General features: G+C 55.3%; 2 protein-coding genes, 3 long non-coding RNA genes and 1 gene segment (V, D, J or C); 1 reads left to right on the top strand and 5 right to left on the bottom strand.

The window, feature by feature from the left end:
- Positions 1-2215: 2215 nt before the first annotated feature.
- Positions 2216-4140, bottom strand: LOC132251573 (immunoglobulin heavy variable 4-61-like). The segment is given in 3 exon segments: positions 2216-2333; positions 3655-3961; positions 4040-4140. Coding segments are annotated over 3 exon segments (483 nt in total).
- A 31758-nt stretch (positions 4141-35898) lies between these two features.
- Positions 35899-39412, top strand: LOC132251641 (uncharacterized). The gene is made up of 2 exons (XR_009463633.1): positions 35899-36463; positions 38913-39412. It is a non-coding gene; the product is annotated as an uncharacterized LOC132251641 (long non-coding RNA).
- A 3362-nt stretch (positions 39413-42774) lies between these two features.
- On the bottom strand, positions 42775-53921 carry LOC132251572 (maestro heat-like repeat-containing protein family member 2B). The gene is made up of 9 exons (XM_059731388.1): positions 53786-53921; positions 53382-53572; positions 52664-52801; positions 52352-52463; positions 51683-51829; positions 44182-44361; positions 43827-43982; positions 43260-43394; positions 42775-43028 (listed from the first exon to the last, which is right to left on the bottom strand). Exons 1-9 carry the CDS (start codon positions 53903-53905, stop codon positions 42816-42818), a joined length of 1392 nt encoding a protein of 463 aa, XP_059587371.1. The 5' UTR covers positions 53906-53921; the 3' UTR covers positions 42775-42815.
- A 236-nt stretch (positions 53922-54157) lies between these two features.
- LOC132251571 (maestro heat-like repeat-containing protein family member 2B) lies at positions 54158-60169 on the bottom strand. Its single transcript, XM_059731387.1, has 13 exons — positions 60029-60169; positions 59684-59806; positions 58672-58824; positions 58298-58324; positions 57915-58037; positions 57686-57765; positions 57182-57317; positions 56932-57027; positions 56492-56596; positions 56185-56308; positions 55743-55852; positions 54968-55120; positions 54158-54379 (listed from the first exon to the last, which is right to left on the bottom strand). Exons 1-13 carry the CDS (start codon positions 60167-60169, stop codon positions 54158-54160), a joined length of 1593 nt encoding a protein of 530 aa, XP_059587370.1.
- A 339-nt stretch (positions 60170-60508) lies between these two features.
- On the bottom strand, positions 60509-61623 carry LOC132251640 (uncharacterized). Its single transcript, XR_009463632.1, has 3 exons — positions 61493-61623; positions 60955-61007; positions 60509-60610 (listed from the first exon to the last, which is right to left on the bottom strand). It is a non-coding gene; the product is annotated as an uncharacterized LOC132251640 (long non-coding RNA).
- Positions 61624-63211: 1588 nt separating this feature from the next.
- LOC132251639 (uncharacterized) lies at positions 63212-64378 on the bottom strand. The gene is made up of 3 exons (XR_009463631.1): positions 64280-64378; positions 63786-63859; positions 63212-63325 (listed from the first exon to the last, which is right to left on the bottom strand). It is a non-coding gene; the product is annotated as an uncharacterized LOC132251639 (long non-coding RNA).
- Positions 64379-68715: the final 4337 nt, after the last annotated feature.

Below are 68715 nucleotides of genomic sequence, written 5' to 3'. Positions count from 1 at the left end.
GTTGATAGGAGTGAAGCAACTGCCCTGGTCTCATTTACGCCAGAGATGGACCCGGATGAAAACTGATTTAAATGGGAGATGGGACGGGCATGCACCATCATCAGCATTCAGGATGGAGAACAGAGATCCCAAGGCAAGGACCGCACTGAATTCTGGGATCAGGGGAAAACTGCATGATGGGGAATCCTTGCTCCAAATGCCAATCAACCCACATCTACACACACCCAGCTCAACATTTATCAGACCACTTCTAGTAACGACTCCTCTATTGGTATCCAAAACACTGAATCTGCCTGTCTGCATTGTGAGCTCCCCCAGGGTAATGCCATCCATGGCCAGGAGTGATCAGTTCCTGTTATCCAGCATAGGAGCCATTGCTTCCCCCTAAAGAAACCTAGTGATCTCCCCTGAGCCGGTGTTAGGTCTCTGCAAAAACCCCAACCACGCTCAAGTTTCTGTCCTGGGGCTCGGATCCAAAGCTGCACCAGTTCCACTCCTTTCTGCCCGGAATCGCTCCATCGATGGTGCTGAGGACTCTGCCTGTCTGCCGGATCCAGCAACACCTGGGGACCTCGACTGGTTCAAGCTTCACTGTGTGGTGAGACCCCAACTCTCTCTCTCTGTCTCCAGGACCCTGACTTTTATTCTCTTACTCCAGGCAGAGCTTTCTAAACCTGACGTTTGCTAATCAAACATGAGCTAGACTTCCCCAAAAACCTAATTGTAACTATGTAATATTGTAACTGTTGATTTCTCTCTCTTGTGTGGCTGTTATTACTGGTATCATCCTACGTTCATATATCCGGCAATAAATATTCTTTATGGTCAAGCTAGTTGCTATACCCTCTCTCTCTCTGAACCTCAATTACTCTTTCTTCTCACTTTTTTTTCCTAAGCTAAAGATCCCTGTAATGCCCAATACTACAGTGGGGTTTGCTCACCCAGGGCGTTACTACTAGGACCATTGTGACGTGCTGAGTTTTGAGGCACGCGAGGGTATCAGCTGAAAGTGCTGATCGGGCCCAGCCTGCTCAGACATACTCTTTTAGCGTGTGTGTATGTGGGTCTAACTGCATTTATTATTGTTCTGCTGAAATAATAAGGGATGAACTGAGTTCAAGGCATATGAGGGTGTCAGCCTATCAATGCTGAATAGTCCGGCCTGACTCGGAGGTGCTCTGTTAACCCGTGTGCTTGTGTGTGACTGCATTTTGTTGTTGCCCTGATGAACTGAATTCAAGGCATATGAGGATGTTTGCCTGTCAGCGCTAAAGAACCTGTCCTGGCTCAGTCATGTCCTGTTGATCTGTGTGTGTATGTGTGTATATGCATTTGACTGATCTGGTGGTTGGAGGAACCCAGTCCCATTGAAAGTGAGTCCTGCGAGATGGCTCTGTTGGGGGTGAGGACTTGCAGAAGGGAGAGAGACGGCTCCCTGTAGAAGCACATTGATAGAATTACAGAGACCCCAGAAATGTACCCCTAATAAGTATGCACCCCACAAAGTGACGGGGAAACCTGCTAACACTGGACACAGAGGGAGCGTTTGGTCGTGGAGATTGAACGAGGAACACTGGTGCCGGGGGTTTGGGTCGTAACCCAGGAGTGTGGTCTGATGCAGCTCAAGCCCTACAAGTCCAGTGACATGGGAAGAGAGTGGGGAGCCTGCTCCCTTGTTCCTGCCTCCTTGTCGTGTTCAGGCAGCTTCATATTCATTCCTGGTTTGCCAGGGACTTTGGCTGGAGACATCTCGCTGTTCTGGGTTGTGTTGATCTCCCTGCACTGTGCAGGCCCCCTTCCCCTTTTTGGCCTGCTTTTCTCTGTTTCGCGATGTCCTCTGGTGCAGTAAGGGGTGTGTCTGCTGGGACGAGAGTGCTCAGCTGCAGGGAGGGCTGGTTCCTGGAGTGGGTCTCAGCAATGCTGTTCCAGCCTTGGAGAGTGGAGGCCGACGTGGTGCTTCTCTGCTCATTGCCATTTCCCAGCTGCTCTAGGCCTTTTCTGAAGCTTGACCAGACCCAATTTCCCCTGCAGTAGCTGTACCCTCTGGTGTCCCTGGGAGTCAGACAATGGAGCAGGTCACTGTGAGTGTCAGTAGGACACCTGCTGCTGTCACCTAGGGGTCCTGTGAGACAGAAGGATGATGTGAATTCAGCCCACCCCCCAGTCCTGTACAGGCCTTCCCAGGCACAGCAGTGCACGGTAGTGCTCTTGGCTGTCAGGGAAACCAGCTCACAGCACAAGTAGTGAGTGAGAGCCCAGGCGCGGTGCAGGTCAGGCGGAGGGTCTCTCCAGGCTTCTGGACTCCTCCACCAAGGTGAGCGGGGCACACACACCTGCAGGAGGGGAGAGACAGGGGGAGGAGGGAAAGGCATCCCAGAGATACAGGTATGAGATCATCTGTGCTCCTAGCTGTGTGCAGGGAGCCCAGAGTCTGCCCTGACCTGGGAGCAGCAGCAGGAGGGGGATGATGCTGCTGGAGGCCATGGACCTGGTGCTGGGACGGCTCCCAGGGGGGTGGGAAGCTGCACTCTAGGTGCCTCAGTGCTGGGGACCTGCTAGCAGCTGCCTTATACACTGGCCCAAAAGGGCTCATTTGCATGGGCCAAGGGAGGGGACAGTAGAAAGGGGGCACCTCAGAGCAGGGTATTATGGAGCATTTCAGTGACCTGGGCATTGGGAGGGGTTTGGAGCCTCCACCGGAGCACCGATGGTTCCTGGTGTGGGCACTTGGACTGCTCCCAGCTGCCTGCAGGCACCACTGACCTGAAGCCCAGGTGGGACTGAGCAGCTCGGCACAGTGCATGTCAGTCTGTACAGCGGCACCTCCAGAAATGTCTCCCCAGGCGCTCTCCCAATGGTGGTTGTGATGCGATTGTCGGTCAGTCTTCCGGTGCTGGGTATGCTAGACATTTGCTGTTGGGGTGCAGTGTCCTGGGCTCAGGATCTGTAGGTTCCTGGGTGCTGGCCCTGGGGGACTCTCCCCACTCAACCCTTTGTGTGACGGATACTGACTACTGAGATGGAAAGATCCTTCCCTTTTTATATATTTGTGTGCTGTGGGCCACTATGTAGGAGTGTCTGAGGCTGTCCATGCAGGGGTGAGCCGTAGGGAACGGCAGGTGCAGGGATGGAGAATGCTGTTTGTTGAAAGCAGCGTTCCCAGCAGGTTGGACTGAGGGGTTTGAAGAGCTCTGATAAATCTCCGTGCAGGGGCTGCTGTGTTTTGCCAGACCCAGGGGCCCAGGTGGGGCAACTCATCCCCACCTGCCCATGGGCTTCAACACCCTCCGTGTGGGGCAGCAGGGCTGGGGCTGATCAAGAGGGGCCTCAGGGTGATGGGGCTGGGCAGGGCTCTTGTCCAACGGAGAGGTGTCTCATGGTGCTGCAGCAGTGTCTGGTGTGGCCTGGTGGAGCCTGGCCTGGCTGTCTGCTCCATGTCAGCAGGTGTCTGTCCCTGGGAGCGGGTTCCCCTCCGCAGGGTCAGGGGTAGACTGTATTTTCTCCCCTCATCCCCCTGTTCTGAACCGGCAGCTGCTGAGTTCATGTGAGACTCTGTTTCTAATCTCTAATAAGAGGACTCTGCTGGTCTGATTAAAACCTGCTTCCCGTTTTTGTGCAGCCCCGGCCCTGCTCTGTGTCACTGTGTATTTCCTGGCACAGTAATACGTGGCGGTGTCTGCGGCTGTCAGGGAACGCAGCTGCAGGGAGAACTGGTTCTTGGAGGTGTCTGCAGAGATGGTGGTCCGGCTTGTCAGAGCAGTGGCGTAGCCTGTGTCTCCACCATAGGGATACACATACCCTACCCACTCCAGGCCTTTCCCGGGAGGCTGCCGGGTCCAGTGCCACCTGTGATGCTGCTTAGTAATGGAGATCCCAGAGACAGCACATGTCAGGCTGAGGGTCTCTCCAGGCTTCACCACTCCTGGGCCAGACTGGACCAACTGGTCCTCAGACAGGACACCTGGGAAGAGGGAAATTTGAGTTAGCTACAACTTCACTGAGTGAGCTCTGCCCTTCCCCTGCTGCCACAGGCACTCACCTGGGAGGGCACTGAGAAGACACAGGCAGAGCAGGAAGGATCCCATGGCTGTTCCCATCCAACAAGGGAAAGTCTGTAGCAGGTGCAACCCGTCAGTTTGGTGTGTGGGCAGACTGAGGCTCGTGACAGCAGCAGTGGGTATTTGAGCAGAAGCCCAGGGCTAGATTTGCATATGGGCTCCCTGGGGTGGGTATAAGAGGTGTGAGCACTCAGTGCCTGGGGATATTCACTTGGGACAGGACAGCAGTATCCTTTCTAACAGAGCCAAGCCCTGTGTTCAACCTCTCCCCATCCCAGTGCTGAGCCCTGGGTCCCTGAAAGAGCGTTCAGAAGACGGTGTCTGCCGCGGACCCTCCTTGCTCCTCTGTTGCCTGGGATCAGGTCCACTCTAAACTCTTATCTGGGTCTATGTGGGACAGACACTGGCACCATAGGGCTGTGCTGGCTGGGACTGTGCCCAAGCCCTTTATCCCTACTGCTGCCCTCAGCCTGACTCGTGCCAGCTGGGGCTGGGCAATGCAGCCATGACTAGCTTCTCTTGTGAGCGGTGGGAGAGGTGTAAGTCCGAAGTCAGTTGTGCAGTCTCTGTTGTGTACATCTCTCAGCAGGGCTGGGCCATGCCCACAGGCTGCAGACTAGGCATGGGTCACTGGAAATGGGGGCTGGGGATGGAGCATTCCCTGGGAGCAGGGTGTGATGCAGAGCTGGTGTCAGCATCTCATGTGTCTGAGTACAGTCAGCAGCATGGGCCTCCCTAGGGATTGGAAAGCAGTGGCACAGAGTGGCAAAGTGATGTGACCATGGACCTCAGGCAGTGCAGAGTGTGCAGGTCTTTGGGCTCCTGGGCCCGTGATTGGCAGTGATGGGCAAATCTGTGCCTGGCCCCTGCACCACCCAGGGCAGTTGTCAGGCAGACGAAAAGCAGATTGTTTCTGTGCCCGGTGGATGTTCTGTCCCCGAGATCTCCAGCTCTTTTCCCCTGCTGCTCTGTTCACACCTGCAGGAAATCTGTGTATTTCCAGGCTCCACCTCTGCTTTTATCCTGGTGTTACTGAGAGTAGGACTTGAGCATATAAAAAATCTCTTTTCAGTATCTTTGCAGAGCTCAGATCTTTGTGTGTGTGTGCTTTTGCACACGCACAGCCCCCAGCCCTATGTCTGTCTATGACTGCCCTTATCTTTGTTCATGTGTCTGAGTGTCTCTGGAAGGGAAGTGTGGAGTTTGAGTGCAGGGGTCAGACATGGCCAGCAGCTGAAACACCATGGTCACAAGTGCAGACCCGGGACATTGGAGGAGCCTGAATGGTGCCATCCTGAGCTTACAATGTATTTTAGCTAGAGGCAGTAGCTTGGGGTGATAGGATGAAATCTGTTGTTAGAGACCACTGGTGGGACTCCACCCATGACTGGACCATGGGTGTAGATGGCTATACCCTGTACAGGAGGGATCGAATGGAGAAAAGGGGCAGGGGTGGAGCTCTCCATGCCAAGGAAAGCTATGCGTCCCTGCAAGCCAACGTTGGCACCCAGGGTGGATGACTGGAGACCCTCTGGGTTTAAATCCGTGGGGAACAAGGCACATGGGACACTATGGTGGGGATCTACTACAGACCTGTGACTCAGGATCAGAAGCTTGACCAGGAATTTGCCAAGGAATTGGCTGAGGCTGCATGCTCCTGGTGTATGGTTGTCTGGGTAGTTGAAGTCTCCCATGACATCTCATGGGAAGAGCACTTGGCCAAATCCGAGTGGTCGCAGAGCTTTCTCTAATGCATGGGTGAGCTCTATCTGATGCAAGAAGTTCGATGGGCTGATGAGAGGAAAAGCGCTGCTCGACCTGGTTCTGGCAATGGGGTGCGACATTAATCAGTGACCTAACGATTGCAGGGAAACTGGGTGACAGTGACCATGAGCTGATCACCTTTACCATTTGCCGTGAAGCTGGCAAGTCAGTCAGCAATACAGAAGTCCTCGACTTCAGGAAAGCTGACTTTGACAAGCTCAGGAGGCTTTTCAGGGAGGCCCTAAAGGGCCACAACCCAAAAGGGAGGGGATTTCAGGATGAGTGGCTGCTCCTCAAAGGAGCGATCCTGGATGCTCAGGCAAAGTCTATCCCATCTCAGGGGAAAGGCAGCAAAGGGGCAGAACAGCCCCCTTGGCTCTCTGAGGAACTAGCGGACCACCTGCATCTCAAAAGACAGACCTATAAAGGATGGAGGATGGGATCCACCTCCAAGGAGGAATACTCTGCACTGGTCCAGACCTGCAGGGAGTGAACCAGGAAAGCCAAGGTGAGGCTTACAGGCCTATAGTTATTTGGGACCTCCTTCCTCCCTTTCTTGAGAATTGGGACCACATTAGCCAGTTTCCAATCCCCCGGCACCTGGCCAGATGACCACGAATGCTCATACAGCTGGGCCAAGGGCTCTGCGATGACCCCTGTTGGCTCCCTCAACACCCGTGGGTGGAGGGCATCTGGACCTGCAGATTTAAAAATGTTTAGCCCTTCCAGAAGATCCCTAACTACATCTGTGCTGACTGAAAGCTTTATAGAGCTATCCCCAAGATTGTCCCTACCTCTGGTAGGTGGGATATCCTGGTCCCTGTTCAAGAAAACGGAGGCAAAGAAACTTAAAATTATCAGCTTTCTTGTCTGGCATTGCCACAAGATTACCGTTTACATCTTGCAGGGGCTTACATTGCCGGGTGCCCTCTTCTTGCTCTCAATGTACTTGAAAAAGGACTTGTTGTTGTCCTTAATCCTGGTTGCTAACCTAAGCTCCATCTCTGCCTTGGCCTTCCTCATAGCCCTCCTCCACTCCCGGGCCGAGGAGGAGTACATGGCTCCGGTAATCATGTCACTTTCCCGGAGTCTACCAGTGAGTTTTCCCACAGGCTTTGGTCCAGTGAGACGGCCAGGCCCATAACAGGGACTGAAGCCGCTGGGTGGTGGGAACATGAGACATCGCTTTGCTTGTTCAGTGAGGAGCCCAGATCACAGCACAGTCCTGCCCCATCAGCACCCTGTGAAATCATGGTATTTCCATGTTTGGGGCAGAGCCCCAGGGAAGCAAGGGATCACTGGATGTTTAGAAGGTCCTGGTGGGATTCTCAAAGAGTTGGAGTCATTGGGTTCACTGGGAACAGATCTTCTGTTTGGGACAGCTGTGTTTGTAGTACAAAGCCCATGGCCTGTTTGTTTCTTTCTCTCTCCATGACTAGATCAGAGTTGGGAGCAGGGTCAGGCTGATGAGTGGTCCCACTTGGTGCAACGTTGAGTCTACAGGAGCATCAGGCTGTGAAACCTGATAGTTGGTGGTATAAGAAGGGCCTGAACCTCCACATTGATGACCCCCTTGGTATGCATCTTTCACACATAGACATCTGATGATCTGGCTCTGTTCTGGCCCCTTCTGGAGTCCAAGTGGGTCCAGTCCATGATAAGCACTCCAGGACATGGGCCTCAGCAGAAGGGCTGTGCAGTTCAGGCTGCAAGATGTGCCTTTGAGCCTCATTCCTCTGGGCTCCTAAATGGCTATATCACACCAAAGGTCCTAGGCAGCAGTACCCAGCCCTGACACAGGAGAGGGGGTGGGTCTCTCTGAAAAGTGAATCCCTTCCATGCATGTCTGTCTGCAAATGAATGTGGTGTCAGGTCAGTGCCAGGATGTGCCCTTGCTCAGGCAGGGAGGGATTTTTATAAGGATACCCCAGTGCCCTGTGTTACTGTGCTCTCCTGGCACAGTAGTCAGTGGCCACGTCAGCTGCTGCCATGTTGTTCAGTTGCAGAGGATGAGCTTGATAGATACTTTAATTCTCTGAAGGATCAGTCATCTGGTGAAGAGCCTACACAGGAGGGACCCGATGCAGAGGAATGGAAGATGGTCACCTCCAGAGCAGACATCATACTGCTAAGACAGCTTCCCCACTGCATCTGGGGAAGAGATGCAAGGCCCTGGCAGCACTGGAGGAGAATGCAATGGAGAAAGCTACAGCCACCACCATGCAGGCTGAGGGTCAGCCAGGCAGCTGAAGGAAGAGATACTAAGTCATCGTGGTGGGCTACTCCCTCCTGAGAGGAATGGAGGGACCCATCTGTCACCCTGATTCCACGGCACGGGAGGTATGTTGCCTGCCTGGAGCCCACATCTGGGACATCACTGCAAGGATTCCCGACCTCATCTGGCCCTCTGATTACTATCCCATGGTCCTCATGCATGTGGGCACAAATGATGCAGCCAAGAATAGTGCAGACTGTCTCATGAGTGACTACAGGGCTCTGGGGGCCAGGCTTAGGAAGATGGGGGCACAGGTGGTCTTGTCAATCCTCCCAGTCAGCAGTTGTGGTTAGCATCACAACACCTGCATCAGAGAAGTAAACCTACGGCTCTGGAGTTGGTGTCGTCATCAAGTGGGTTTTGACTTCTTCGGCCATGACCCACACTTCCATGAAAGGAGCACCCTAGGATGGGATCGTCTTCATCTCTCTTCAGAAGGTGAGAGTCTGTTCTCTTACAGGTTGGCTGATCTACACAGGGCTTTAAACTAGGTTCATTGTGGACTGGGGATGCATATGATGGTGACAGCTTAGGATCAACAAACCATGCACTGGAACAGCCCCCATAAGTACTAAGGGGCCCAATGAGCATCAGGACGGGGGGCACCAAGAGCACCCATCGGGGGGCTCAAATGTCTCTATACTAATGCTAGGAGCATGAGGAACAAGAAGGAGGAACTCATTCCTGCTTGCAGACAAAAACTGTGATTTAGTAGTGCTAATTGAAACTTGGTGGGACTCTACCCATGATTTGGCAGTAAACATTGAGGGCTATAGGCTGTACAGATGAGAGACAGGAGGGAGAAAAGGGGAAGGTGTGGATTTCTAAATGAAGGAGCAATATACATCTCCCATAATCAAGATGGGATCAGAGGAGGGACAAATTGAGGTATTGTGGGTCAGAATGCAAGTGGGTTGCGGGGAAAGGGACTTGGTAGCGGGGGCCTACTACAGACCGCCACATCAGGAGGAGGAGTTGGACATGGAAGTCTCCAGACAGTGCTCAGAGGCTGTACAGTAAAGAGACATGGTTGTCCTGGGTGACCTAAACTACCTGGACATCTGCTGGGAGGAGCCGTCAGCTGGATCCAACCGTTCATGTAGGTTCTTAACCTGCATATAGGACCTTCACCTAACACAGGAGGTATACAGTCCCACTAGGGGAAATGTCTTACTGGACTTGGTCCTGGCTACAGGGGTTGATTCATAGATGCTAGGATCGGAAGGGACCTCAGCAGATAGAGTCCAACCCCCCGCCTAGGCAGCAAAGAGTGCTGGGGTCAGATGACCCCAGCTAGATGCATATCTAGACCTCTCTTGAAGACCCCCAAGGTAGGGCAGAGCAGCACCTCCCTTGGATGCCCATTGCAAATTTTGGCCACCCTTACTGTGAAGAAGTTTTTCCTGATATCTAGCCTAAAGCTGCTCTCTGTCAGTTTGTGACCATTGTTTCTTGTCACCCCAAGAGGTGCCCTGGTAAACAGAGCATCTCTGATTCCTTGCTGCATCCCCCTAATGAATTTGTAGGCAGCCACAAGATCACCTCTTAGCCTTCTCTTGCGGAGGCTGAAGAGGTCAAGGTCCCTCAGTCTCTCCTCATAGGGCTTGTCCTGCAAGCCCCTAACTATAGGAGTGGCCTTCCTCTGGACCCTCTCGAGACTATCAACATCCTTCTGATTTGGTGGGGGATCTACTGACACGAGGTAACCTAGGGGATAGTGACCGTCACTTGATTGAATTCATTATCCAGCATAAGGTGGGAAAGATAACCAGTAGGGCAGAAGTGCTTCCTTCAGAAATGCTAAATTCAGTGTGTTCTGGAGATTAGTTAGTGAGGCATTGAAGAACAGGAGAATTGGTGAGATGGGAGTCCAGGAACAGTGGTTGTTCCTAAAGGGAGCAGTCCTAAGGGTGCAAAAGGAGACAATCCCTTTGCACAGGAAAGGGGGCAAAGGGGCCAAGAAACCCTCTTGGCTGAACAGGGAAATCCAGGAAAGCCTTGGGACAAAAAAAAAAAGAGGCATATAGGTTGTGGAAGCATGGGATACCTACCAAGGCAGAATGTACCTACTTGGCCCACACTTGCAGGGAGGCAGTCAGAAAGGTCAAAGCAGGAATGGAACTTAGGCTGGCTACAAAAATTAAAGACAACAAAACCCTTTCTTTAGGTATACAGGGAGCAAAAATAAAGTGCAGGGTAGCATAGTTCCCCTGCAAGACAAACAAGGGCAATTAGTGATGGATGGCGGGGGCAAAGCTGAGCTCTTCAATGAATTTTGCCTCTTTATTCCTGAACTCAGATCAAGACAAATCTCCCAATTGGATCATAGACAGGCAAAAAGGGGGAACCAGCCCACCAACTGTTAGTACCGACTTAGTGAAGAGACATTTGGAGGGGCTGGATGTGTTTAAGTCAGGAGGCCCAGATGATCTTCATCCAAGGGTGCTGAAGGAATTGCCCAGTGTCATAGCAGTGCCATTGGCATGGGTGTTCAAGCAGTGATGCTCAGGTCAGGTCCCAGAGGACTGGAAAAGGGCCAATGTGGTCTCTATTTTCAAGAAGGGGAGGAAGGAGGATCTGGGTAACTATAGACTGGTTAGTCTCACCTCTATCCTTGGCAGACCCTTTGAAAAAATGATTACGGATCACATTTGAGGGAGTCCAGCAGAGAAAGCAATGTTAAAGGGCAACCAGCATGGATTCATAGCAGATAGATCCTGCCTGACTAACCTTGTTTCTTTTTATGACAAGGTCACAAAATACTTAGATGCAGGAACTGAGATGGACATAATCTACTGGGACTTTAAGAAGGCCTTCGATACGGTATCATTGTATTCTTATAGATAAACTGAGTGACTGTGATGTAGACGATTACACGGTCAGGTGGGTGGCAAATTTGGCTTAGGGGTTGCACCCAGAGAGTGGTGATGGATGGGTCGGTATTGACATGGAAAGATGTGGGCAGTGGAGTACCACAAGGCTCAGTCTTTGAACTGGTGCTGTTCAACGTCTTCATCAGTGACTTGGATGAGGGCGTGGAAAGCACTCTGTCCAACTTTGCAGATGATACCAAATTATCTGAGTCCATGTCATTCAGGCTGTGAGGATGGTCCCTGCATTGGGACAGATGGACTTAGCCCTGGGAGCAGAGCAGTAGGTGGCAACATGTGCAATGCAGAGCAGGGGCCTGGAGAGGATGGGGATTTTAGGATGTGTGTGTCTGTGTGTGCACCCAGGTGCCAACAGCTAAGCCCTACTCTGTCCCTGGTGCTGGGACTCTAGGCTGTGGAGCTTTGATCTGGCCCCAGGGCTCTAGTCTATTCTGATAGTGCTTCTAGGGCCTGAGAGAGATGACTCCTGGCTGCAGGGGCCTCTTCCCACTCTGCCCCTGAGCTTGGTGACAGTGATGGTGACAGATATGTAACAGAGAGGGGTGTACAGGACAGACAGATGGATACCAGCCAGGCAGGCCAGAATATGACAGGGGCAAGACCTCCTCTCCTCTGGACCCCTATGACACACCTGTTAGGGTGGCAATACTTTGGATTATTGGGGAGCATTGAATCTGCAGCTGGCACAAGGCTTTTAATCTGTCTCTGCAAAAAGCTGCTGACCACAAAGCAAGATGGTATATTAAATTAACCTTGCAAATGCTCAGCCAAGTAGTTTCTTTAACAATGGAATAGTGTGCAGGATACATGATTCCTTGTGTAAGAAGCACAAGATGCAGCCCACCAGCTGTCATCAGGAGATAAAACAGAAGCAAGGCCTTGGAGATGGTGCTGAAGTCAGCAAAGAACAAGAAAGAACCAGCAAGTGACCGAGAGTACCCGAGTTCATGGCCTTACACATGTGCTCTTAGCAGAGAGGCATGTAAATGAATGAAATGCATAGGCAATTCCATGTTAATGAAGTAAACAGTAAACCGAGGTGGAGCTTGAGATGGGAGGAGACGTGGGTGGAACCAAAGGAGGGACATGGGTAGAGGGAATGTTAATATGAATGAACCAAGGTGTACAAAATGTGAAAAGAACTATTGTTTAGTGCAGGTCCCCTGGTTCACGGGCTGGGTGTCTGTGAGGGACCCTTGTCTGAAGCTGTCTCCATTTTGAATAAAGCTGTTGCAAGCAATGTGCGCTGGTGTTTGCTCCCTGCTTGCTCTGGCTAATGAGGACCAGGATCCATGAGCAATTGGACCATCATCTCCCTAGTCATTGGGCGCTGCATGGAGTCGGGGTCTAACAACACCCTTCCTAGGTCAGGCAGAGGAATGGCCTCAAGCCCCATGCAGGAAGACCCGTGGCCTGACCATGGTGGCTCCATCCTGCCCAGCAGTAGGAGCTCTGAAGAGTGGGGCTGAGTAAGCTGTGCTAGGAGGAAGTGATTGGTGGTACATGACTGGAGATGATGGGTCAGGAACCGGGAAAGAGTAGAAGTGAGTGGGTCAGGAGTTTCTCTTGGCGTGACTGACTTGGAGCTTCAGGGGATCTGCCAGGGTTTGTAGAAGGATTAGAAAGAGTCTCTGGGATGCCTCGCATCCTCTCCAGACTGCACCAGACCTTGGTTTGTGACATGGCTCCAGGGATAAAAACACCTGCTTAGAAATTGTGTTAAGAGAAACAGCTTCATTCCATGGCCTTAAAATGCACTGAACGTGGGGAACAGCATCTTCCCAAATTGGTGCAGCTGAAACCAGCTGGGGTCAATGTCTCCCTCCCCTGGCAAAAACTGAAAGAAGATTGCTTGGTGGGTCAGTGGTACCTGTGCAGATGTGCTCCTCCAGGTGCCGCCTGGGCAGAGATGGAGAGATGGGCTCAGGGCACTGCCACCATCCCTTACTTGGTGCCGTTTATACAAGAGACCCTCAGAGCTTCCCCAGAATCCTGACTCCTGCCCCTATGGACCCTTTCCCTGCCCTGCTACTAGCTCAGCTGGGGCCAGACCCAAAGACGGTGCAGGGTCCCAGAGTTCTTGTCAAGGCGGAGAGGAAAGGAGCCAATGCCTGGAAGCCCCATTTGCTGCCCAGCCTGGAGCATGGGAGCAGCTGGGAAAGCACAGGAGATGGGGAAGAAGTAGGAGGGTGATTTGGTGACATCATTTCTTGGCATCTGGGAGAGACCATGGTGAGGCTGTTGGTACCTAGTGCCTTCCGTAGAGATAGGGAAGGAGTAAGTGTGGCCAGAGCTGAACTCTGGGAGACACTCTGCTGTGTTAGCTTCACATATAGAGGAAAGAGACCCCCTACCCAGTACCCTGAAGAGAGTGAAGAGGCTGTGACCTAGGGACAGAGAGTATGGATCAGAAGTAGCCTCAGAGCGAGAGCACTTTGGGCGAACAGAGAACCCAAGACCATGCCAGAACAGGACCGTGAAGGAAGGAACAGGGGCCTTGTTCCCTGTGCAGCCCTTGGAGGTGTGAAGAGAGTCCAGGAGGGTCAAGCTGAGCCTGGGTCTCTCCTGTGTGTTGTCTCCAGAGAGTTTGGTGTCCAGCAAGATGATGGGGTGTTTCCCCCACTCCCACCTGCTGAGGGGTCTATGCGTCTCCTTGGAGTGTGGAGCTGGGAGCTCAGGATGCTGTGACTAGTGCTTTGCTCTGGACGATCAGGGGTCTCTGCCCTGCATTTGTCTCTGGGAGTTCATTCTAGACTGAGTGCTCAGGCCTGGCTCCATGCTGTGGGCAGGGGCCGGCCAAGGTCTGGGTCACAGCCCTCATGGGGAATGGGGCAGGTGGGGTGTTTAAGGGCGTAGAAACACACTGCTGCAGCAGGGTTGCTGGCATGTAGGAGATGGGCCCATGACTGCTGGTGCAGTGGGGCTGGAGCTGCCTCCCTTAACCAGGAGACCTGGGGCAGGGGGTGATATGTGGATGGGGTGTGGCTCTGCCTCTCTAGGTCTGGGCTGAGGGGGCAGGGACCTCTCTGGTTCTGTGTGTTGCTGCCCCTGGGGACCCTTGTTGTAGGTGCAGGAGGAAGCAGGGAGCTGGCAGGGCATGGAGTCTCTCTGGACATCCCTCTTTCTCTGCACAGGCTTTATTGCACTAAGAGATGCTGTCTCCCTGCACAGCTGTATGGGAGTGGGGGTGTCTCCCTGTTAGGGAGCTCAGCTGCAGGGACCTGGACCCTGCATGTGTCTGCAGATGGAGGCATTGCTCTGGGAAGACTGAGGGAACTACTTCTACCCTCCTATGGATAAAACTGATTTGCTGCTGGAGAAGCACAGCCCTGTGCTTGGAGCCTGGTGCTGGAAGGACAGTGAAGGCTCCAGGGTCTGGGGCAGGATCCAGTTGTCAGGGCTTAGGGCTGTGTTCATTGTTGGGCTGTGGTAGCATGAGTCCTGGTTTCTGCAAGGGGGTCTTTCCCGCCCACTCCTGGGAGGATGCAGAGGGTTAGTGGAGGAGAGTGGAGCATCAGGGCAGGACTCCTGGGTTCAGTTCCAGGCCTCAGGACTCAGCAGCTCTGTTGGACTTGGGTCAAAAGGAGTTTAACCCATGGCTGTTTTGGGAGTGACCTGGAAGCCAGATGCAGCAGTAGGTAGAGCCTGGGGCTGGCAGCTGCTGCCTCTACTGCTCACACAGGCCGGCTGGGTCCTGCAGGGCTAGTTTCTGTGAAGGCTCGGATAGATTTTGCATCTCTGTGTGGCTCTGGTGCAGTAATACCAGGCTGTGTCTCTGGGTTGCAGGCCGCTCAGCTGCAGCTGGACTTTGCCACTGGAGGTGTCTCTGGTGATGCTGAGGCGGCTTTTGAGAGCACTGTTATAATTAGTGCTCCCACCACTCCAGATAACCCCCATCCAATCCAGCCCCTTTGCCTTTGGCTGGTGAAACCAGTGCACACCAACACTAGTCAGAGAGACTCCAGTGACAGTGCAGGTCAGGCTGAGGGTCTCTCCAGGCTTCTGGACTCCCCCACCAGACTCCACCAGGCTGCCCTGAGGATACACACCTGCAGGGAGGGGGGAGAGAGTGAAGTGATTCACAGAGGGCCAGTACCAGGGAGTCTCTGCCACCAGCTACAGGCAAGGATCCCAGAGCCTGCTCTTACCCACTGGGAACAGCAGTAGGAGGGGGATGATGGCACTGGCATCCATGGCCCTGTTTCCAGAACAGCTTCAACGGGAGGCAGGAAGCTAGACTCAGCAGCCTTGGAACTGGGCACCTGTCTGTAGCTGCTCTATAAACAGGGCACCAAGGGGCTCATTTGCATGGGTCAAAGGATGGGGTTGATATAAATGAGTGCCAGGGGGTGGAACAAAGCATCTGTCATTTTGTTCATTGTAAGGGCATGTAGATGCGACTAACCTGACATGATATAGAAACAGCCCTGCTCACGTTTATTTTGTTTCTTGACATTTGAGCAGACCAGTCCACAGCGTGGAAGCATCAGTGTGGTCCATCCAGCCTCACCCAGGGTCCTCCTCTTCTCTGTGCCTTGCTTGCCTTTTGTACAGGTCCCAGTGTACAGGACTAGCACCCACTGCAAGTCTGAAGCCATCCCCTGCTGGGGGTATCCTGGGAAGGGATGGTGGAAGCAGCTGTGCTAACAACCCCATCCCACCTGCAGTGTGAACGCTGCTGCACTGGGTTCTGCGGTGAAACCCTTCAGCCTGCTGCAATGGGCCTGTGCTGCAGGCAGGGGCAGAATATCATTCCCCCTGGGTAGCCCAGAGTGACAAAACTGGGCTTAAATCCACCTTCATGCTGCTACTTCAACAGGTCTCTGAAGCTGTCCGAGGAGTGGGGTTAGTGCACAAGTCTCATGAAGCAGGGCAAGCCATTGTCAATGATTTCTAAGTGTTGGAGGATAGAAAAGTCCTTCTGTACTTTGTTAAGAGCAATTCTCTTTGCTTTTGATCTCCTGGGGCAGTGATATTCAAGCTTGTTGTCCCATGGGCTGGACAGGCAGTGCCCAGTCCATCTGCAGGTCAGATCCAGCTGGTGGGCTCAATCTGGCACATGGGGTGGGCACAATTGGGCCCAATCCAGTTGTTTTGGGTGGTGGGGGGCATCCTGGCTCCAATCTAGTCTGTGGGGAACAGGGGAATGGCCAGAGTGCAATATGCCCCAGACGAGGAGAGGGTATGAACGGATCCTGATCCTGCTGTGTGGAGAGAGGGGGTGCGCTCTGGCTTCTAACCAGCCACGTGGGGCTCAGAATTTGGCAGTGGGGGAAGATGGCAGTAAGAATTGCTGCTGCTCCCTTGACACCACATTTGCTGGCCCATGACACTTGTCACGCACTCCCGTAGTTGAGCACCTCTGACCCAGGGTATTACTAAGAGGTCCAAAGTCTTCCTCGGCATTGAAATCGAAGGGAAGAGGCCTTTGAGCTCTGGGTGCTTAAATATCCTGGAAGGTGTTTGAGATGCTTGGTCAGATCTCCCTGCAGGAGGGACATTTCTTTGGAATATGGGAGTACTTGGAGGAAAGTTTCTGGCTGTCATGTATGGAAACACCCAAGGGAATTGGCCAGTCTGACGCCACGTTGAGAGACTTAGACTCAGGACAGTCCACCTAGATCCCAGCCTGGATTGTATGGAGACACATGATGATGTGAGCAAAATAGCCAGTATGCAGCATCTCAACTTGCCTCTTCTAGTTTGGTCAAACCAAGTGACTTTCATAGGCATTTTCCTCATTCCCCACATTTGATACAGGGAGTTCATCTTAGACTCAGTTGAACTCTATGTGTAAATATGCACCCACTGCCTTGGATCTGTGGCCCTTGGGAGGACAACCTTGCTCCCTGTGTGATGTCAGGTTGCATTTATTGCATTTCACGAGGGAGCCTTTACAAACCCTCGGTGCATGACCCAGTCTGTCTGTCCATTTGATATACTCATAGCAAATCTTTGGCTGCTTCTCCTTGTGGTTTTGTATTCATCAGGGAGAGATGAAGTCTAGTGCAATCCATTCCCATGACTCAGTGACGAGCAGGAAGTCAAGGCCCTGCAGAAAACTACTTGTTTTTTCATGGCCCCTGACCTGCTGCTTGACTCAGTGCAAGTGAGTAGGAGGTCCTGCCCCCCCTCCTCTGAGTCTGACTAGACTTTCCCTTGGCTGCTGCAGCTGCACCTGGGAGAGGACGCCTGGAAGGGAACAGCCCAGTCAGTGATCAGGCCTGAGCCCTGGGGAAGGGGATATGGGGACATGGCTGAACCCTGAAATGGTGTCTGGAGGAGTTTGGTGCCCAGATTTGCCCCTGGGCCTGGGCTCCTGAGAACCTCCAGCCCTGGGATCCTAACACATCTACCCCTTTCAGATCCCTTATCTGCAGGGGCTGGCAGCAAGACCAGGAGGAGCAGCAGCAGGTCCATGGTGATGGAGGAAGTCTCCTTGGGTGGGAGCAGGACTTTGTCTGGGAGGGACTGAAGCTCTGGCACCAGGGGCTGCATTTAGCCAGGAGTCCCCAGAAAGGGACTTGCACGTGGGCTTCTCTAGGGTTTAAAGAGCTGAGAGCTCTTGATTCCTGCCTACACTGCTGGGTCTGTGTAAAGGAGATACATCCCCCCAAGGCAGGGCAGAGAGCTTAGCAGGGGAAAGAGTTTTACAAGGCTGTCAAAGGGATTCAGGAATCCCCAAATAATTATTGATTGACTCCAACCACTTATTGATTGTTCACCAACCACTTGGAAGGCCTGCAAATTCCTCATGATAAATATAAACAAAGGGAAGAAAGTTTTCATAGTTTCACAGTTTATTCATAGTTTCACGGTTTTAAGTAAGTACAATGCTTGTGGAGAAGGGAAATTGTTCCTCTTCTCTTCCCATGCTGGCTAGGTTTCCAGAAGAACCCCAGAGAGTTAGGGTCCCCAGTGCAACCCCAGAGCAGGAGTCTCTTGGCCCCAAACTCTTGAGTTCCTTTAATTTTGGCCTGGAGCTGGCAGGAGGTGACCTGAGGTTTGTGGGGCCAGATAGGAAGCAATTCTTCTGCAACGTATTCACCAGCTGGGGTTCTGGGGTCTCTGCCCTTTATCTTAGCCCTGTGCTCGTTTGTTCTGGTGCCTGGCAATTTAGTTTTGTAACCTGAAAGTTTTCATAAGGGCACTTGGTGCAGTGGCTTAGAGATCCCACAGTCTACAACGTATGCAGCTCCATGGGTTCTGGTGGTGGCTGTGGGGGATGATGGTGAGCTGCAGGAATGTGCTGGCAGGTTTTGCATCTCTCACTCAGGCAGGTTGTCCCACAAGGTGCCCTGTGGGTTAGCAGGGGGTTTGCCCCCGTGACCCCCGGAGCTATAAGAATCTCCTGATGAGTGACTCCCTTGTGCAATGACCTCTGTTCAGAGTGAGACGGGAATGGTAAGTGCTAATTCATAGATTCATAGATGTTAGGGTCAGAAGGGACCTCAATAAATCATCAAGTCCAACCCCCTGTTACGTTAAATGTGAGTTTGCCTAGGACTAGGTTCATGTGGGAACATATGGCTGGATGGAACTCAAGTGTCCAGATCTCTTCTCATTTAACCTGGGGGTGTCAAACTCACTTTCTGTCCTAGACTGTGTCTGGACAGGTGGAAGAAGCATTGGAGGTGGCAGCCACTCTGGCCCTGACCCTGTGCTGCAGTCACTACTGGCAGTGCCATATGTCCTGTGCAGGAGCCAGAGGAGCCATCACCTTGCTCCCTGTGCTACAGCAGCACCTCCAGCTCCAGCATGGGATGCACAGTGGGGCAGCAGATGGGAAGAAAGGACTGCAGCAGTGGTGACAAGCAAAGAGGCTGGAGAGTGAGGGAGGCTGTGTCAGGCCTTGCTCCCCTTCCTGTTTCTGATCGCCACATCCACTGCAGCAGGCCAGTCTCCTTGGCTATACCCTGCGGGCTGGCATGTAGCCCAGCGAGCTGGATAGAGTGACTCCATGGCCTGCATTCCCCTGTGGGCAGTATGTTTGATGCTGCTGAACTATATAACAGGCTTCTGCAGTTTGCTCCCCCTCCCCTGCTGTTTCCTCTCTTTCCTCCTTCCTCTCTGCCTTGTGCAGGGTGCCAGGGTGAATATGCTGTACAGCTGCTCAGCCTGCGCTTCCCCTTTGTGCACAGCTCCTGCCCTGCTCTGTGTCACTGTGGATGTGTTTGTATCCTGAGCAATAATACGTGGCAGTGTCTGAGGCTGTCGGGGAGTGCAGCTGCAGGGAGAACTGGTTCTTGGAGGGGTCTGCAGAGAGGGTGGCGCGGCTCTGGAAAGACTGCCCATAGTATCTGCGCCAGTTGGAGCTGCTCTGATCAATCTGTCCCACCCACTCCAGCTCTTTCCCTGGAGCCTGCCGGACCCATTCCCAGTAGTTGTTAGTGATGGAGTCTCCAGAGACAGCACAGGTCAGCGTGAAGGTCTGTCCAGGCCTCCCCAGCTCCAGGCTGGACTGCTGCAGGGTGAACTGGGACAATGCACCTAGGGAAGAAATGAGACATGCCATTAGATGATGGATCCCTCCTCCCTGCCCTGCACCCTCAAGAGACTCACCCAGGGGGGCTGCCAGCAGGGACAGCAAAGACGGAACAGTTTGCATTGTTGGGGACCCAGGAAGGCCTTGACCCCAACTGCAAGGATTTGTGTATCGTGTCCTCAGGCTCCCAGACCCTGGGGCTGGTGTTTAACCAGGAACTCTGGAGTGGGAATTTGCATGTGGTTTCTGCTAGGGAGGGTCCAAGGCCAGCAGAGAAGGGGCTTCCTGGGTAAGGCCACGCCCTGCCCCTTCATACAGAGATCAGGTGCTGCAGTGACACAGGCTGGTGCTCATGGGCTTGGGGCTGCTTGTTTGTACCTGGGACTCAGAGCTGCCCATAAAGGCTGTGAACCAACCCCTGCCGGGGGAAGAGGAGCTGGTGTCAGGGCAGCACAGCAGTGACTCAACTCTAGTGCCCTGCTCAGGGCCTGCAGGGTCCATGGTGGGTCAGAGATAAGCACCTTATATCCACTCATGGCATATGGGACCCTGTGGACTTTTCCACCCCTGGAACTGCCTGAGTCAGAGCCCCTGGGAGCAATGTGGGGAAGGCATGAATGGGAGGTCACCCCTGTCTTCTTCAAACAACTTCGCTTTAGAGAGACCCCACAGCCCAGCCTGCTGTCTGCTCTCCTTGCCCTAAGTCAGACTCCCCTGTCAGTTCCTGTCCATGCCCCAGGGCAGGCTCTAGGGAGCTCTCCCTGTCAGTGTCTCCTCCACCACCTTGACTCTGTCTGTGTCTCATTGCAGACTCTCTGGAAATCATTTCGACTCTCTTTATCAGATTCACAGGCAGAGCATTGTTTTTTACAGCTCCATGCCCACATTCATCATGTCTCTGTTTTCAGGTGCCTGGTCCCAGGTCCAGCTGGGGGGGTTTGCCATCAGGCCCCAGTAAAAGCCCCTGACAATAGGATATGTGGTTTCCCCCAGCAATCCCAGGGAGTCATCCAGTATCTCTGCAAGCTCTCAGGATCAGTCAGGGACTGGGTGGTGCTGTCGGGGGTCAGAATCCCAGGTTGTTGCCTTGCAGGGCTAGTGCATAGGCTGCCTCAGTTTCCCCTGTGGGAGTCAGTCAGGGCTGAAGCATCCTTATCAGGTTTTCCCATTATGGTCACTACCAGGGCCATCCCAAGAGAATGAGGCTGGCACAGCAGTAATAGGGAGGTTGTTTCTCTTCTGATTTATTATCTCCAAAGGCAGGGTCAGGGTCAGGGGCCTCTCTGTACATGCTGGATTGTCCTGGCTGAATGGGCCCATGTGAGATGCCACTATATCCCATGTCAAGGGATATCCCACGACCCCACAACCTGCTCTCCAGGGGCTTTACAACTGGTGCCTTTGGAGAACCTGGCTGATGGAGAGTAGAGGCTGAGGGTCCTTGGGGCTCTCCCTGGAGGGAGCTGGGAGTGCAGCCCCTGCCCTTGCCCTCCCAGCAGGGATGACTCCACCACAGTGCACAGTGACTAAAGACATATATCTGGGCAGGTTTAGGCACAGAGTGAAAGTAGCAAACCCTAGTTCCTCTATTCCCTTGAGCTCTCCCAGTAACTTCATGGGGAGGAATCAGTGGTTCTTGCAGGAAATGAAGGATTTAACCTTTGACACCACATCTGCTTTCTCCACCAGTGGGCCATATCCCCTGACCTGTGCTGCACAGGGTCCTGCTGCAGGGGTCTGTGCTCTGGGTTTTGAATTGGCAATAATGACATCTGTTTCACTGTCTCCAGCACAGTAATACTGGGCTGTGTCCTCTCCTGTCAGGTTGGTCATCTGCAGGGGTAGCAGGCTGCTGGAGTCATCCCTGGAGATGGTGAATCACCCTTTAATGTTGTCAGTACAGTATATGGGATTGGAGGAAGGACCAATATAAGTGACCCAGCCCCTCCAGCCCCTTCCCAGGAGGCCATGCAACACAGATTATGTAGCAGCTGCTGAAAATGAATCCAGAGGCTTTGCAGGAGAGGTGCAGAGTCTGCAGGTTTCCTTATGGCCCCTCCAGAGCACCAGATGCATCTGGAACCAGGCACCTGAAAACCAAGGTATGGAACAGGAGTAAGTAGTATCAAGATGGGATCAGTGCAGCCCTCCCCTCCCTTTCCCTAACTTATGGGAGGGTGAAATACCTTCCAGAACTGGGAAAGCACTAGGCCTGGTGTTGGCTGGTCATTGCACTTGCCCCACAGGCATCAGATTACTTTTGTGGGTGTAGCCTGGGAAGCAAGATGGACTGATTTATACAGAGCAGCCTTCCTGAATTTGCATAGCCCTCATCCTATAAGCATCATCATTGTTTGCCCCCCAGGATGGGAATTGATTATTCTGGGTGCAGGCAGGGGCAGTTGGACCTGCCATCCGCTGTGTCGGGGCAACTCCCAGACAAAGCCTCATGGCACTGAATGTACTTTCAGTTTCCACTGTCTTTCACACAGTAACATAGGCATCTCCTTGGTCTCCATGTTCTCCCCTGGGAATGCACCACCTTCTTGGAGCTGTCCCTGGAGGCAGAGTTGGGTTTCCTTGAATTTCAGGGACCTATAAGGAGAATGAGGGAGGGAGAAAGAGGGAGGTGTTGGCGCTTCTTCCATGCACTAGCAGCATCCTTTGTGTGTGCAGCATCAGGGACAGCACCAGGAGACCCGGCTTCCCACCAGGCTAGAAGAGGAAACAGTCCCAGGCCTTGGAGACCCACAACTCTCCCAGGCACTGATTCCAGCCCTGCCGCTTCCTGATGACCCTGTGCTGGGAGGTCAACACTGGAGCCCACCCCCCCGCCATCTCCCCCATGTGCAGTGGATCAATTGTATGGACAGCCTGCAGGGATCATGTGTTCACCCAGCCCCCCCAGGGGAGGACAATAAATAACGAGCACAAGCTTATTGAGGATCACTTCAGACTAGATATAAGGAAAAACTTATTTGCAGGTGGAGTGCTGAGGGTTTGGAACAGGCTCCCTCCAAAGGTGATACAGTCATCCACCCTGGTGATCTTCAAAAAGCATCTTGAGGCCCACCTTCCTGTGGTCATCTGTGTGGCAGAAATGCCACCGTCTGTGTCCCTCTCCAGAGATCTGTCTCTGCCAGCGTGACAGGCTGGTGTTGAATCCCTCAGGGAGGGGGATCTTCCTCCCTGCCGACATGACAAAAGCCTGGTGCCTCGGAGGCGGATGCTCTGGTCACCTGGGGAGGGGGAAGGAAAATCCCCGCTCACCGGCCCAGGTAGCCAGTGATGCTTTTTAAATTGGTTGGCTTGTGGCCAGCACTGGCAGCTTCGATTGGACCAAGCTGCTGAGGTCAGAAAAGTTATTTAAAGGCCCGGTCCAGGAAGAAGGCAGCCATGCGATCATCCAGGTGAATCTGAAACTGGGAGAGGAGCTTCACCATCTGAAACAGGCTCTCTCCTCATAACCGCAAGCTCCAAGAGTGCCCTGCCTCCAGAGGAAACTACAACCACCTCTGGACGATGCGTGTGAGTAAGCTACTCGAGATCAGACTAGATATTTAGCTTACAGTAACTCAGATGCGGGATCAAAAGGCTACCTCAGCCTTGCTGGTTTGCTCTATGGGATCCCTCTGAGATTCCTCTGATATTCCTATGATACTGCTCTACCTTTTACCCCATTTTTGCCCTACCCCCTGTAATCAATAAAGTTCTCCTTTGTGACCGGTGTGGGAGACTTATTGAGGGGTGGGTCTAAATTATGCCGAGGAGGCCCCTTAGGTCTGTGGACTAAGGGAGACTTTCCTATTAAGCCTCTGACTTGGGGAAGTGCCCCAAGTGCCTGTATTGGGTCTAGTACCCATTGGATGATCAGGCCTGCGTTCTCCAAGGTGCGCAGAGCCAGAATTGAGTCCAGAGCCTTGGATGGTGGCAGCGGGAACCCCAGGCTAGCGGGGGTGCTCCAGGGAAGGGCTCGGCCGGACAGGAGGCACCCCAGGGAGGCACTCGGAGCTGGAAGGTGGTTGGACGCAGTGAGGTGGGCGGCTCAATGCAGGAGCGCCCCCTACTGGCCCGTCACACTTGCATCCTGTGGGGATTGGGGGTCATGTTGGGTGCTTGACTACTGGTGTCATGCTGATTGCCCTCTGGGCAGGTAGGGCCAGAAATTGTGGAAGTGCTCAAGGGAGTGAAGAGCTCCAGGCCTTTGCACTTGAATGTGACTGGTCCAAATACAAGAAGCCCTCAGATGGTCAAGGCTGATCCCATTGGAGTTTCCCTCCATGCATATGAGGTTTCCAGGTTGAAACTTCCCTGATCTGAGTTGTTGAAATTGTGCAATGTTGATAAGAACCTTCTTCTCCTTTTTGTGCAGCCCCTGCTCTGCTCTGTGTCACTGTGTCACCGGCACAGTAATACATGGCTGTGTCAGCAGCTGTCAGGGAGCGCAGCTGCAGGGAGAACTGTTTCTGGGAGGTGTCTGCCGAAATCGTTACCCGGCCTCGCAGGGAGGAGGCATAGTTTGTGTACCACCTGGAACTGCTATAATAGGTGCGTCCTATCCACTGCAGCCCTTGGCCTGGAGGTTGCCGGATCCAGCTCCAGGTACTCCCACTACTGAGAGATTCACCGGAGACAGTGCAAGTCAGGGTGAGGGTCTGTCCAGGTTTCACCACCCCTGGGCCAGACTGCACCAGAGTCACTGCAGACACGGCACCTGGGAAAAAGCAGTAAAGAAGGGAGAGAGTTAGCCACCAATCCAGTCCCTTTACTGGTTGCTGATGTTGCCCCCTGCCCCCTGGACACTCACAGGAGAGAGAAGAGATCAGGGCAATCACAAGTAGGACAGTCTCCATGTTGGTTTTCATAGAGAAAGAAGCTCCCAAAAGGCAATAAGGGGCAGGGCCAGGGATCTGCAGAGGCTGAGGCTCCTTGGATGAGGGTTTGCTATTTAACCAGGCAGCCCTGGGCAGGGATTTGCATGTGGCTTCCCCAGGGTGCATATAGGAGGTACTAGGCTCTGAGCACTCAGTACATGATGGATGCCCCTGTGGGGCCAGAACTACTGTATGCTTTGTGCTATAGAAGTTGTGCTGCACTCAGTACACACAGCCCCTATGCTCATGTTCTCTGGGAGGGAAGGAGTGTCTGGAAGACAGGACACTGAGAGATGGGGCTTTGGAGATCCCATTTGTGCAGGGTGGGGAATGCACCATGTCTCTGATGAGAGAAGCTCCGAGGAGAGGTACCTTCAGGTGGACTTCACTGTGCTCTGGGGTCAGACCTCATGGGCTGTGCCTGGCTGGGACCCAGAGCTTCCTGGACATGCCCTGAGCATCTTCAGTAGAGGTGGCCATGCCCAGAAGCCTGGGAAAAATGGAGGAACTCCTAGGGGGAAGGAACCAGTGGTTCTGGGAAGGTCTGGAGGGGCTGGGAGAGAGGCAGGGAGTAAGGAACTGGGAAGGCAGATCTGCTGTGAGCATTTGAGGCCCTTGCTGGAAACCAACTGAGGTTAGATATGTGGTGTCTCACATCCCCTTTATCAGTTTCCCCCTTGGCTGCTGCTGGTTTTGGGAGTTCCTGGGGGCTGTGAGGGGCTGTCCTGGGGCCACTTCCCATCCTGTACAGCCCCTGCTTTGCACAGAGCACTGGCTGAGGCCCAGGGGCTGTGGGTTGTCTCCTGGGACTGTCTAGACCAAAAGGACAAGAGAAGGCTACTGCAGTTAGGGGGTGTCTCCCCATTGCATCTCCTCCATCAGGCTATGAGGAGGCCACAGAGTGGGCACTGAGAAAGGGAGTGGGGAAGGCAGAGAGCAAGGAGCTGCTGGCTTCACATGTCTCTAAGCTGTGTACAGAGGATGGCATTTGGGAGAGGACAAGTGAGGAACAAGCTGTCCTTTCCATCTAGGTTTTCACTGCATGAGATCCACTTCCACTTTAACACTGGCCCAGTGCTGGCAGGAGTTTGCAGACCCTCCTGCCAGCTTTACTTGGACATAGATGGAGCGTTTGGTAGTGGAGACTGAATGAGGAACATGGCTACCAGGAGTTTTGACCATAACCAAGGAGTGTAGTTGGATGCAGCTTAAGCTGTCCAAGTCCAGTGACATGGGAAGAGAGTGGGGAGCCTCTTCTCTTGTTCCTGCCTCCTTGTCCTCATCAGGCACCTTCATATTCACACCTGGTTTGGCAGGGACTTTGGATGGAAAAATCTCACTGCTCTTGGTTGTGTTGGGCTCCCTGCACTGTGCAAGGTCCCCTTCATGCCCTGCCCCTCTTTGCTCTGTGTCACTGTGTCTTGTGGCTCAGTAACAGGTGGTCATGTCTGCCAGGGTGAGGGAGCTCAGTTGCCAGGGGAGATGATCCCTGGACTATGGCTCAGAGATGCTCATCAAGCCCTGGGGAGTGGAGTTGGAGATGGTGTTTCTCTGATCTTTGTCATTTCCCACCTGCTTCAGGCCTTTCTGTGGAGTCAGAGCTTTAATGCAGGACCTGGTGCTGGCTAACAGACCAGGGTGAACTCTTTCCTTCCCCAGGTGACATCTATCCACCCACCCATGCATCTGCACATATTGGATCTGTCTGTCTGTCTCCTTGTACTACAGCTCCTCATCTTTTGTTCCTTCTCCTCAGTGTCATGATGGGCCGAATCCACTCCAGCCCCTTGGGTACCGTGTTCTCCTGTGCTAAACCCTTTCCCAGGGGTCAGTTAGTGGGTGCTTGGATTTGAGTGAAACCAGTAGGCACTGTGGTGCCTCTAGCCAGCTTCCCCTTTTTGCACAGCCCCTGCTCTGCTTTGTGTCACGGTGGCATCCTGGCACAGGAGTACATGGCGGTGTCTGCGGCTGTCAGGGAGCGCAGCTGCAGGGAGAACTGGCTCTTGGAGGGGTCTGTGGAGATGGTGATTCGGCTCTGGAGATGAGAGGCATAGTCTGACCTGCTAGTTGAATATTGATACCCCATCCACTCCGGCTGCTTCCCAGGAAGCTGCCGCATCCAGCTCCAGTAGTAGCTTCCCGTGATGGAGACACTGGAGACAGTGCAAGTCAGAGAGAGGGTCTCTCCAGGCTTCAGCACCCTTGGGCTGGGTTGGACAAGTGTAACTGCAGTAAGGGTATCTGGAAAAAGAAGACCAAGGAAAGAGAGACTCAGCCACCAACTAAGTCCGTGAACCAGCCCTTTTCCCTTCCTCCCCCTTGGAGGCTCACAGCTGGGAGCAGAGAGCAGGGAAAGGAGCAGCAGCAGAGATGTCATCGTTGTTCCCAATAAGTGAGGGAGACCCTCGCCCTGAACAGTCAGGACAGGGGCTAGGCAGGGACCGAATCTGTAGGATGTGGGGCTGTATTTACCCAGGAGTCCCTGGATAAGACTTTGCATGTGGGTTCCCCTGGCGAATAAGAGAGGAGAGCACTTGGCTCCTGCCTGCCCTGTGGAACTTGTGGCAAGGAGATGCATCCCCCTAAATCGAGGCACAGAGTTCATCAGGGAGGTGGGATTGTTGAGGCTGCCAAAGGGATTCAAGCACCTCAAAACCATAACAGACCATAGGAATTGTGGACCCAATCCCCCTTAAAGGCCTCTGAACATCTTAGTCTAAAAAATGTAGGAGAGAAATTCATGAGAATCATGACATATGTAGGAAAGGAGGCTTGTCTCTCTTCTTGGTCAGTGTCAGTTAGTGTTACTTCAAATTTTAACTGTGAATGAGAGTGAGACTATTGTCCGCTGAGACCAATCCACTCACAACTCAAAAACGTTATTAGGTCTTGCCCATTATACTGGAAATAGGGTTAATGCACATAAGTGAAATAGTTTCATAGAGCTTAGGGTCAGAAGGGACCTAAACAGATCATCAGGTCTGACCCCCTGCCATGGGCAGGAATGAAAGTAGGGTCATAACATCCCAGCCAAATATCTGTCCAGTCTCCTCTTGAAGACCCCCAAGGTAGGAGAGAGCACCACCTCCCTTGGGAGCCCGTTCCAGAGCCTGGCAGCCCTCACCATAAAGTAATGTCTCCTGATGTCCAGCCTGAACCTTCTCTCTCACAATTTGTGGCTGTAATTCCTAGTAAACCACGGTAGTGTCCAGGGGAACAGAGCCTCACCCAATTCTCACTGGTCCCCCCTGGTGAGTTTGTAAATGGCCACCAGATCCCCTCTCAGCCTGCTCTTGTGGAGGCCCTTCAGCCTCTCTTTGTAGGGCCTGACCTGCTGCCCCTTGACCATGAGAGTGGCCCTCCTCTGGACCCTCTCGATGCTAGCCACATCCCTCTTCAAGTGCAGCACCCAGAACTGGATGCAGGACTCCAACTGTGGCCTGACCAGTGTTGCATAGAGGGGAAGGATCACTTCCCTGGACCTGATTGTGATGCATCTGTAGATGCATGACAAGGTGCGACTAGCCTTACTGACCACTTCCTTGCATTGGTGGCTCGTGTATCCTGGAGTCAACAATGACTCCAAGATCCCTTTCTGCCACTGTGTTGAAAAGAAGGGTGTTCCCCAGCCTACCGGTGTGTTGCAGGTTCCTTCTCCCTAGATGCAAAACTCTGCGTGTGTCTGTGTTGAATTTCCTTCCGGGACCGGGGTGCAATTGCCGTCTGCAGTGGTCCCTTCCACTGCAGCCAGTGGTGTGGCTGTCTCCTGGGGATTTTTCTCTTTAGCCTTTCTGCTCTGTAGGCGAGTCACCGCATGAACAGTGCAGGGCTTTGGCTCTTGGATCTGTTCCCACCTCCGGAGCTGGGATTCCTGCCCCGTAAGATCCCACCCCACCAGGATGGGGACCGGAGTCCCTTCCAGTACCCCCATTTCCAGGTACGTTGCACAGTCGTTCCACACGACGGGGGCACGGACTACTGGTACCTTCAGGGGTGTGGACCCCACTCCGTGAATAGTGAGGGTCTTTCCCTGGATTATGTCTGCAGGTGAGACCAGGTTGGAATTGATTCATGTCACACTGGCCCCCGTGTCCAGTTCCCCCACAAGGGTCCTCTCCTTCACCATGATCATGGTCCGGTGAGGGGCCATCACCTCCTCCGAGTTTGTGATCCTGTAGCAACAGACACTCTCCTCAGAGGGGCTCCGGCCCTCCCCCTCGCTGCTCACGGCTGTTGCACGCCTGACGGGCTTGGATCTAGTGCTTAGCTTTGGGCAGTTGGGCTTGATGTGGCCCTGCTCCCCGCAGTTATAGCACCCCCTCTTTTCCGAATTGGGTGGTTTGTCCGAATCTGGGGCTGCCTTGCGCTCTGCAGGAGGTGGCCCTCTTTCCCCTTTTTGACCTGAACCTCCCTTCCCCCCTCTTTGGGACCCTTTTTGCTCCTTCCCAGAGTAGGGAGGCTTCTCACGGTTTAGCAAGAATCAGTCTGCAATTTCAGCAGCCTCTTGAGCAGTTTTGGGGTCCCTGTCCCTGACCAGGGTCTTAACCTCCCTCGGACAGCAAAACTAGAATTGTTCCAGGACCAGGAGATGGCGTGCCTTTTCTAAAGTGTCAGCCTTGGCTTCGGCTAACCATTGACTGCATGTGTCCTCCAACAGGGCCACATAATCAGTCAATGACTTTCCGGGTTGTGGGCGCATATTCCAGAATTTTTTTCCGAAAATAGTCCGGTCCTAACTGGAACCTTTTAGACACAGAAGCTTTAAAGGCATTATAGTCATCAGCTGCATCTGAGGGCAGGCTTTTCAGGACCACCACCATGTCACCTTCTACCAGAGCAGACAAGTACATCATGATCTTTTCCTCCGGCACCTTACACCACTGGGCTTGTCTTTCGAAGTTGCTTAGGAACACTGCAGGATCATCTCCATCTCGGTAGCGAGCGAAGGCTGAGACGTCCAGTTTGGGGTGTTCCCCGGACGCTTGCAGAGTGCTTGCGTTTCCCCCGTTGGGCTGCAGACGGAGCTGAGCCTCCAGCTTTCTCTGCTCCAGCTCCAGCTTTTTTGCCTCCAGCTGGGCTTCCATCTCCATCCTCTTCTCCTCCAGCTGTCACTTCCTTCTCACGCTGGGCTTCCAGCTCCATCCTTTTCACTTCTAGCTGTTGTTGTTCCTTCTCCTGCTGGGCTTCCAGCTTTTTTGCCTCCATCTCCATCCTCTTCTCCTCCAGCTGCAGCCTTTTTAACTCCAGCTTATGGAGTCTCTGCCGCTCCCCCTCAGAGGGTGATCTCTCTGCGGCCTCTGGACTTGACGAGCAGGAGTGTGTTCCTGGGCCAGACTCAGGAGTTGACGAGCATGAAGCTGACGCTTGCTCTGACTCGCTGGTGCACAAGAGTTTAACCAGCTCTTCCTTCTTTAACCCTTTCTTCACGTGAAGGCCTCTCTCTTTTGCCAGTTCTTTCAGTTCAGGCACGGTCATCCGGACATACTCGTCCGCCATCCTGACGATCTATACTATCCAGTTGACCCGATGTCAAATTAGAAATTGTTTGCTCAAGGGATTTCAGTGACTCTATTCCTTTTCCCAAATTATGCCTCAAATACAGCAGGGTATTCAGATCCCACCTCTGCCACCACGTGTGGCAGGCCACTAGGAGGCGCTCCTGTGTTGAGCCACCCACCTCACTGTGCCCGACCACCTTCCAGGCTCCGAGTGCCTCCCTGGGGTGCCTCCCGTCTGGCCGACCCCTTCCCTGGAGCACACCCGGTAGCCTGGGGTTCCCGCTGCCACCATCCAAGGCTCTGGACCTAATTCTGGCTCAGCGCACCTTGGAAAACACAGGCCTGATCATCCAGTGGGTACTAGACCCAATACAGGCACTTGGGGCACTTCCCCAAGTCAGGGGCTTAATAGGAAAGTCTCCCTTAGTCAACAGACCTAAGGGACCTCCTTGGCATAATTTAGACCCACCCCTCAATAAGTCTCCCACACCAGTCACAAGGAGCACTTTATTGATGACAGGGGGTAGGGCGGAAACAGGGTAAAAGGTAGAGCACTATCAGAGGAATATCAGAGGAATCCCATAGAGCAAACCAGCAAGGCTGAGGTAGCCTTTTGATCTCGCATCTGAGTTACTGTAAGCTAAATATCTAGTCTGATCTCGAGTAGCTTACTCACTCGCATCATCCAGAGGTGGTTGGAGTTTCCTCTGGAGGCAGGGCACTCTTGGAGCATGCGGTGATGAGGAGAGAGCCTGTTTCAGATGGTGAAGCTCCTCTCTTAGTTTCAGATTCACCTGGATGACTGCATGGCTAATGGCTGCCTTCTTCCTGGCCCGGGCCTTTAAATAACCTTTCCGACCTTAGCAGCCCGGTCCAATCGAAGCTGCCAATGCTGGCTGCTAGCCAAACAATAAAAAAACCCCATTCACTGGCTACCTGAGCTGGTGAGTGGGGCTTTTCCCTCCCCCTCCCCAGGTGACCAGAGAATCCACATTCAAAGCACCAGGCTTTTGTCATGTAGGCAGGGAGGCAGATCCCCGGCCCTGAGGGATTCAACACCAGCCTCTCATGCTGGCAGAGACAGGTTTCTGGAGAGGGGCACAGACGGTGGCATTTCTGCCACACCCTCTCCCAGCAGCTCATGCAGAGGTTGACACCTTGTGGGCATCTTGGGCAGCCGTGGCTCTGCAATGCAAATTTGCTGGTGAGGATGATGTGCTTTGCCCCATGATACCTGGGGGAGGCTGCAGCTGATCTTGCTAATTAGATGGAGCTGAAGAAGCAAGTGATATTGTATCAGGATGAAGCTGTTCATGGGCTCCAGGGTTTGTATATAGGCGTGTGTAGTGGTTGCCCCTGGTCAAGGTCGTGTCATGCATAGTTAAGTGTCACCCATTCCTCATGTCTCCCTTTGCCTGGCTGCCTTCTTCAGCCCTGTGCTGCTTCCATGTTGGCCTCTCCTGTCCTCACCTTGTGCCATTAGCTGAATGATGTGGTTCAGGCCTTGGTTAGAAATGTTGATTTTTCGTTGTCTCACCCCCTGTCCAAGCCTGTGGCAGAGCACCAGGCTGCTCGGTAGCAGTACTTACACATGGCAGTGCCAGTGCTGGGAGGTGTAGCTCCCCATCCTGTGGGAGGCAGGATGGGTTTACAAACCCCCACAGCTGTGAGAGCCAAGGAAACACAAGGCCCCCTGGTCACTATAGCCCCCAGAAAAGAGCAGGGGGAGAAGGAGTGTGGGCTGGGTGAGAGGAAGGTCTCTGGGCCTGTAGGCAAGGAGGGGAGCCCTGGAGAAGGCTGCAGCCAGAGACCCCAGAAGTGAAGGGCCAAAGGAAGAGGCTGTGATGGGACTCTGCAGAGAAAGACTGCACAAGCTGGGGCATTGAAAGCTTCTGGGAATAAGTCTCTGGGTGGGTCCTGCACTGAATCCTGGAGACTTAGACACTTTCCCTTCTGGTCCTGGCACAAGAGCCAAAGGTCTGGGTTCTGTTGCCAGCCCCTGGAGGTCTGATGTGGAGGAGAAGACCTGGGGGTCTGGGGGGAAATGGTGGAGGACAGGCCGAGTAGCCAAGTAGAAGGCAGGGTGTGACATGCTCCAGATGCTTTGCCAGCCCCGTGGGGACTGATTGCCTGGTTGACTTCGGGTGCCCTGGATCTGAATTTGTGGGAGTTTTTGGTGCTTTGGGAGCAGGAAGCAGTGTAAAGCAGGAGCTGGCTGCTGCTGCTTCTGCTGCTCACCCAGGCAAGCTGGCACCTGGTTTTGTGCAGCTTCCCTTCACTGTATGTATGTCTCTGTACAGGAGTATGGGTCTGTGTCTCTGGGCTCCAGGCTGGTCAGATACAGGTACACTTCGCTCCTGGAGCCTCAGGAGGCCGTTTCTCCTCCAAGCTTCAACTCACAGCAGGATCCTTCATGTCTGAACCATCTTCTGTGAGTTTTTCCCATGTACTAGACCTCTAGGCTCTGGTCATTTTTTGTTCTCCCCATTGGACCCTTTCCAACATGTTAGCATCCTTCTTGGAGTGTGGGGCCCAAAGCCAGACAGTGATCCAGGCGTGGCCTCAAGAGTGCACCATAGTGTGGGAGAAGCTCTGCCCTGGATGCAAAGATCACACTCCCATGAACACCGGCCAGTGCCCTGATTGTTCCCTGTGTGCTGGCTCTAGCACAGTAATACATGGCAATATCTGCAGCTGTTGAGAAACTGAGTGCCATCTAGCGCTTGGGGAAGGGGAAGTGCCCAGAGATGGTGATTATGTTCTGCAAAATTGCATTGCTATTGTTCAGCTGCCCCATCCACTCTGGGCCTTTTCAAGGAGCCTGGCAGATCAAGTCCCAAATGTAATTGCTAGTGACTGAGCCACTGTGATGGTGCAGATCAGGCTGAGGGTCCCTGGCCTTCCCCATCCTTGGGCCACACTCCTGCACCTGGAGCTGGGACCTGGCACCTGGAAAGGTCAGGGATAAGTCAGGATCAACCCTGCTGAACTCCCCAGTCCCTGTTGTCTACCACAGCCTCCCCAGGTACTCAGATCCTCTGAGCAGAGCCCATAGCCCAGGATGAAAGCTCAGCTGCTGGGGGCACTGGTCCTGAGTGCCCTGGGGCAGCTACTTGAGCAGACAGCTGAGCTGGGCTGGGATTGCACAGAGTACACCAGGGCCAAGCACGGCAGGGCAGGGTAGATTGGGAGGGGTGCGCGCACGAATGTGTGTGCACACGTGATCATGATCATTACTACTGTGTATGTGTGCATGTGTGGGTGTGTGCATGTGAGTGTGTGCACACAACACTTCTCTCTGCAGTGCCTGGGAGGCGGAGCAGACTGCCACACTGTCTAAATATCAGCCAGTGCAGTGAGGCCTATAGATCCTGGAACAGGACAGTGCATCCAAGCTGTGTCCCTAGTCCTGTAACAGCACAGCAGTCTCGTTGCAGGCTGAGTCCTGGGTGCCAAGTTGGGGAGCCTTTCCCTTGTGTTCCTGCAAGATGGACAGGCAGACCAGTGGGGCACAATGGAGAACAGGGAAGGACACCTGGGGTCCATTTTATCTCCCAGATGAGATTTAATCCCTGGCTGGATCAAGTGATCTAACAGGACTGAGTGTGGGGTGGCAGCTGCTGCCTCTGCTGCTCACACAGGCAGGCGGGTCCCGCAGTGCTGGTTTTTGTGCAGGCTCTCATGGGTTTTCATTCACTGTGTGTCTCTCTGACACAGTAATACCGGGCTGTGTCTGCAGGCTGGACCCCAGTCAGGTGCAGATGCACTTGGCTGCTGGAGACATCTCTGCTGAAGCTGAGGCAGCTTCGGAGAGCGCTGTTATAGTAGATGCCTCCCCCACTGGATATAGCTCCAACCCACTCCAGCCTTTTCACTGCTGCCTGCCGAATCCAGTTCATATCAGAGCTAGTGAGAGAGACTCTGGACACGGTGCAGGTCAGGCTGAGGGTCTGTCCAGGCGTCACCACCACAGGGACAGACTCCTTCAGTGTGACCTGGGACAGGACTCCTAATGGAGAAATGAACAGGGTATTAACTAACGGACCCACTCTCCCTGCATCTGCATCCCTCTGACCCCCATGGCAGTACACTCTCACCCACGGTGGCTGTCAGTAGGAACAGCAGAACCAGTGCTGGTTTCATGGTTATTCTGGCAATGCCCAGCAGACAGGAGGGAGCAGGTCTGGGGAGACACTGAAGCACTCAGAGCCAGATCTGGTGTTTAATGAGGAACCTTCCAGGCTTCAGGAAGGAAATGGAGTCACATGATTTGCATGTACTTGTTTTATAAAGGGCTTTTTGTAGGACTCACTGAACACAACACAGATCTGTGTAGTGACTAACAGGGGTTTGAGTGCCTAGAGGTTTAGGAACCTGGGGAACCAGATAAAGACCCAGAGGAGTTTTGCAATGTGCCTATAAGCTAGATATTGTCAAGGCAAATGCTTTCAAGGCTCTAGGCGTTCCCTTCCCTAGTGGAGAACAACCTAGTGGCTGTGTTAGCTCAGGAGCCCCCGGAAAGGGATTTGGATGTGGTCCCAAGTGGGTGTAAGAGGTCTTAGGGTGGAAGGTCACAGGACGTGGTGACCCCATCAGCCAGGGCCAGGCAGGCTGGGGTAGAGAAGGGATCAGGCAGGCTGGACAGTGGGAGTGTTGCCCAGTGGGGACCGACACAAGGTGAGAAGGGAGAGAGCGGAGAAACCAGACAAAGCCACTGTGTGCAGAGAGGGGAACCAGTTCTCAGCAGCGCCAGTTCTTCCCTGTGTGGAATTGGTGCCAGAGCCGAGATTCAAGCGGGTCTTGGGATCTGCATCATTGCTGCAACCATCTCCTGGAGCCCTGCCTAGAGCTACCCATGAGGCCTGTCCCACCTGCCACAGGTCCACCCTCCTGCCCCCTCCCTCTTGATTTGCACTGTAGCTTTGCAAACACCCACCTCCATTTCTCTCTTGTTCACACTCAAACCTTCCTTGGCCTCCTTTCCCTGTCCTTCTCCCTTCTCTTGCACCCCAGCTCCCCTGACCCCTGTCAGCTAGATGCAGAGTTGTGAACCCACCAGGAGGAAGGTCTTTTCTGGCAGGAGCAACATCTGTTAGAAATGCTGCTTTTCCCAGTTTTCTCTCTAGATGAAAGGAGTTAGGATTTACAATGTGACTCCTTTTCTAGAACAGCACACTGCTCCCTTACCTGCAAACCTCTAATCTGGAAGATGCTGGCTGTGCCTCTTTCTGGAAGATGCCGGCTGTGCCATATCCTACCTCCAATCCTGTGAGGGACCCCAGGTGTCTACCTTCTCGTTTCTGGACAATCCACCTTCTGAAAGGCTTTGGCTTATCTGCCTCTTGTATTGCGCCTCCCTCAATCATGGAAAAAGAGCTCTGGGATAGATGGAGGAAATGGGTAAATAGGAGCCCAAACTCCCAGGGGAGAAGGGCTTGGCAGTAGGAGTCGATCTCCTGCTCACAGTCCCTGATGGGGCATGCACTCTCTGGACTGCAGCCTGGAGCTCCTCCAACTGGTGCACCAGAGACCCCAGTAGGAAGCAGACCCCACAAGGGGAGGTGGCCATGCTCCTGGGCCCCAGAGCCTGAAAAAGTGACAGGCAGCCCCCGCAGCCGAGAGCTAGGGGCTCTGTCCGCGTGGAGCCCGGGACCACGGGCTCTGTCTGGGTGGCAGCCTCAGAGGCGCCGGGGGGGTCACAGGACTTGAGAGGACCTGAGGCATGAGGCGTGTGCCCATCCGTGTCATGCCGCTGGCGGGCTGACTGCAGCTGGGACTGTCTACCCTGGTGGACTCACAGAACGGGCCACGGGTGACCCTCCTGAGCAAACTCCTGCACTAACTTGCATGCCAGGCTCAGGAGCGCGCTTGTTTGTGCAGCCTATTCGCGAGGCTCTGGTTGCATAGCTCCCTGGGGGGCTGGGCCAAGTAGGAGCCGATGGGGGGCGTGACACTCCTTGGCCCACTTAGCCTGCTCCCAGCTGATTAGGTCTCTCCCTCCATGGGCCCCTGCTTACCTGCAGGTGGGCCAGGGCTTGTCAGGGGTCCTGGGGTTGTTGCTGGGGTCCCTAGGCTCATGGGAGCACAGGGGGCTTACACCCACATGTCTTGCACCAGATCCGGGACTCTAATCAATTGGGAGAGATTGTGGCAGAAAGCCACCTTTGTTTCTCCCCCAAAAACTCTGCGCTGTGACAGTTGTGATTAGGATGGGCCTAGCAGAGGATATACACCTTTACCCTCCCTCTTTGGATAACCTGAGCTAGATACATTCCTGAGGGAGGGGGAAACCTGCTCCCTCTGCCTATGTGACCGGCATCACATACCTGGGTGAGGGGCTTCCTTCCTGGTGGGCTAGAGTCTGCCCGGCAACTAGTGATATATTTCAAATTGGTTGGCTGACAGCCAACAGGTGCTGGCCTCCATTGGACCAGGTAAGTGAGGTCACCTGGGTGATATAAGTTAAGGACTGCCCGGGAGGAGGGGGCAGCAGCCATGAGGGATACTCAAGAACAAAGAAGAGCTGGACCATCTGAAGCTTGCTCTCTCTCTCAAAACTCATGAACAAGGAACCGCCTGCCTCCAGAGGGAATTTCCACCTGCCTCTGGATGATACCTGTGAGTAAAATAACTGAGATCCATCTAGATATATAGCTCGCAGTAACTCAGATGCGAGATCAAAGGCTCCCCCAGCCACAGGAGTTTGCTCGATGGGATTTCTCTGATATTGCTCTACCCTGGACCCTATTCTAACCCTCCCCTCTGTAACCAATAAAGTTCTCCTGTGTGACTGCTGTAGGAGACTTATTGGGAGTGGGTCTAGATTATGCCTTGGGGTCCCCTTGGTTTGGCTGACTAAGAGAGACCACTACTTCTGCTTCTGACTGAGGAAAGCATCCCAACTTCTTGAAGTGAAACAAGTACCCTTGAGGGCTACTAGGCCTGTGTTTCCCAGGGTGCGCAGAGCCAGAATCAGCCCAGAGCCCCAGGTGGTGGCAGCTCTGCCCCCAGGCTAGCGGGTGTGCTCCAGGAAGGGGTCGGCCGGACGGGAGGCACCCCAGGGAGGCACTTGGAGCCTGGGAGGTGGTCCGGCACAGTGAGGTGGGTGGTTCAATGCAGGAGTGCCCCCTACTGGCCTGCCACAGAGATATCAGGCAAATTTGGGCATGGCATGCTCTTCAGGACTATGGAAGGTGCCACTTGCAGCCTGAGATAAATGCTAGAGAAAAGCAGAGCGAGTACTAAAGGAAGCATCTCTCAGGTGATGTCCACCACTCCCTGAATCTCATGGATGTGTGTGACCTCCCAAGCAGAGATGTCCTAGGTGACTCTGACCTATGCTTTGGCGTCCAGTTCTGGTCTCATTAATTTGCTCTTTCACTGTTGGCTTTGTGAAATGTTTATAAGGACTAATGAGCTACTTTCATGCAAGCTGTATATGGCAGGCCTAGCTCAGTTCCAGTGAGGCCTACTTTGGTTTGTGCTGTTAGTAGGACCCCTGTATCAGCTGCGTACACACTGATCGTTAGTTATATTGATGTATAATCCAACAAGGGATAGAGTGCCCACCTTGTTATCACTGCTCAGGGCAGGAGACAGAGTGATGCCAAAAGCAGAGGCTTCCCCTTGGCTCTCGTTTTCGGGAACTTCCTGGGTGTCAGTGCAGGTGGAGAGAGCAATTCCAGCCCAGCAGGGGCCTGGCTTCTTGGGAAAGCCTGGCCCAGACCTGGTAGGAGGTGGGGTAAGGTCAGGAAAAATGTTCTCCTGCTGGGTTTCATGTGTCTGTTCTTTGACTTTTTTTCCTGTTTCCATTTGTTTTGGTGCTACCTGGTCTGTGCTGCTTCTCCCCGCACAATTTCCATGGGGGCCATTTCTAGGCAGTCACTGTTGGTGAGTGGTGCCCTGGGGTTGGTGGCTGCAGCTCCTGGGTGCTGGCTTTCTGGACTCTCCCCTCCCAGACCTTTCCCCAGAGGGTTGGTGTGATGTGCCCAGAGCTTAGGGAACTCTCCCTGGGGTCAGAGGGTTACAGTGGGCAACACTGGAAGGGCAGGTATTGCTGTGGGGGTCCAGGGCACATCTGGACTCAGCTTCTGCCTGGTTGCCGCTGAGCAGGGAGTCAAGACAAGGCAGGAGGCTGTAAAACCTCTTGCATATCTATTCAAATTCTGCTTCCTATTTTTGTCCAGCTACTGCTCTGTTCTGTGCCTCTGTGCTTTGTCTATTGAGCAGTAATATGTGGCAGTGTCTGCTGCTGTCAGGGAGCGCAGCTGTAGGGAAAACTGGTGTCTAGCAGTGTCTGCAGAGATAGTGATTCGGCTTCGGAGTGACAGGCTATAGTACGTGTTCCCTGCGGTCGGATGTATCAATCCCAGCCACTCCAGCCCTTTGCTGGGAGGCCTCCGGAACCAGCTCCAGTCGTAACCAGTGGTGTAGGAGCCCCGTACATCGCAGGTCAGGGTGAGGGTTTCTCCGGGCTTCACCACCCCTGGACCAGACTCCACCAGCTGCGCCTGAGCAAGGACACCTGGGAACAGGAAACAAGGGAAGGAAGCCATTAGCTCTGGAGACTATTCTTGGCTCTGTGTCTAGTTCCCCCCACTACTCAGTGGATGGACACTCACAGGTGGGGGCAGAAACCAGGAGCAGGAGAAGCCCAAGCGATTCCATCCCTATTGCCGTGGGACAGGAGAGACTTCCCTGCAGGCAGGAGGGGGCAAGGAGGGGACTGGGCAGGGACTGAGTCTCTGGGGCCCAGAGGCTGTATTTATCTAGAAGCCCCTGGGCAGGGATTTGCATGTGGCTCCTAGGACATGTATAAGTTCTTTCAGGGGTAGTACTCAATGCAGGGTGATGGTTTCCTTGGGCCTGGCGAGCCCTCTGGTGCAGAGGCAGACCCTGTACCCTTGTCTTCATCCCTTGGAAGTGCAGGTGTGAGCTCTTCGGGCTGGGGGTCCGTGAAGGGGTGGGGTGGGGGTGTACCCCCTGTGATGGGGGCTTATCTATGGGTTTGTTCAGGGTGGATGGAGCTACTGTATTGCTCTGAGTATGAATTGCTGTTGCATTTCAGATGCACCCAGATCTTCTGAACCTCTCTCCACACACCTCCTCCATAAAAGAAAAAGAAGTCAAATTTGTGGGGATGCATTGGTGCATCCAAGAACTTTTTAACTGAATGGAATGCACAGCCGGTTTCCTTTACAATGCACCATTTTTAAGAGTGTGCTGGATTTGGGAAGGAACCTGTGTTTCTAAACCATCATAAAGCAGCAGGGATGCTGGGAGGGGTGTACTGCAGGAGTGTAAGCTCCTGGAAACACTCTATACATAATTGTCTATCTGTCTGCCTGTCCATTGTGCTCCTGGCAAAGCCTGGCCAGCTGTGGACAGCAGGGAAACGCCAAACCAGAAGTTTCTGAGGCAGCACATCAACCCGTTGACTAGCCCGCCGTATAATGACGCCTACTGCAATCAGAGGATGATAGCTCAGAGAATGACCTTGGGCACCTGCAAGGGTAACAACACCTTCATCCATGCATACTCACTATCAATAAATAGGGTCTGCACTGAGGCTGGGACATACAAGAACGACTTCTTTGTCACTCTCTGCAAGTTTCTAAGCGGCTCCCCACCGAATGGCTGTATGTACCAGGCTAGCTCCTCTAACCAGAGGATTTGCATTGACTGCTACGGAAAACTGCCTGTGCACTACAACCAAGTGAGCGGCTGCTTGTCATGAATCCCGCACTGCTCCGCAGCTTTTGCTCACAGCGGGTCCCCAGGGCCAAAGTCTCTCAGCCTGGCCCTCTCCCTGCTCCCTCCTGGACCATGAATACAGATCATTTGGTGCCAAATCTTAGTGTCCCCATTCCAGCTTTTCTGCTGCCATCAGGGTCTGTTGTGTGCTACACCCACCCTTTCCACCTCCTGCATCCACAGGAGGGGCCGGATCCTGGTGCAGAGCAATTGCCCTCCTGTTGCTGAGTCCTCAGTGCTGTTACTGAGCTGAATTTCTTGCTGCTTTCTGCAATAAACTTTGGCAACTGCAAACTGACCCAGAGTGTTTGTGGGGGCTCGGGGCAGAACAAATACCCACTTGGTCTCCAGGAGCTTGCGGGGAGCATGAATCATGGGGTGGTATCAGGGCCCTTTCCTATTTAGGGTGGCATTCCCCTTCCCTGCAGCCCCAAGGGGAAGGAGGGGAAGAAGGAAGATCTCTTCTTGTCTTGGGAGCCATCTCCGCAGGCATCTTCATCTTCTTCTGCATGGAGCCTAGGCCCTGGGCAGATGCAACATTCACTTCAAAAGCAACGAATGCTTCAAAGGGTGAGTGAGCAGACAGCAAACCCTAAGAAGCCCTCCAGAAAGGGCCACAGTGCTCCAAAAAATGAGCCCGGCTCAAGAAACTATTGTTAGCCTTTGGTTGTTGAAGCACTTCCAGTCATATCTGCATGCTGCACAAGGTGTCCTGGGAGGTTGCTCAGGTCTCGGGCATCCCACAGCGCTCGGCTCTCCCCCACCTCCGCAGGGCAGTGGGGCAGGACAGGGGGAAGACTGGGGTGGGCAGCAAACCAGAGTGCTCCAGGGTGCCTGGCAGTTTTGCAGCTGGAGAGCAGGAATAGCTACGTGCATCTCTGACTCGGGTCCCTGGCCCCCCAGGGTGGGGTGCTCAATAATCCCCACGGTTTTCTGACCTGACACTTCTGCTTCATTGCACTTGGAAGGCAGCTCCTAAGTTTGACTGCATTCTGCGTTATTCCACTTGGGAAATGTGCACGTTGAAACACCCTTAAATGTTGGTTTTCCTGCTACCTGACGTTTCCTTCTCGTTTGAAAATGCAATTTAGTTTCATTTTGAGTGGAAATTTAAGGCACAAATATTGAATAGTTTTTGCAAACCTTTGTTTGTGTCATTGTAAAATCAGTTGTGCTTTGCACTGACAATTCATTTTTCTTCGTTTGAAATGTCTAGCGGAGGGCATGGACCTCTTCCTCAGATCTCTTGAGCACATTTCAACATGGTCCACGGTACAGCCCCGATAGCTCTCAGCCCCCACCTTTGCCCATGGCAGGGGAGGGGGCTTTGGGAGTTTGGTGGCATGATGCCGTTGCCTTGTAGTTGTGGAACAAGGTTCGTTGTGTAATTTTTGGAATTTGTTAGCTAAGGAGTTACATATAAGGGGTGCAGTACTGCCCACCGCAGCAGGTAAGGGGGGAAGAGGAAGGAGAATGGGGGTGCAGATCAAGGCCCCCATGCTGAGGGTGGGTGTGAAGCAGAGAAAGGGGTGGGCGCTGGGATGAATGGTGCCCCTGGGGCAGGTCACGGGATGCTCGGAGCCCAGGAGGCTTGCCCAGGGGTGCAGGGGGCACGCACCTCAGCACAGCCCCGGGGGGTCATGTGCCCCCAGATCTGTGCACGGGGCAGAGACAGGCTGCTGCTGCGGGCTGTACAGGACTTCAGTCTTGTACAGCCCGCAGCAGTGGGGCAGGACAGGGGGAAGACTGGGGTGGGCAGCAAACCAGAGTGCTCCAGGGTGCCTGGCAGTTTTGCAGCTGGAGAGCAGGAATAGCTACGTGCATCTCTGACTCGGGTCCCTGGCCCCCCAGGGTGGGGTGCTCAATAATCCCCAGGGTTTTCTGACCTGATACTTCTGCTTCATTGCACTTGGAAGGCAGCTCCTAAGTTTGACTGCATTCTGCGTTATTCCACTTGGGAAATAACCCACTTAACTTTGGTCTGTAAATGGGCAACCTGATCCACCAAACTTCCTGAACTTCTGTAAAGTTCATACTTAGATCCCTACTTGGGTCAATCAAGTTGAAGGTCTGCACCTGAGTGAACTAAGTTAAACTGGTGGCCATTTTTAACCCAATCTAACCTCCCTGAACATCTGTACCTAGCCTGTGTGCCTGGGAGAGCCCCAGCTCCTGGTTAACACATGGTAGCACCTATGCCCTGACTTCAGCAGCAATGCCCACCTCACTGCCCACACAACCCCCCAAAAGGCAGGACACCCCAACCAAGCAGACACACGCTCCCCAAGCTACCAGGCTTCGCCCCCCTCTCTCTCTGCCATGTTCAGGACAGAAGCCACAACAGCCAGAGAAACCAGGAACAGAATTTATTTACAGAAACCGTGCGTGTGCACACACACGCACGCGTAGCAGCTTGTTCTTAGTTTGTGCAGGGCCTCAGGCACCCAAAGCAAAATATAGAAAATATACGGGGCAGAGTACGCCCATGGTTTGCGGTTGGAGATTCTACCCTTCCCCAAGGGCTTTTCGAGATTGCCTCCAGGACCTGGGTGGCCGCGACTTGCACTGGTGGTGATGAGTCCTTCTCCAGAGACCTCAGAGCTGGAAGGAGAGAGCAGACGTTCATGAACAGACCACTCGTGCTAGCAGCACCACAGGCGGGTCATCCCTGGGCATCGGGGCTCAGGAGTGATGTGGGGTGGGCAGTGCACAATGCATGCAGACGTGTGGTCTCTCGGGGTCCTGCAGCCTCTCGGCTCCTTCTGGGCTCCAGAAGGGAAGGGCAGGGGCTGGATTTCTGACTTACAGCTCTGCAAGTGGGCGATGTTCAGCCACCTGGTAGTCCTTGGGCTGCTGTACTCCAGCATGATGCCTAAACACACAGCAGGGACAACGGATCAGCTTCCCCTGGTCGGGGTGCAAGGAGAACTCAGCCCCGAGGCAGGTCGCTGGTTCCCCTGTGCCGTGTTTGCCATCGCAGGCGGTTACGATCAACACACTCCCTGCACGCTGCAGCCCAGGACGCCCCTGCCCCATCCCATTTGCCTCCCCCATGAAGTGGGGCCGAGCAATCCTGAGCCGTGCCGGGTGACCATGTCTCAGACACATCTCCATCACTCAGAACGACTGAACCACGGCCCAGGGTTTCTCTGCCACCACCCCAGCCGTGTTGTCTGGTTCAGTCCCCCTCCACACCAGCCGTGCAACACTGGGAGCATCATGCTTTCCCAATGCTTTCTGGGGAGCCTGAGGCACAGGCTGATTTGCAGCTTTCCCATTCCTCGTGGGGGTGGGGGAAACGCACAGGGACCAGGCATCCTCTCTCACCAGTAAAATTTATTGCTGCTGCCCGGATCTCTGGCCAGGAGCTGGTATAATACCTCCTGGTCCTGTAGCACAGACCCTCCAGGAGTGCCGGTTTTTCTTTGACCTGGAGGGATCAAAGACACGTGATCTCCCGGTGGTGACAAGACCTCTCGCACCACATGCTGGTGCAGATCAGGAGGAAACAGGAGCACCAAGGAGCAATCTTGGCCTGTCCCATGCCCCGTGGTCCTGGACCCGGACCTTGCAGGCATTGGCACTGCGCCCCGGTTTCCTCCCTCCATCCTACAAAGAGCCCTGCCCTCCCTCACCTCCTGCCACTCACAAACTCACTCACCAAGTGCCTGCAAAGGTCTCGCAGCAGGACGTTGACCCGCACCTCTCCTGACCCCTGCACATAAAAGGCCAGGACTCCCTGCACCCTCCTGAGCCCCAGGTAAGGGCAGCAGAGGCCCACAGCTCTTCTGCACTCCTGAAAAACACGGTCACACCAGGTCTGGACTCCCTGCTGACTGCTGAGCAGAGCCCAAGGCTTGCCTCTTGACCCATGACTGTGCCCAGGCCAGGAACAGGAGGGGCTGGTCAGGAGGACCCTGGCAGTAGGCACAGAGGAGAGGCGGTGGGCAAAGGGAGGACTTCTCCTGCCTTTCAGGTGCCACCTGCAGCTGACCCCCGTCTCCCGCTCAGTAAACCATGCGGGGAGACTTCCTGCCTGCACAGGGGGTCGGATGTGCAACCTGCCCTGGACCTGGGAGGCAGCCCCAAGCTCAAAGAGGTGCCTGCATGGAGCTGCCCCAGTGGGAAGGGGATGGCCACCACAGGATGCAGGAATGGCAGAGCTGCTCTGGGGCTGGACGGGGGAGACCTGGGGGGGGCTGAGGACACCAGTGTCACCGGTCCTTACCTTGGCCACCTCCTTGTTGGGGTCCTGCAGGTGCAGCAGCAGCGCTGCCCAGCTCTGCCTCACCTGGGTTTTGTACCAAGTGTGCCATCTTTTTCTGAGGCACCCTGCCAAGGTGCCGAACAGGGCAAATGAGGCTTTGCGCAGGGCATCATCCTTCTGTGGACAAGAAACCCCAGTGGGGTCACAACCAAACCTCTATCTCATGGGCTTGCTTTTCTTCCTGAGAACTCATTTCTTCCACAACAGTTAAAATCTTCCAGTTTGGACTGGAGCAAGGGGCAGCAAGTGCATCCCCTCCCCGACAGGGCCCACAACGAAGAGCATTCGGATGGGGGTGGGAGCGGTGCTCACTCACATGGTCGAAAAAGGCTCTGACGTGCGTCCCCACAGCCAAAACGACGGGCCCTGTTCTGGTCCCTAACTGGCTGAGGACCTTGTCCAGAGATATCATGCCCTCTGTCATTAGCTCATCTGAAGATGGCACGAAGGAGGCTTGGACCAGGGTGTCCAGGATGAGGGTCCGGTGGTGTTTCAGCTGGACAAACAGAAGACACGACACACAGATCAGCGCCTACGCTCCTCGCCTCTGGGGTCCCCGTTATTCCCAGAGCGTTCAGGACTTTGTCTGTCCAAGCAAGCCCCCGCGGCTACATTCCCGTACACCTGTGAGATGCAAAGCACCCACTTCTGCACCAAAAGTACACTCGTCACCCCAACGGTCCCTAGGGACACCGCAGGGGTGAGAGAGCAACGCTGGATATATGTCGGGGGGTTGTGCACCCTTTCAGCCCTGCCTCATTGTCCGGTCTCTATGGTCAAGCTCCGGTCCAGACTGTGGCAGAAATGCCACCATTGGTGCCCCTCTCCAGAGACCTGTCTCAGCCAGCCTGGGAGGCTGGTGTTTCATTCCTCAGGGCAGGGATCTCCCACCTGGTCTACATGACAAAAGCCTGGCGCCTGGGAGGTGATGCTCTGGTCACCTGGGCAGGGGGGAAAGACCCGGCCCTGCGCGGGCCCAGGTAGCCAGGGATGCGGGGGAGATTGGTCAGCTTGTGGCCAGTATTGGCAGCTTCGATTGGACCGGGCTGCTGAGGTCAGAGAGGTTATTTAAGGGCTCGGTCCAAGAAGAAGAAGGCAGTCAGCCATTAGCCATGCGGTCATCCAGGTGAATCTGAGCCTGGCTCTCTCCTCATCACCGCATGCTCCAAGAGTGCCCTGCCTCCAGAGGATACAACAACTACCTCTGGACGATGAGAGTGAGTAAGCTACTAAAGATCCGATTAGATATTTAGTTTCAGTAACTCAGATGCGTTTAAACGGCTACCTCAGCCACCCTGGTTTGCTCTATGGGATTCCTTTGATATTCCTGTAAGATTTCTATGATATTGCTCTACCTTTTACCCTGTTTTCACCCTACCCCCTGTAATCAATAAAGTTCTCCTTTGTGACCGGTGTGGGAGACTTATTGAGGGGTGGGTCTAAATTATGCCAAGGAGGCCCCTTAGGTCTGTGGACTAAGGGAGACTTTCCTAATAAGCCCCTGACTTGGGGAAGTGCCCCAAGTGCTGGTATTGGGTCTAGGACCCATTGGACGATCAGGCCTGCGTTCTCCAAGGCGCGCAGAGCCAGAAGTGAGTCCAGAGCCTTGGATGGTGGCAGCGGGACCCCAGGCTAGCGGGTGTGCTCCAGGGAAGGGGTCGGCCGGACGGGAGGCACCCTAAGGGAGGCACTCGGAGCCTGGAAGGTGGGCGGGCGCAGGGAGGTGGGCGGCTCAACGCAGGAGCGCCCCCTACTGGCCCGCCACACGTGGTGGCAGCGGTGGGATCCGAATACCCTGCTGTATTAGAGGCATAATTTTGGGAAAGGAATAGAGTCACTGAAATCCCTTGAGCAAACAATTTCTAATTTGACATCGGGTCGACTGGATAGGGTAGAGAGTCAGGATGGAGGACGAGTATGTCCGGATGACTGTGCCCGAACTGAAGGAATTGGCAAAAGAGAGAGGCCTTCACGTGAAGAAAGGGCTAAAGAAGGAAGAGCTGATTAAACTTTTGTGCACCAGCGAGTCAGAACCAGCGTCAGCTTCACGCTCATCAAATCCTGGGCCTGACTCAGGACCACCCTCCCGCTCGTCAAGCCCAGAGGCTGCCAGGAGATCACTCTCCGAGAGGGAGCAACAGAGACTCCATGAGAGAGAGATGAAAAGGATGGAGCTGGAGGAGAAAAGGCTGGAGCAGGAGGCCCAGCGTGAGAAGGAGCAGATAGAATTGAAAAGGCTGGAGCTGGAGGCCCAGCGCCAGCGCGAGAAGGAGCAGATAGAATTGAAAAGGATGGAGCTGGAAGAGAGGAGGTTGGAAAGGGAAGCCCGGTTGGAGGCACAAAAGCTGGAAGCACAGCTCCATTTGCAGACCATTGGGGGAAACGCGAACCCTCCGCAAGCGTCCGGGGAACAGCCCAAACTGGACGTCTCCGCCTTCGCTCGCTACCGAGAGGGAGACGATCCTGCGGTGTTCCTAAGCAACTTCGAAAGACAAGCCCAGCGGTGCAAGGTGCCGGAGGAAAAGATCATGATGTACTTGTCTGCACTGGTAGAGGGTGACATGGCGGTGGTCCTTAACAGCCTGCCCTCAGACGCAGCTGATGACTATAATGCCTTTAAAGCTGCAGTGTCTAAAAGGTTCCAGTTAGGACCAGAGTATTTTCGGAAAAAATTCCGGAATACGCGCCCACAACCCGGAAAGTCATTGACTGATTTTGGGGTCCTGTTGGAGGACACATACATTAAATGGTTAGCCGAAGCCAAGGCTGACACTGCAGAAAAGTCACGCCAGCTCCTGGTGCTGGAACAATTCTATTATTGCTGTCCAACAGAGGTTAAGACCCTGGTCAGGGACAGGGACCCCAAAAATGTTCACGAGGCCGCAGAAATTGCAGACCGACTGTTGCTAAACCGTGAGAAGCCTCCCTACTTTGGGAAGGAGCAAAAAGGGTTCCAAAGAGGGGGGAAGGGAGGCCCAGGTCAAAAAGGGGAAAGAGGGCCACCTCCTGCCGAGCGCAAGGCGGCCCCAGATTCGGACAAACCACCCAATTCGGAAAAGAGGGGGTGCTATAACTGCGGGGAGCAGGGCCACATCAAGCCCAACTGCCCAAAGCTAAGCACTAGACCCAGGCCCGTCAGGCGTGCAACAGCCGTGAGCAGCGAGGGGGAGGGCCGGAGCCCCTCTGAGGAGAGTGTCTGTTGCTACAGGATCACAAACTCGGAGGAGGTGATGGCCCCCCACCGGACCATGATCACAGTGAAGGGGAGGACCCTTGTGGGGGAACTGGACACGGGGGCCAGTGTGACACTGATTAGTTCCAACCTGGTGTCACCTGCAGACATAATCCCGGGCAAGACCCTCACTATTCACGGAGTGGGGTCCGCACCCCAGAAGGTACCGGTATTCTGTGCCCCCGTCGTGTGGAACGACTGTGCAACGTATCTGGAAATGGGGGTACTGGAAGGGGCTCCGGCCCCCATCCTGGTGGGACGGGATCTTATAGAGCAGGAAACCCAGCTCCGGAGGTGGGAACAGATCCAAGAGCCAAAGCCCCGCACCGTTCATGCGGTGACTCGCCTGCAGAGCAGGAAGGCTAAAGAAGGGGGGTTAGGAAATCCCCGGGAGAAAGTCACACCATTGGCCACAGGGGAAGGGACCCCTGCAGACGGCGATTGCACCCTGGTCCCAGAGGGAACCGGTAACCCCGAGGGTGGGTTAAGTGACAGTTCCGGGGAGGCGTGCATTCCGTCAGTGGCAGAGGGGGGTGACACTAGCAGGGAGCAGACCCAGGAAGTCCCTGTGGGTGAGTGTGCACTCCCTGCTGATTGCCTAGCTGGGCAAGAGGAGTTCAAGCAGGAGGTTTGGGAGGACCCCAGCTTGGAGGGACTCCGGCAGATGGCTCAGGAGCAAGAGACTGAGTTCACTCCGGACAAGAGGGAACAGGTGGTCTGGGATAAGGGGCTTCTCTATCGGTTGTGGGTGCCAAAAAACCATGCCGAGACCAGGGAGCCCCAGCGCCAGCTCATAGTACCCCGGAAATACAGACAGCAATTGCTTGCCCTGGCTCATGATCTACCGTGTGCTGGTCACATGGGCAGGGAACGGACACGCCAGCGGTTGCAGGTGAACTTTTTTTGGCCCAGAATTGCCCAGAATGTGACGGACTATTGCAAATCTTGCGAGACATGCCAGCGGACGGGCAAAAGCGGGGACAAGAGAAGGGCTCCCCTGCAGCCCCTCCCGATCATAGACCAACCCTTCCACAGGGTGGCCGTGGACATTGTGGGACCGCTGAAGCATAGGACTCGTAGGGGAAAGAAATACATACTGACTCTGGTGGATTACGCAACGCGGTACCCGGAGGCAGTTGCCTTGACCTCCATCGAGGCACCCGTGGTGGCTGATGCCCTCATCAAGGTCTTCTGCCAGCTGGGTTTTCCCTCCGAGATCCTGACGGACCGGGGTGGGAACTTCATGGCGGAGGTGATGGAGTGCCTGTGGGACTGCTGTGGGGTGCAACACCTTAAGACCACAGCCTACCACCCTCAGACAAATGGGCTGGTGGAAAGGTTCAACGGGACCTTGAAAGGGATGCTCAAGGCCTATGTGGACTCCAACCCCAATGACTGGGATGAGAAACTGCCGCATCTGCTCTTTGCCTACCGGGAGGTGCCCCAGGAGTCCACTGGGTTCTCGCCCTTCGAGCTGATGTTCGGGAGGCGAGTGCGAGGTCCTCTCGATTTGGTGAGAGAGGAATGGGAAGGGAAGATCGCTTCCACCAAGACCTCCGTGGTGGAGTATGTGCTTGACTTTCGTCAAAAACTGACTGACATGATGAAGGTGGCACGGGACTCCCTGGGACGGGCTCAGGAGAAGCAAAGGTCCTGGTATGATGAGAAGGCCCGCTTACGTACCTTTGAGCGGGGTGAGAATGTGATGGTTTTCCTGCCACTAAAAACGGACAAGCTGCAAGCTGCTTGGGAAGGTCCCCATGCTGTCCTGGACAGACTGGATGATGTGACCTATGTAGTGGGTATTAAGGGTAGGAAACCTAAGACAATTCACGTGAACATGCTTAAACCCTACTACGACAGAAAGGAGATGGTATTCTGGGTCCCCTCCGTTGAGGGAACTCCGGAGGACCCCGAGGAGCCGGTCATGTATGGAGACTGGGATGGCGAGGCAGGGATCGAGGAACTCCGCCTGCCGGACCATCTGCCCTCCCAGGACAAGGACCAGCTGCTCGCAGCGCTCAAGGACTTTGAGACTGTGTTCTCTAACAAACCAGGTAGAACGGACCTGGCGGTACACTCGATAGAGACGGGCAGCCATCGCCCTATATACTCCCGACATTACCCAGTCAATGAGAAGGTGAGGCAAGAAATAGAACGGGAGATCGCAGAGATGGAGGAGTTGGGGGTAATCCGGCCTTCGACGAGTCCCTGGGCCAGTCCGGTGGTGCTCGTCCGGAAGCGGGACGGGACCATCCGGTTCTGTGTGGACTACCGGAAGCTGAATGCCATCACCACCCCTGATGCGTACCCTATGCCCAGGATGGACACGCTGCTGGATCGCCTGGGCCCAGCCAAGGTGATCTCAACTCTCGATCTGTCCAAAGGATTTTGGCAGATGGCCCTGGACCCGGATGCCATAGCCAAGTCTGCCTTTACAACACCTACGGGGCTATACGAGTTCACAGTTTTACCTTTCGGTTTGCGCAACTCGCCCGCCTCTTTCCAGAGACTGATCAATAATCTGCTGCAAGGATGTGAGCAGTTTGCCATGGCTTACATCGATGACATCGCCATCTTCAGTCCGGATTTCGAGTCGCACCTGACTCACCTGACCACAGTGCTAGGTAAGATCAAGCAAGCTGGTCTTACGGTGAAAGCCAAGAAGTGCCAGTGGGCACTATCGGAAGTAGTGTACTTGGGTCATCGTGTGGGTGGAGGTCATATTGCTCCCTTGTGGGACAAGATCGAGGCCATCAAAGACTGGCCACCTCCACAGACCAAGAAGCAAGTCAGAGCCTTCCTTGGCCTGGCGGGTTACTACCGAAGATTTGTCCCAGGGTTTGGAGCAACCGCAGCCCCGCTGCACGAGCTGACCAAGAAGGGCAGCCCGGACCCGGTGGTCTGGAAGCAGGGGTGCCAGGAAGCATTCGACACCCTCAAGGCTGCCCTGGTCAAACAACCGATCCTGAAAGCACCGCTCCAGGATAAACCCTTCTACGTGGCAACGGATGCCTCCGACGTAGGACTGGGAGCTGTGCTCTTACAGGAGCACCAGGAGACACGGCACCCCGTGGCGTACCTCAGCCGGAAGCTAATCCCTCGGGAGCGAAACCTGTCCTCCATCGAGAAGGAGTGCTTGGCCATCGTCTGGGCCCTGAACAAGCTGAAGCCTTACTTGTGGGGACAACAGTTCACCGTCCTGTCGGACCATGCCCCACTGCAGTGGCTGCAGACCATGCACAACACCAATGCCAAGCTTCAACGTTGGTCCTGGCAGCTGCAGGAATTTAATTTTACGGTCCAACACATAAAAGGAAGCCAGAACGTGATAGCGGACGCCTTGTCACGAAAGGACTCTGGGTAGTGAGTCCTTGGGACTTGGGACTAGTGAGGAGATCACTAGTGTAAGACTGCCATCAGGTTTTATGGTTCCTGTCTGTTATTGTCTTAACTTGTTCCATGTTCCAGGTTTTTCCCTTTTCCTTCTTCTGGCATCCCGTGGGAACTCCCTGACCCGACACGCCCGGACCCACGGCCCTGAGAGGCCCCATGTCCGAGCTTGTAAAGGAGGGGGGGGGAAGTGTGGCAGAAATGCCACCATTGGTGCCCCTCTCCAGAGACCTGTCTCAGCCAGCCTGGGAGGCTGGTGTTTCATTCCTCAGGGCAGGGATCTCCCACCTGGTCTACATGACAAAAGCCTGGCGCCTGGGAGGTGATGCTCTGGTCACCTGGGCAGGGGGGAAAGACCCGGCCCTGCGCGGGCCCAGGTAGCCAGGGATGCGGGGGAGATTGGTCAGCTTGTGGCCAGTATTGGCAGCTTCGATTGGACCGGGCTGCTGAGGTCAGAGAGGTTATTTAAGGGCTCGGTCCAAGAAGAAGAAGGCAGTCAGCCATTAGCCATGCGGTCATCCAGGTGAATCTGAGCCTGGCTCTCTCCTCATCACCGCATGCTCCAAGAGTGCCCTGCCTCCAGAGGATACAACAACTACCTCTGGACGATGAGAGTGAGTAAGCTACTAAAGATCCGATTAGATATTTAGTTTCAGTAACTCAGATGCGTTTAAACGGCTACCTCAGCCACCCTGGTTTGCTCTATGGGATTCCTTTGATATTCCTGTAAGATTTCTATGATATTGCTCTACCTTTTACCCTGTTTTCACCCTACCCCCTGTAATCAATAAAGTTCTCCTTTGTGACCGGTGTGGGAGACTTATTGAGGGGTGGGTCTAAATTATGCCAAGGAGGCCCCTTAGGTCTGTGGACTAAGGGAGACTTTCCTAATAAGCCCCTGACTTGGGGAAGTGCCCCAAGTGCTGGTATTGGGTCTAGGACCCATTGGACGATCAGGCCTGCGTTCTCCAAGGCGCGCAGAGCCAGAAGTGAGTCCAGAGCCTTGGATGGTGGCAGCGGGACCCCAGGCTAGCGGGTGTGCTCCAGGGAAGGGGTCGGCCGGACGGGAGGCACCCTAAGGGAGGCACTCGGAGCCTGGAAGGTGGGCGGGCGCAGGGAGGTGGGCGGCTCAACGCAGGAGCGCCCCCTACTGGCCCGCCACACAGACATGGCAGAGGGATTTCGACCTCACCTGCCCAGGGGCACCATGTGCCACGTTCCCCAGGGCCCTGGCTGCCATCTGCCGAACAGCGTAATTGCCGTCCTTGGCTCGTTCCACCAGCAGAAGAAGGGCTGGGTTCAGCAGCTCCTCGTCCTGGATGGACGGGTCACTCGTAAGCTAAAAGAAACCAATGCATGCATGAGATCCAGCACAGTCATTGCCAAGAGCCCAGCCCTGCAGCAGAAAAGTATCCCGTGCCAGAGCAGAGTCCCACAAAACACCACGAGGAAGAGCCTCAGCCCATGGTGCTCTCCTGTTGGATGTGGGCATGCTTGTCTGCTTAGATCCAGGGCAAGCATCAAGACAGGGGCCTAGTGTGAGCGGGAGAGGTGGTGCCGATGCGAGTAGATGGGGGCACTGCTTGGCTGAAAGCAGCGTCTTCCTGGGATGCTGCGTGCTTATAGAGGATGCACTAGTTAGGACCAAGCTCGCTAGAATGAGGGCTCGGTAAGGAAATCCCTGTCTGCCTCTCCTTGTCACGTGGCTGAAGTGGTGAGGCGTGGGCAAGGGCACAAGAGAAATCTCTCAAGTTATTCCAGTGATCCTCCCTCCTAGGAAGGGGCCAGGGCACTGCCCAGGGAAAGAGCACAGCAACCAGCCACCTTTCCAGCAAACTGCTCATTCTCTACGGAGGCTTACCTGGCTGAGGAAGGCTGTCCCTGTGAGCCTCAGCTTTGGTGACGCAGCCTGCACCCATTTGAGGATCTCTTTGATAAAACTGGGCGTTACCATGCCCGACGGCAGCAGAGCCCTGCAAGAGAAGAGCCCTGGCTGTGGGACCGGCTGGGCACTGCCAGCGCTCGGTTGCTCGGAGGCAGCAGCTCTCATCTCTTGGGGCACAAGCTCCCTGTCCCCAGCCCCACGCCACCCTGCAGCTTCAGCACGGAAAGTACCCCCTCCGCCGCTCTCCCCTCTGCCTAGAGCGCAGATGCAAGGCCTCCTGCCTCTTACCTGGCCAGCTGGCACACCCCCTCGTGGTGTGTCTCTGGGCACTCAAGCAAGGGCCACGTTCCCTCCTTGCACAGGGATGCGGCCACACTTTCCCCTATGCCCTTTGAAATGGCGCAGGCCAGGGCCTCCATGGAAAGCCTGGGGAAAGAGAAGGCCACGTGGACAGGCTGTCAGGAGGTGCTGCAGCCGGAGCAGGACCAAAACTCCCTGTCACTCGGGAGGTGCGTTACTCAGACACTTATACACACCCAGCCAAGTGCGGTGGGATACCCATGTGCCTGGCCCCCCCAAAGGGAGAAAAGGCCCTGTCTGCCCACAGCTTCAGCTGTAGGGATGACAAAGGTCTCCAAACTGGTTGCTACTTCTGCTCTCCAAGCCTTCCCGATGGCTAAGGCAGACAGCTCAGATCAAACCGATGCTGCCATTGTTTCTCATGCCTTTGTCCCCTGGCAGGGACGGGGCGGGCTGGGCTTTGCACGCATCAATGCTGGAAGCCAGAAGGCAAGCATGGAGGCTCTCCCAAGCCCAGAGGAGGTCAGATGGGAGGATCAAACAACCATAACATGTCAGACTCGGCCCTTGGCAGACAAGCCCCGTGTCTTTCAGCTGCCAGGACCAAGACAGCTCAGCACAGCCCTTGGCAAGGAGACATCACCCTGCAGGCAGCGGGCCTGAAGTGAGGCCAAACCTGTGACAGCAGTCTGAGCCTGCCCCTCACCTGCAAGGGTTGCCCACTACGTGGACTTGGCCCTCTGTAATGCTGCAAAGGCTCCCGCCGGGCGCTGGCATTTTTTGCCCCACGGTGTGGCTTGTTTGCTCCACGAGAGCACGCAGCATGGCTGGGAGCATGTCCCTCAGCACTTGGCCACACTGCAGGGTGCTGACAATCTCCAAAGCAGCACAGGTTGCCTGAAGGGAGAGAGAGGACCAGAGTCAGCCCGGGGAAGACATCTGGAAATCCACAACTCCAAGTCCAAAGATCTCTTCCTCGCATCCAGGAGAGCGCAGGACAGCCCGGGGAGCACCTCCCTTAGCAATTGGCTCTCCTCCCAGTCACATCCCTTCCCAGTCCATCCCTTCCCAGTCACATCCCTGCACACCTGGGGCTGGGCTCTCACTTACTGCCAGTGGCTCAAATGCTGCGGTGTCCTCCGCTGAGCTGCTCTCCGTCTCAGCCCGATGGTCCAGCTTGGCGAGGAGTAAACGCAGCACGTGGACGGACAAATCATCACCTCCACCCATCGCCCGCCACAATTCAGAGGTGTCTCTGCAAGTTAATCCGAATTACAGATGAGCTGTGGATACTCTGGTGATGTCATGGAGCAATAGGGCATTGGAGCAAAGATCAAGGGTGCTGCTGGGGTAGGATGGGGTTGGGTCGCAGTGATACCTCTGCCAATGCCATTAGGCACAAGCCTGGCATTTCCTACACACACCCACCAGGACATGGCTCTCTGGAAGTCATCCCAAGGGATCTGCACCTGGCTTGACCCTCTACGGTCTTTTCCAGGCTGTGGGATCTGCGTGTCCCTCGGTACAGGAGGTGGGGAGTGGCAAGTACCTGTCCATGGGCAGAGGTCTACAAAGCAGGCTGCTGGTGACGGCCTCTATGTGGAAGCCTGCTAGACTGGCCACAGCTTCCAGCAGGCAGCTCTTCATGCACCCTTCCTGCATAGCGGGCATGTGCATCGTTATGGTGCCCAGGATGTCCGGCACCTGCAGGGAAAAGAAGAAGAACAAGGGCCCTTGCTCACTCGCCAGCACAAGACAAACCAATCCCTCCCACGCTTGGAAAGATGCTGCCATCTGAGCTATCCCTTGCTTTAAGGGACTAGTGTCCAGACACTGCCACCTCAGGGTGATCCTTAGCAATGAGCACGTCCCTATGCCCCTGCCCGGGGTGAAAGTGGGTGCTGCTACACATGCGCCGACACCCACCAACCCACAACCCTCAGCCCCTCATGCACCCATGTGCACACACCTACAACCTAATGGCATGTGCCACCTGGGACCTATTTCTGCCTGCCTTAACCTCGCACAAGCACCCCAACCAATATCAATATCTGGGAGCTGATTTAAGATGCTCATTTTGGCCTTTTGCCTGTGGGGGTGCTCAGGTGAGGACCAACAAGCACCACCAACTTCACACCCCCTGATCCGCGCATCCCCATCTCAGGCTAGCAAGGGAAATGGCCCTTGCTTCATGCCCAGGGATCAGCGGTAAGATCGTTGTTCACGCCGCATGAAAGCAGCATTTGAAAAGCCTGAAGCAAATGCAGAAATCCTCCTCAGCCTCAACTTTACCTCCTCCAGCAGGGCCTCTCCATGCTCCTTGATGATGCTGAGGAGCCAATGTCCTCCTGCCGTGGCACATGTGGGGCTGGCTCTCAGCATGCCATTCAGCACGGTCTCCATAAAGACACGGGTCTGGCTTGATGGAAAATATTTTCCAAGAACCTGGAGACAAATTGAAAGAAGGGAAACTGCGCTGAAGTTTTTCTCCAGGTGAGACAACTGGTGAAGACCTAAGAGCTGCTGAATGACGGTTCATGAGCAGGTGCTGCAGGAGGGATCTAGCTCATCATTGGGAATGGCAGCTACCCCAGAGTTCAAGGCGGATGTTAAAGACTCGTGCTGTGCAAAAGCCTCTGCCCTATAGCGGCATGGTGTACGTGCAAGAGGCAAACCCTGAGCTTAAATGTTACTTCCGTCTTCAACGGAGAGAGCTTCATTTGACAACACCAAATGAACACAGCCAAGCTGCGCCCCAGAATATGTTGAAGCAGGCACACAAGGTGACCGAGTCCTGGCTGTGGCTTTCATTCAGGTGCTGTACTGACACAGGTTTCTTCTTGTTTGCAAGGACAGAAATGTCTACAAAACTTTCTAATCTAGCTCTGACTTCTTTTTCTACCATGCACATGGGGAAACAGCAGCAGGCAGTGGAGGAACAATAATTGTCCCTAATGCCTGCCCCATGCACTCCACAGAAAGAGGTAAACCATGTGTGAGCAAAGGAGTGGCCAGTGAAGGAAGCCCAGTCCCCAGAGTCCCCACACCAGCCTCTTGAGACACTCACCTTGGCCATGCGGGAGGATGCGGCAAGCACAGTCTCGGGGGTGGAGGCTTTCAGCTCCTCCCGGATACCCCTCAGTTCCTCCTCCGCTGCATCCATGCCCATGGACTGATCTGGAATAAAAATAAGGGGGAAAGAGGGCCGTAATGACGTCTGATACAGTACCTTGGCTCCATGGAGGACCCACGTGCAATGTCATGGGCAGTGAGGTCCAAGGGTGACGCCTGAGGTCTGAGTGACTTCAGGGGGGCGGAGGTGCAGTGGGATCAGAGCTGCTACAAGCCTCTCCCCACGCAACTCTCCTCTCCCAGGAGGTCATCCCAGGGCCCATCACGGGGCTTTTGAGATATCTTTAGACTAGCAGGGAATGGACAGAGGAGAGGAGCAGCATTTGCAGAGGGAGAAAAGGGGCAGAGTTACTTGCACCTGCTCCGAGTGCCCTCACCTTGTATGGGGAGGAGGCAGGCAATGCAGTCAGCAGCCCACAGCCGGGATGTGGCCAGAGAGGCGCAGGTGTAGGGCGCCAGCAGCCCCAGCAGGAACCCAGTTTTCCTGAAGGGCTCTTGCAGCTGAGGAAGGAGGAGAAAGACCTGAATGAAATGTGCCTGGGTCTGCCTGAAGTGACATTCAAGTTTCTGGTCCTGGGAAGGTGAGAACAGGAATGCACCCCTGGCTGCTAGGCATGATGTCTGGGTCTCGGGGGCAGGCTGCCACGAGGACACCAAGGCAAGAGAGAGTTAGCCCATACTTACTCTGCAGTAGACGGCCTCTCGACAGGCGGCAAGCAGCTGGGCGCTGCCCTGCAAGGCCCTGTCCCTCTCCCACTCCTTGTCAGCTGAAAGCCATGGCTCAAGAAGCTGTCGGGAGAGCAGACTACTGTCAGAGGCACCTCCAAAACAGCTCAGATGAACCGTTTCAACCACAGACATCACCATCGCCCCTGACATCCCTCCAAGCAACCTGATCCTTTCACCCTCTGGACACATCCCAGGGGGACCGTCATTGCCCTGAAGCCGCAGGACCTGTGCAGTGACCCTGGCACAACAAGGGGCAGCTACGAGGCATGTCAATGGGATGCCAGCCCATACCCCAAGGACACCTCTCATTTGCCCTGCTGAAGGAAACCTTCCTCCCTGTTTCTTGGGCCCATCCCCGCCTTCCCCAGAAAAGAGAGCTCTGCCTGGCTACTCACGTGGAACATCTCCATGCACCAGCTCTCAGTGGGGTCTTCTTCAAGGAGGCCCCTCATGAGCTCGCCCAAGGCCTGCATGGACAACTCGTGCAAGGACTGCAAGTGGGAGACAGAAGAGGGAAGCTGGAGCGTGTTCACAAACCCCAGACCCATTTGGGGAGGCCGGGGGTGACTGCCAGGCCCAGGGCCGGCTGGGGATCATGCTGGTGGTCTCAGCAGGTGATGCCACAAATCGGCTCTTTAGGCGTACCTGTATTTGCAACAAGTCCTGAGCTGTCTCCCCATCCTGTGTCAGGTGCTGCACAGCTGGGAGAGGTACCAGGCACCTGAGGCAGGTTTCAAGCAGGCTTCTGTTTGCATCCCGATTCAGGGAGGGTTTCACCTTGCTGGCAGAAGAAAGAGAGGAAGAAAAGCCCTCCGTCACACTGGAAAGTGGGTCTAGTGCTCAGATATGATCTGAACCTAGAACCCGAAATCCAGACACCTCTGGGCATGGCAGCTGAGAAGCTCTTGCACTGCCCACCACTCCTACTTGTCCCACCACCACCTCCAGGTCTTTCCATCCAACTCCCCAAGCGGACCAAACACATTGCAACCCCCCTGAACCCCACTGCAGGCAGGGCAGCCCGTGACCAGAGCCCTGCATGTGTCTCTCAGCTCCACATCTGGCAGGAAGAGCACCCCAGGGTGAAGCAAGGAGCTCATCTCTGAGCAGGGCATCCCAGTGCCGAGAGCCAGGGCACGAATCGCCTACCTCAGGTGCTTAATGGCAAGCATGGCCGTGAGGCGAACAGGAGAGGCCAGGGAATCCATCGGTTCCTCTTTTATGAAGTCCTAAAAGGATTAGCAGAGATGTGAGTCAGGGGAAGACGGATGTGGAAAGCAGTCTGCCCCCACAAAAGAGCCACTCCCAGGAAAACCAGTCCCGCTAGGTTCCCCCCAGGTCCTTTGCTGTTTGGGCCCCCGGCCTCCTCCCCACTCACCAGCATGTACCCCAGCAGCTCCTCTTTGTACGTGAACTGGAAGCTCTGGGAGCCGTCAGCGTCCTGGATGGCACGGCTGATCTCAGTGACTGACCGGATGAGGGTCAGCTTTAAGTCCAGGTCCTAAATTTCATGGGGGAACGACAAAGAGATGGGGATGAGGAGCGGAGAAGAACTGAGGTCCAGAAGGGATGAAAGGCAGCCTCCTTTGCACCCCTGAGAGATGTCTACAAGCCCCAGAAAGCCCCGGGCCCACACCCGTCTCAGACAAGGTGCATGGCAGTGTAGGGGCTCCCGCCTGGGGTAGGTTATCGTGCCTCAGTGACGCAGGGAGTTAGGGGCTGGGAAGTGCATGAGCAGAGGTGGGCTCGTCGAACATTTACCTTATTGAGGATGGTGATGCCAAGCACCTGGAAAATGAAATGCAAAATAACCGTCAGCGCCTGGGACGGCCCCAGAGCGCAGCACGCTGCCAGGTCCAAACAGCGGCCGGGCTGGTGAGCGCAGAGCAGCGCAGGGGCATGAATGCACAACCCCTGCCAGAGCAGGACAAGTTGTGAGGAGTGTCTAGCCCAGCGCTCTCCATACGTGGGTCCTTTCTCCTGCCCATCATCCCAGGAGCATGAACGCGGGTGCTCCTCACAGGCAGGAGTTCAGGGTCATCAGAGCATCCGAGCCGTCCAGGCACCCCGGTGCAGAGCAGACCTCAGTCCCACGGCAGGCCTGTTCCCACCGCGCTGCACTCCCGGGCTCCTACCTGGCAGCTGCTCACGTAGTGCTGCAGGACCCTCCTGGTGATGTCAGGCTCCACGCGGGGGAGCAGCTGTGTTTGGGGGGCATGCACAGCTATTTGGCTGTAGGCCAGGATCAAGGCCCTGTGGGTCCTGCCTCTTCTCCCCTGGTGAAAGTCCTGCAGGGGTGACACGACACTCGCACCAGGGCTTCCCATGCCCTCTGCCCCCAAGTAGGAATCCCTGCTGACCAAGGAGCTGCCCCAGCAGCGGTACCAGCTCTCTCTGCCAGCCCCACGAGACCCACACCTCTCACAGCACCATCCCCAGTGCTTTGTTTCGGGTGCCCCCAGGACTCATCATGTCCATCCTGCACCCAGGTGGCTCGGCGAAGAGAGCTGCTGTGCCACACTGAACCACGGAGGTGCGGGCAGGGGCGGGCGAGAGTTGGTGACCTCCGGGAAGTGGGGCAGCAGGCCTGACAGTGGGGCAGGGGGTGGGGGTGCAGTCCTGGGTCCCAGCCCCTGCTCCAGGGCCGCCTCGGGCATTTGGCCATAACAAGTCCCTGGGCACAATGCATTGGGAGGGCCGGTGTGGAGGAGGTGGCCCTGCCTGCTGTGCTCGGTGCAGAAGCTGAGCCCCATTTTCCAGCAAGCACGTAGGTGCCTTTCGACCCCCCAGCACCTGCCCAGGGAGCTGGGTGTGCACGCGGGCTATGCACTTGGAGCTGGTACTTTCAGGCTGGGCAGTAGGGCTCGTGTCTCCTCTCCCACAGCTAACGGAAAGAGGTGAAAACTACACAATCTCTTTCTCTGGGTGAACAAGAGATGTAGTTGCCTCCAGGCCCAAAAGGGGCTCTTTGAATGCTGACGCATTAACCTGAGGCATAAAAAATGTGACTAGTGCAAACTGCTCTCCCCACCGTCTCAGCAGACCTCTGATGTGGAGCACATCTCCTGGGAGAGGGTGCCACTGCCAAGCTGCTCTTCTCCAGGGTTTGTAGGGGAGGAAGCCGGAGAAAGCCCCCAGCTCCATTACCTGCAGGAGGCTGATGATCCCAGACACCTGCACTTTACTCATGGCAGCACCAAAGTCCTCCAGGGTGCTCAGGGTGAGGTCCAGGTGGCCCTTGGCTGAGAAAGCCAGGATGCTCACGACTTGCTGAAACCCAAGAAATGCATTGGTGAGTGGGTCTGACCTGACCCGAGCATCCTCCCCATGTCCCATTGATGCTACAATGCGCACCCGACCTGGAGCAAGCGAGGGGGCTGTGCAAGGAGAAGGCCAAGGGAAAGTCATGTAGCAAACCGGCAACAGAGAGGTGAGGACACGGGGGGGAGTCAGGGAAGACTTGGCTGTGTCTGGAGAGAACAGGGCCCTCACCTCTCTCTCCAAAGCATCCATGTAATCCGTGTCCTTCAGAAATTTCTGGAGCTGGGATTTCACGTAGGCAACATCCTGGCAAGAGGCCAGCGTGGTACCAAGTGCCTTATATAGGAAAGTCTGAAAGAAGAAGACCAACATCACCAAAGAGCTGGGAACACAGCAGCCTGCTACTCAGGGCAAGAGCAGCCCAGAAACAGCCCGTCCCCAGGAAGGACCAAGAGAGCCCAGCCCCAGCACCCAGCACCCAGCAACCACCCCACTCTGTGCAGGGAACTGGCAACCAAAGGCAGGGGCAGCCCCTCCGAGCAGCTCCCTTTGGGGCAGTCAAGTGGGTAGAGGACCAAGGACCATGCCTTGGATCAAGAAAATAGATTGGAAAAGCGCAAACTCTGGAGAGAAAGTCTCTGCAGCCTTCCTGCCCCAGCACCGCGAAACAGGTGCAGCAAGCCAGGCTTCACCAAGAGCACGCACCTTCTCCGGAGAGGAGCAGGCGTAGCTGGCCGTCTGCAGCTGCAGCTCCAGGATCAGCTCTCTGCTCCAGGCATCGTCATCGATGGTCTGCAGTGTCCTGTTCAGGAACTGAGGGCCCAAGTGAAGGGAAGCAAAGGGACAGGTGCATGGGCTGAGTCGTCGTCTTCCTCTTCTGCTGTGCCCTTTCTAACACCCAAGAGGCCCCGAGCAAGGCCTCGTCCCCTTCCACTTCTTGAGCTCAAAGACACTATGGAAAGGCTGGATGATCTCAAATGACAACTCTGGATGTCAAGCCAGACTCAAGGAGACTGGCAAACCTTCCAAGTTGGACTCCTCCTGCCTTATTGACACTCAGCACCTCATTTCCCTGCGGTTTGAGGGAACCCCCCCTTCCCAGACAGCCCTCTGCCATTTGCCTGGCTGCCGTAACAGCTCTGCAAGCCGTCCTGTACCTTCAGCAGCAGGTGCTCCCACCACACGTTGTCCTGGCAGGTCTGAGCAGTTCCTGAAAGCGGGAGGCAAACAAGAAGGATGTCACTGCTGTCGGCACTGAAGAAGAGTCCCAGGTGCCTCCCTGGGCATCCCTTCTGCGGAAGCTCCTGCATCTGCACCCTGGCACCTCCTGGGTCCCAAAGTCACGGGCCTTGCCCCCCATGCTGAATGGCTCCAGCACACATCATGCTGACTGGCCTGGGAGTTGTGCACAGCCAGACCCTGCAGAAGTGGCCGTAAGAGGAATGGAGGGTGCTCAGCACCTGGCGGACATGCTCAGCACAGCTCGGCACAGGGCTGGGATTTGCAGAAGGGCAAAGTGCACAGAGTTTGCACTGGGGGAGGCCTTCACGGGCAAACCCTCCCCTGGGTCCCATCAGCCTCAATGCTGTCTGGCCCCTCCCTGGGTTCGTCCCCTGTGACAAAGAGCAGAAGCTTTCAAGCATGCGGCACTGCAGAAGGGAATGGCACCACAGGGCGCTCCCCCCGGGTCGTTACCTTCCATAGTCATGAGCAGGATGGGGATCTTGATCCTCCACTGCTCCCCAACAGCAGGGTGGATCGTGCGGTGCAGAGCCCACAGTCCCTGCAGCGCGCGATGCGCACGGGTCCTGTTGCCCAGGGCCGAGGCGACCACCTGACAGCGAGAGAGAAACAGGGGCTCAGCTCTGGAGCGGGGTTGCACGCCTTTCCTTAGCAGGGAAACCGGCCTCCAGCACACATGGCCAGAGCCTTCAGCTACCAGACACAGGCCACGTGCTTTGCTTGGCCTCTCCACAGGCTGCGAGATGGGGGCCGAGCCTGGCTGTGCTCCGCGAAGGGCAGGGAGCTCTGTCGGCGAAGGGCAGCTCCGCGTGCGGGAAGAAGCAGAGCGTGCTCCTCCAGCCAAGGCGACAGGTACATGTCTCCCACCCCACTGCCCTTCCCCACTCCTCTGGCAGGGACCTTTCCAGGGTACTCACCAGGAGTCGCGCCAGCAGCCCCTGGGCACTAGGAAGTTTGGCTGGAGAGAGAAAGAGGGCATGCCCATGCGTGACTGCTTTGCAACTACAATGCAAACGCTGCTACAAGCCCGTCCATCCCCAATGCGCCTGCCCACTTATGCCCTGGGTCCTGGGCACATCTGGCACTTCCATGGCACCGCCCGTGTCTGGATCACAAGCAACTTGCTCAGGGAACTTGCCTCCTACCCCTCTGTGAGGCAGGCACTGCTCAGGCACCCCTGGATGAGTGGGAAAGCTGAGGCAGAAAGGCCCTGGCATTCCCCTATGGCACAGCATACATCTGGGGTAGCCCTGGGTTTGGGGGACCCACACTTCCCGGGTTGTAATGACCCAACTGAGAGTCCCGACGTTGGGCCTCGCTTTGTGGACACCAGAGGTCAAGATCTTCCAAGAGGCCCTTGGAGCTGGTTGAATGCACAGGGATCCGAATTGCAAACCTTCGCTACGGGTTGTGCCAGGCACCGCTTCTCCCTCCCACTGCTGCTGCTCGGCCAGGTCCCCGAGGCATCGGCACAGCGGGCTCAGAGTGCAGCTGTACTGAGCTGGCACGATGTACTCCAGCAGCCGGGGCCATAAGACCTGGAGGGAAGAGCCAGACAGCTCCGACTCAGCTCCCACTTCTCCTGCGCCTGGGAGATGCCTTGATAATGCAAGGGCACCAACTGGTCACCTACTTGGCTCATGCCACGCACTGAGACATCCACATTTTCCAGCAGCTCTACACAGGTGGCTCGGATGCTGTGTTCCTCCTCAGCATCCGGACTGCAAAGGTTTGTGGACGACTGCACAAGACACAGAGAGAAAGCTCAGGAGTAGTGCAGAGACACTAGCAGGGCACTCAGTCTCCATCTCTTCTGCAGCCAGCGTGAGTTATGTCTTGACAGCTGCCACGTTCGTTCTTCCCTCGTCCGCCCAAGAAAACCCTTCACATTCAGCGCAGCGCACACCAAAGTGCAGGTGTCACCCCTCCGCTCCATCTGCCCCGGGGGCCAGCCAGCTCAATCCTCTGTGTCCCCTCAATGTGACTGTCACTGGCCAAGCCACGTCCTGGGCACCGAAACGTCCTCGGGGTCTATTTTTACTCGAGAGCATTTCTGTTCTCAAGTGACTCTGCCTGGCTGCCCTGGGGCGCCCCGTGCTCCTGCCGGTGCCAGGCTTCCCCCTGCTCGGACATCAGCACCAAGCGCCCACCCTCCATTTCTCTTACCATTTGGCTGCTAGATGAGCTGGCCTGCTTGAAAACATAGGCCACCAGCTCCCAGGCCCACTCCTCCAGGCCGTGCACAGTGAGCACCGTCCTGCTGAAATGGAGCACAGCCTTCTTCACCTGGGAGGGAGGAGAGGACAGGTGGGAATGAGGACCGCCCTTGTGCCCAAAGGGTGGAGCGGCCGGCCATGGCACAAGCCCTCCCTCAGCCCTTGCACAGGGTGGCAGGGAGGAAGGAGGGTCCTCAGACCTCCAATTTGACTTCAAGGTTGATAAAGAGGAGCCCACTCACACGGGCAAGACAGCAATGTGTCCTTGACATGCAATAGCCCCATGATGGCTGCTCAGGGAAAGCAGATGCCCTCCCCACCCACCGGCAATGTGAGGGATAACACTTCCCTGGCCCCCGGCTCTCCCCAGCTATGGATGCAGAGGGGCAAACGCCCTGCACCGCCTGCCCTGGAGATGCTGGGAGGGAGGAAAGGTTTTCCCTACACGAGATGCAAGGATCTGGGGTGGGAATATTGTGCCAGGCCCACGTGCCATCCCCGGCACAGCCACTGCTCACACACCACCTCACCTCAATGCTCTCATCGCTGAGTGTGCCCCTCATGGCCTGCACCATGTCACATTTTTTCTCCCGCATCTCCGGCACTGGAAGGAGAAGGAGGGCACAGTGTGGGCTTGCTCTGGGCACCCACCTCCACAGCAGGATGCACCCCGGTTTCAGAAGACCTGCTTGTGGCGACCCGCACGGCCCCCTGTCTCTACTCTGCAACCGGCTCTTGGGCCAGAACAAGGTTTCATTCAACCTCTTCACTTGGGAGTATGGCCAGGAAAGGTGCCTGAGCAGGATTTGGCCCCAGCACTCCTGCATCATCTGGCAGGGTGCAGGGTGCTCCCGGCCCTCTGGGACCAAGCCGCAGAGGACGAAGGTCTGGCTCTAGCTGTCCGCAGCCAGGGCTCTTGCGCGCAGCTGGAGCGGGACGGGTTATTAGTCCTGGCCAGTCCTAACGCAGGGCCTGATGGGTCAGCCGAGATGGCGGCCGACACGTTTGCTCTGCTCATACTTACGGTCAGCAGCAAGGATGCCACTGAAGATGGAGAGGGACGCCACACGGCTTGCCTCCTTGTCGGCCTGGAGCCAGGAGCCCACAAAAGAAATAAATTGGTCTGGGGAGAGACAGGCTGTGGGGAGAAGAGCACAACCCTGGTGAGCTCAGTGCTCTTCGTTCCCGTTCCCCCCCCAGGGTTTGGCCTGGCTCAGGGAGGGCCGAAGGAAACCCTCGTGGCACCTGGGCTCTCTCGTCCTTACCGAGCAGACCGAGACAGTACAACACCTTGGCGTGGTTCTCTGGTCTCGGCAGCTGCGCGTGATCACACACCTGTGGGAGGAAGGGAAGGGAAGGGATGCTCCACAGTCCCATCTGGATGGGGATGAAAGTGTGGCGTGGATCCGCAAGTCCCACTTTCCATGACTTGAACCAGAGTTTTCCTGAGCCCCAGGAGACATCACTGCCACCACAGCAAGAGCCAAGAAGGCAAAGGTCCAGACCATAAACCAGAGGGGATCCTAGCTTCCAAGTCCCTTTAGCAGCACGGCTGCTCTTGGCTGGACTCGTGCCATGGGGGGGATTGTTCTGGGTCCGACTCGCAAGGAAAAGGGATTTTAATGCACCTGCTCCAGGGATTTAAGCTGGACTGAGGGGAGACTAGGAGGCCACAGCCTGTTTTCTTCTTCTTGGGCAAGCAGAGAGCTCACCAGCAGAGTGGGGCTTTGCACGGCCATCAGCTGGGTCTATTGGGTTCACGGGACTTGGACCTGCTGGGCCCAAGATAAGCGGTACAGGACCGGCCGTCCCTTACCTGGTTGTGCAGGACGAGGCAGATGATCCCGAGTGTCCCATCAGGGAGAGGGACCTGAAAATCATAGGCCACCTCCAAGACCCGGCTCAGACTCTGCAGCAGAAGGTGACCGTCAGAGTGAGGGTCAGCGAGGGCAACCAAGGACCTCTCCTCACCCCCACCCATACCCACGCAGACAGGCACGGGCCAGGGCTGCTTTCCCAGGCGGTGTCTCACCACAGTGACATGAAGGTTGTCGACCCCTGTCCCGTACTGCTGCAGGAGACAGGGCAGGCTCTCAAAAACAGTATCACGATGCCCCTCGTGATGGAGGAAAAGACCCATGGCGGGTCCCAGTGCCTGGACCGCAGCCTGCTGCAGCTGCAGAGAGGGAAGGCAGGACTGAGTCCCTCGCACAGACTTGCTGAGAGGTTGCTCCGGACCAGGCTAGTGTGCAGAGCAAGCAAACTCCTCCTTGCTGCCACCCCCCCAGACACCACAAGAGACACACCTGGAAGGCCCTGCCCCTACCCCAGTGCTCACTGCCACCTATTAGCACACACAACTGCACGTCGGCTGCGGGCAGAGCATTTCTCACGCACGTGAGATCACCCCAGACACGGGGTGTCCCTGCCACGACTGCAGAGACATGCATGCATAGTGACACGTGATGAATGTGCTGCAGGTTTAGAAAGACAGCAGCCCTCACCTCTGGGTCTTCGCTGCTCAGCCAGCTGCTGCTCATGAGACTGAAAAAAGGGAGCATGTGGAAACAGTAGTCGGCCGCCCGATTGATGGGGAACAGGACCTCGTCCCTGACCTGGAACTTCATGTTGGCAGCGTGAGCAAAGCCTTGCACCACTGCGGAGGGGAGGAAAGACAGGGTGTTTGCAACGGAGGTCCCCTGGCCAGTGCGGCACGCTCCGGTGGGGTCCAGGCTCGGGGTTCGGCCCTGGGTGCCCACTGGGGCACCTGCAGGAGGGACTGGCACTCACCTGCACACAGTGCCCGCTTCATCTGGCTGGTCTCCACCAGCCGCAGCACGTAACGCAGTTTGCTGAGTGTCAGCACCAGAAAGGGCTCAGACTTCAGGGCTGCAGAAGGGATGGGAGGACACACTGTGCTGTTGGAGACGTTCCTGTCCACCTTCATCCCTCACACTCAGCACCGGGGCTGGGCTGGGCTGCCTGCTGTGGCCACCCCAGCCCGGCCGTGCTGGGTGAGCAGCACACAGGGGCTTTGTGGATGTCCAGGAAACCCCACAGTGACCTCCTCTACATAGGGCAATCCTGTGTCTGCTGCCTCAGCCATGCCCAGATGCAGGAGAGGAGCAGGGGTGCAGGGGCATGTTGGGGAATGGCAGGGCTCCTGCCCACCTGGTCTCCACTCCTTCCTTCCCATCCCAAATGCTTTTCCAGCTGTGACGGGAGTTAGTGCCATCACCTTAGAGCCAGGAGGCAGACTCCTTGGGCCCCAAATCCAGGTCAGCTGTGGTGGCCCCATTGGGCAGAGGTGGTATTCATGCCCTCCCTCCACAATCCCTGAGCAGAGCCCGGAAGTGAGGGAGCAATGCTGTACCATAGGCTGAGACCAGGTCGCCCAGCGTGATCAGGAAGGACAGGGGTGGGAGCTCCATGATGTCCACGTGGCTCTGCAGCTCGTGCATCACCTCGTTGTAAAAGGTGCCGGCAAGCGCCACGAGGGTTTTTCCTGCCGCCAACCGCACTTCATCGGTTTCTTGCTAGAATAAAAATAGAAAACTGGAGCAGGTGCCCGGTGCACACTTGATACCTCCCTAACTCAGGCTGGGGATCAAGGTCTCTCCTCCAAAAGGGAGGCAGAGCGGTGCATTAGCCTCAGCATCTCCAGTGTCTGCCCACTCCCTTAAGCCCATGCCATCCTTGGGTAGCCTTTGGCTCCAAGCAAACTGCCTCCCCCACCACCTACCAGCCACACACTGGCAAAGCTGCTCCTGAATTCACCAAATCCCCCTAATAATTCCCTGCATGAGAGCCCTCACCCATGAATGCCAATGGAAACATTTGGGTGAACAATATTTTGGCTCTAGTTGTCTGCTCAAGTGCAGAATTCACCTGGGCTGCAGCACACAGCTCCAGCATGGACCAGGAAACATCTTGGGCAATGCATGCTGGTGCTGCCCCCAGTAAAGCACCTCTGCGCTCTGGGCTGCCCCAGCACCGGAGCTGGCCCAGGTTTCAGAGGAGCTCAGCACTGGGCTGGATCCTGTCCGTGCTCTCCAGAAACATCTGGAGGAGATTGGTCTTGAGCGAGACTGCAGCCCCTAACCAGGGTCCGTGCAGGGGATGCACCATCGGCTCAGGCTGCACTGGACCAAACAAACTGGGCACAGACTAAGGCTTTGCGTGGAGCAACTGGGCCGAGCTCACTCACCTGGGTCTCCCTCAAGTCTTTGGAGGCAAAGTAAATGATCCTCCTGACGAGGCTCGTATCCAGGCCCTTGGTGTCCCCCTGCAAGACTTGCTCCAGGCTGGAGTAAACGGTTACTCTTGTCTCCTGGGAACACACCGAGAGAGAGAACCACGAATGGGGTAGGCTTTGCTTTGGGACCAGCGCCTGACCATCCAGGACTATCGTGTTGAACATCAGCCACCCAGGATCACAGCAGTTCTGATGGGGAACTTGCTTCCTGGACAGAAACACAACCCCAGGCATCTTGGGTTGGCCCTGGCATGCAGATGTTGACAGCTGGCACTAGCAAGGGAGGCGTGTCAGGCACTGGGAGGGCAGGATGCACCAGGGTGGCGGGAGACACAGAAATACAATCAGAAAAGCAGCCAGATGCATCACAGGCACCGTCCCCCGCGTGCACTGGGGAGGTGTCCCTGACTGACACACGTTTCCTTCAGCCAGGGGGACACTTGGGGAGTGATAAGGGGCTGCTGGGTGACCCCAAGCAACAAATTTAGCATTGGGTTGCCAAGAAAAATGCTGCCTTAAACCACTGTGTGATTGGGTGTGTTGCTGAATGCAGAAAGGAGTGGAAATACTTGTGATCTAGGTTCCCCTGGCACAGTGGGGTCATCCATGTCTGAGAGCACATGAGGTGGGGCAGGGGTGCTGCCGGGGTCTAGACAGAGACTCAGCACCCTTGGCTGTATGCCCAGCTCTTTTCCTGACTTGCTGTGGGCCATGGGCACCCCGCCTCACCTCCTGGGCCACAACGCTGAGGCTTTCCGGGCTCACGAGGCTGCTGGGAAACTTTATTTCATGTCAACTCAATGCTGCGCGATACTTGGAGGAAGACGCTCAAGAGGCTCACGGCATTATGTGCAGGGTGAGGGCTTGTCTGAATGTGGCTTATGCCACACCCACCATGCACTGGGAGCAGGGAGATGATGCCCGTGTCAGCATGCCCTGATGTCATAGTGACATCACAATAGACCGAGGGCATGTTGTGTTAGGACCTTGTTTTGGGGGAGAAGGAATGGGAAAGACACAGCGGATGGGCAAGGACCAGCCATACCTCCTCCCGCTGGAGTCTGTCCAGCAGAAGGCTCACAGCAATGGCCAGCTCCACGTCCGATGCCTGGCCGGACCCTCTCCCTGCAGAGGCATCACTGGTGGAAAGACCTGAGATGGAGGGAAAGGACTCTGCTGATCTCCATGTGAGATGTCACCTTGAT

This window comes from Alligator mississippiensis, chromosome 7 (genome assembly GCF_030867095.1).
Source record: "Alligator mississippiensis isolate rAllMis1 chromosome 7, rAllMis1, whole genome shotgun sequence".
Classification (NCBI taxonomy): Eukaryota; Metazoa; Chordata; order Crocodylia; family Alligatoridae; genus Alligator; species Alligator mississippiensis.
Note: the sequence above shows the minus strand (reverse complement) of the source record. Positions and strands in the feature narration are given on the sequence as shown.

Excerpts from the sequence above, each read along its gene's own strand:
- LOC132251572 (XM_059731388.1), bottom strand. The coding sequence starts at position 53,905 with ATGGGTGGAGGTGATGATTTGTCCGTCCACGTGCTGCGTTTACTCCTC. Across the intron at positions 44,362-51,682 it reads CACATGGTGCCCCTGGGCAG|CTGAAACACCACCGGACCCT; the intron begins GTGAGGTCGAAA and ends CTGTTTGTCCAG. Across the intron at positions 43,395-43,826 it reads CCAACAAGGAGGTGGCCAAG|GAGTGCAGAAGAGCTGTGGG; the intron begins GTAAGGACCGGT and ends CGTGTTTTTCAG.
- LOC132251571 (XM_059731387.1), bottom strand. The coding sequence starts at position 60,169 with ATGTTGGTCTTCTTCTTTCAGACTTTCCTATATAAGGCACTTGGTACC. Across the intron at positions 57,318-57,685 it reads CTTGCCATTAAGCACCTGAG|CAAGGTGAAACCCTCCCTGA; the intron begins GTAGGCGATTCG and ends TTCTTCTGCCAG. Across the intron at positions 56,309-56,491 it reads GAGAGGCCGTCTACTGCAGA|CTGCAAGAGCCCTTCAGGAA; the intron begins GTAAGTATGGGC and ends CTCCTTCCTCAG.